Consider the following 60,948-nt stretch of genomic DNA (forward strand, 5'->3'; position numbering starts at 1 on the left):
ACGTGAATGCCAGTCCTCTACTTGGCATTAAACAAAAAGGTCATGGAATTTAGGCCAAGACAGACAGGCAGGATCAGCAGCATCCCCTGGCTCCATAGGCCACCAGCAGCAGGATCAAAAGAGCAGCCAGCGTTTAGATGAGGAACTATAAACAGAATTGCACAAAGAGAACAGTTGATGCAGGTGCACCAAGAAGAGAATTAGACCCTGCTGCCTAGTGCCCAAATAGCATCCTTCATGCTCAGCATTGTTGGTGTTACTGAGTCTGATCTGTACATTTGCAGCCAGTTAGCTAGCTACAGGGATGTCTGCACAGCTTCAGCCCTTCTCCAGCCTGCTATGGGCAAGCATGACAGCGTCGGTGGGGATGGTGGTGAGAGACAGCAGTCGCATCTGCAATGGTGGTCGCAGCAGTTTGAATCTGATGGAGCTGCTCCGTGTCCTGAGCAGCTGCCACCTTGACTGAGGTGGGTTCACTTTCGCTCTTGTCCTCTTGCTGGTGGGTCACCACTCCTTTCCAGGCCCTCTTGCTGCAGCCTCCTTCCCCCTTCTTCCCCCGCCCGTCATTGTTATTCATGAACTCTGGGGCAGATTAATTAACAACTCATCAGAATTCTTCTCTCCAAATTCAGCATCAGAATCTGGGAAGTAGTCTCACCCTCTATATTTAGGCCATCTGCAAGTGGCTGCCTAATTTGTCCCCTTCCTTTGTCCTCTGCGATCTGCAGGCAAAACTGCTATGCTGGAAAGTGACCGGCACTGAGAGAAACTATTCTATATCTTCTGGGACTCATTCTTCATGTGCTGCTTGAGCCTTCCTATGAAAAATGCCTATTCATCTAGAGCCAAGGCTGCTCCTGACTACCTTGATTTTTCAGATGAGTACCTGTTACAGAAGACATTGTAATAAAGAGGAATAGGATCCTTTATGGAGGAATGTGGAAATGATGGATAAACTTCCAAAAGGAAAACAACCTCCAACTCTTGCTAAGGAAAGCAGAAGGTATACAATCACATCACAGGTTATAATCAGCCACTGTCCTGTCTCCAGATACCACCGTTTTAGGGCAAAAATGTAGTGGAAGCTATTTTAAAATAACGTGACCTCGCTGTGATATTTGCTGCTGAGTCGCCCTCATGTGAACTGACTCCCAAGAGCTTTGCTCAGCTCACACCTTAGCTTAGTAGTTAACCGTAATATTGCTCAATCTTGGTCCATGCAGTCCTTTAAGTGTGAGGAGAATCCCTATCACATGACACTGAGGGTTGGGCCTACATTGGATAGATCTACAGCATAAATAGACAACACTAAATCTAATGCAGTCAAATACTTTGGTAATAGACTATAGAAAAAATGGAGATTGTGGCCTCTATAACCACTTCCCAGCTCTCCCTTGCCACAATTGCAAGGCATTGAAGTGGAAAATGAGCCATTGAGCCTCCTGCAATTTCCACTTCAGTATTTTATTGGCTTTAATTGTGTTGTTTTTGGTTTATAAATATGTTTACAAGACAATAGACAATGTGAGAAGTGGCTGAGGGCTCCCAGTGGATTTACGCTGACAATGAATGCCATTGAGGGAAGCAGGACCTGCGTTCCCAGAATAGCAGAGGAGAGCTCATCAGCTGAACAGTGAAAAGCTGGAAACAAACAACTATAGTAGAATTGTCTCAAGGACTCATATAATGTCAACTTGGCCCAAGAAGCCTAATTTTCCAGAAGATCTGATCTCTTTACTTCTTGCAAGGATATGACAACATGTTTCTTCCACTGGTCTATGTCTAATGTTGAAGGTCTGTGTAGTCATAGATTTAAAATCGTTTGAAAGTATTTGAAGTTTAAAGATGCAAAACCACCCTGAATTTCATGGTGATGCGCAGGTGCCCCTTCTGGTAGAAAGCATTTCTGTAGACGTGAGACAAAAGTCAGTCATTTGGCAAATGCATATGGATGGGGTGGATTTGCACCATTTGGGGGTGAAGAAAGAAGGACTATAAAAGGTTATAGCCTGTGTTTAGGGAGTTGCATCTTGCCTTTAACATTTTCCTCTGTGCCAAATCTCTTCATTAAAGTCTCCTTGGGCATGAAAGCATTTTAAACACATTGTTGGGGAAAAAAATCAAATGGATTTTTCTTTTGAAGTTGGTCACTTTTCAGCCTTTTGCTGAAACCAAAAAAACATCAAGCTTTGTGTCTGCAGATGCCCTGGTTGTGTTTCTCTAGCGGGGGAAAGGATTTTTTATAGGAAATGACAACTTAATGGTCATTGATCCATAAAGTGGACTATTAGCACGTAGATCATAATGAAACACCAACAGTGGCTTTTTAAATACAAATACAAGACAAAAAGGAAGGCACGGTCCTTGCTCTAAGATGCTTACCATGTAATGGGTACACTTGTCCTGCACTGTGAACTGCACAGTGTGTTGTGTTAGCACCCAGGGCAAACAGGAGGGTGTGTAAAGGCTCACTGTCAGGGATCTGTCACCATCAGAGTGTTGCCTTTGGGTGTTACATGGAAAGTGCACTCACAGCACTCCAGTCCTTCCAACCGGAGCAGTTGTAGTCTGTCTAGAAATAACAGGCTCTCAGCCCTCCAGCGGAGGCCTTCTCATTATTTCTTCCCTTTTCTGAGTTCCAGGTAAATCAACAAGCCAAGGTCAACAAAAGAGATTAACCAAAAGGGCAAAGAAAAACAAAGAAACATGTAGCCATATTACCCTCTCTCTCTTCAGAGGTGCCCTGGATGGGCCACAGTCTGCTCCAAATTTGCTGGGCCTCCAGCACAAGTGATAGGATTTAATCTGTTCCCTCTATGTAGCACAGGGGTTCTGTGTCCCCTTTCTATGAGGGCACGGACTCTGCTAGCTACTAGGCCTCTTCCTGGGGGCTGGGAAGCTCAACAACCTGCTCCCTTGCCAGGGTTGCCCACGGCCAAGTGGCGCTTTCTCCTTTCCAACACCTCCTCCATTCCTGGCATAACTTGCTGGTGAGGCAGGATGGGGCTACTCCAGCCCAAAGCAGCTCCTTATCCCCTTCCATGCTGATGTGGGGTTCATACACCCTGTCACAGACGCCTTCTCTTTGGCCAAAAGAAAATTCACTCTTTAGGGTATGCTGCTATATACTAATCCGAGAAAGATGCCATCACAGCCGGTTCTCTCCCCTCTGTCCCCACAGCAGCTCAGAGGCAAGGTGCAATGGCAACAAAATCCCATGTTTAATGCCTGTTTTTCCTCTTCTTGCCTCCATTTTTCCTGGCATCTGAAGAAATGGAACAAAAGGCACCACTCCCTATAGTGCTGGGGGGATATGACCTCAGACGCCTGGTGCCGAGGTTAAGGTCAGATTCTAGTCTTCCCTGGATTGGAGTCACAGTTCTATGACTGACTTTGTCTTGCAAGTACCCTGAGCTCTGGGCCAAAAGACAAACTATATTTTTTCTAAGGCTTGTCTCTCCCAGCCCGTGCGTGACTGCCAGCACTGGAGACAGGAAGCGGCTGTTCTGTAAAGGTCAGGTTGGCCGGTAGAATACATTGCATTATGTAAACACCATGCCATCGAGCCAACAGAATGGTTCCAGGGGCACTGGCCAGCAAGAGACCCTGCTCTTGAGGTATAGGAGCAATTCCATAGCCAAGAACCCTAATGCAGAGCTAATGGGCCCCACTACTGAAGACCATCTTAGACTCCACAGTTGTGCTCCATCGGCAGCTCAGACTGGGTCTCTGATTCAAATGGGTGTGGACTGGGTTGTGGTAAGTTAGAGGGTTAATGACACCTAGTCAAAATACTGGAAGTCTAGTGTTTCCAACCAAGCAACCTGAAAGTTACCCAACCAAATTATTGATTTTTCTTGGTTACTGAACCTTGCAGCCAAATCTTCAGCTTGCCCACCCAGCCCAGTGCACTGACATCCTTGTGGTGACATGTTCCTTTTGAACAAAGTTCCTTGAGTTTTTACAAATTCCAGGTATGATTTGAATTCTCTCTTTTTTAAAAAAAGAATGATCTAGCTTCATAAAAAGAAGGTTAAGGTGTAACATGATCACAGTCTATAAGTACCTACATGGGGAACAAACCTTTGATAATTGGTTCTTCAGTTTAGCTAACCAAGGCAAATTCACTCTGGAAATAAGTTATACATTTTTAAGGTGAGGGTAATTAACAACTGGCACAATTTACCAAGGGTTGTGATTGGTTCTCCACCATGGACAACTGTTAAATCAAGATGGGAAGTTTTTCTAAAAGATAAGCTCTAGTTCAAAAGGAACTATTTTGGGGGAGTTCTATGGCCTGTGTTACATAGGAGATCAGACTAGATGATGATAATGGCCTTGGAATCTGTGACTCTATGAACACTCTGGCCTTGGATATATAGGCAATTGGACCAAATTACCCATCAGTGCCTCTGGAAAGGACACAAAGACTCATGGAAATCTTTTGCTACCCTCTTAAATAAAGTTGCTAGATGTAGGTTTTGCCTTGGGATGTGGTACCTCCAGCAGCATTTGTCACTACATTGCCGAGTTGCTGTTATAGTTAGGTCTCATCATGAAGTTCTTGCTCTAAGGAGATAATTGTCCTGTACTGACATCATTTTAAAAAAAATGCCACATACTGGTTTGGAGGACATACCATCTTTCTCAACAGCTTTCCTATCTGGATTCCCTGAAGGCATTCTCTCACGTCTTTTAAGTTTTCTGCATATGTACAAGCCCCCTGCAAGAGCTTTTAATGATGCCACAGATGGCAGTGCCCCAGCTTGCTGATGACATACTTTATCCTTCGTAGCTGATGTGACCAAGACCTCTGTAGAGGGCATCTGACCTTCAGTTATCAGAGAACAGTGAATAGCCTTGAGGTATTAGATTGGCCTCCACTCCTCAGTAACCAGGTAGGAATGGGATTGGCATATTTAGTCAACTGGGAGTTCCTTGCAAATGTCCCAGGGGAAAAATAAATTACCATAAAATCTCTGCTAGCTTTACACCACCACAGAAGGGATGTGTGTGTGTGTGTGTGTGTGTCTGTCTGTCTCTCTCTCTCTCTCTGTCTCTGGACATCTAATAATTCATGGAACAGCCTGAAACAAACCTTTATGCTGCAGTTACAGCTACCTTTCTTCTCTCCCTATCCCCAAAAGGGACTTCAGGAATACTCTTGCTTCTGGACTACAAGAATGGTCTGTGGACTCTAGGGGCTATTTAAACTAATGCTGCAATTGCCTAGTTGGCGACCAGAGGAGAAACAAAGCTGTAAATAACAAAAGTGAAATTTTGCCCTGCACCCCCACTGATGCTTCACAGAATTCCTCAGGATATTTGTAATACATGAGGCAGCAGCAGTACCATTAAAACTCGCATACTCCAGACCTCATGCACTCTTTAGCTTTCCTAATTATGCTGTCCTTAACAACTCCTGCGTAGCGTCACGCATACGCATACCCTTACAAATGTGCACACAAGATCCAAAGTGGTTTAACCTTTACTCAATCAAAATGGAATGTTTGATTTGTAAGAAACTATGCAAAGCAAAACTTTTAAATAGTGCTTTGCCCTGGCAGGCCGATTCATTCATACCCGGGCCACTAGTCTTGAAGATCCAGCCTTCGCTGGGGCGGAGGGGAGCGGAAGATAAGGCAAAAGTTATCATCGGTGACATCCTATTAAAATAAACTTTAGATCACTGCTTGCTGGGATAGCTATGCAGAGTACACCCACTTGTTCCTAAACTACATTGAAGGTAGTTGATAGTGACGTGATGTGAGCTTTGCTCAAGAACAGAAGATAAGCAACTTCTCACAAAAACTTCAATCCTCAGCATTGTCCGCTTGGATACCCCTGGTGTGAGCGGTGTCACTGATATATTATCATCATGTATGCTTGACTATGACTTCATAATGAAGGATCTTGCAATCCACTGATAATGACCCAGCGTCTTTGCTGCAGTGTAGCGGCTTTGCCCCCATTCATTCTCCCTCCACCCCCCAACCCACTGGCAGTTATTGGCCCTATAGCTGGTGTAACAGTGCCCAGTGCAGGGATCCTTAGCTGGTCTAGATGATGTCACTCCCCTTCCTTGTGGTGGGAGGAAAAGAGGGGTGGCTGGTGCTTCGCCCCACTGGTCCCCAGCTGCCATGTTAGCACTGTGAGGCTGCTGGCAGCTGACACAATTCAAAACAGCCTTGGGCTATTCTAAGTTATGCCCAAGGACTAGACCAGCACACAGCTGGCAGAGGAACACAAAGGATACCTCTGAACAACTCTAACCAGCTTCTAAGCTATGCTGGGCATTCCTTGACTGTAGTTGAAGACTTTGGCCCATAAGTTCATTTAATGTTTTAATATTGCAATGCCCCTTGTTTAATAATAGGCATCTGGGAGTCCAGTCCTTAGGTTGTAGTCTTGGCTTTGTGATTAACTCACTGCATTGTCTTGGGTAAAACACAAAAGCTCCCCATGCCTCAGTTTCCCCATCTGTGAAAGGGGAATTAGACTTGGCTATCTCAAAGGAGTGTTGTGAGGTTTAATGACTATAAAGCATTTAGGGATTTTAGCATCAGATACCACATCCAGAAGAACAAGGTGTTGCTTCTAAAGCAGTTGGTCCTGTCAATGATCTTGTGTTGGGCGAGGCCTAGACTAGATGGGTAATGAGTAAACAAATTTTCAGTGTGGTGTATGGAGATCTGGCTGCATGTCATTCCTACTCCAAGTGCATCCACACCCACTGCACTGAAAATGTATTGCATACATTCTCATAACAGTATGGGAAATGTCTGTGCCTCTAAAGTGTTAGTAAATGATAAATGTTGTATATGCATCTCTAGCACATTTTTTAAAATTCTTCTTCTTCCTCTAACGTGTAGAATTTTTCTGTCTTTCCCCTCCTCTCCCTAGGTGGTGAGCCTCCATCTGCTACCATTGGTTGCCGATTCCCTTTCTAGGGGGCAGAAATCAAATGTTAAAGCCTTCATCCTTTTGGAGATCTGGGGGCGGGAAGGAGAATGTCAGGAAATTGGTTTTTGTTTTTTTAACAGATGGAATTAAAAAGTTGCCTCTTCCATCTCACCCAGCATTGACTTTATAATTCCACTGAAAAATAGATGTCCATCCTTCTATTTTTGAAAGATCTTACAATAGATAAAATTTCCAATTACTTACAAGAGAACTACAGGAACCAGCAATCGTCTTCTAAACAGAAGAAACTTATGTGAGACCACAGCACACAAGCAATGCCAGCTTGCATGCAGGATATTGAATGCTGATAGGATTTCCCCTTTTCTGTCCCCCAAAGTGCAATGCCTCCATTAATAAATGTAGCTTCTGAAAACTTTATTTCACTGTGCCAGTTCTCCAAATGCCACACATGGCACTTGCTTTAAAACTCTGAAACTAGGATGGCTAAACAATATGTGGCTCTAACACTTTTTATTCAACGGTCTAGAAACATTTAAAGCCAGGTAAACATTAATTCCCCATTCTTACCAAAGGAGAAACAAGGGCAGGAAGAGGTTAAATGGTTCAAATTTCAGTTCTTGTAGATAAAATGTTTTCCTTCCCACTTCCTTCCAGTCCACCCTTGCTGCATACAGGTGACCAGAGATGGAATTGACTTAATTCAACCAACCTCCCTATATAGTTTTTAAATTGTCATCAGCTTCTTAAGACCTTTCTAAGAATTGACTTTAGGAAAACTTGCTCAGAGATGTTTGAGGGAGAAAGTGAGCTGGTATTGAATTCTCAACTGTTATGTTGCATTGTCTCCCAGGTCTCCTGCAGTGCACTAAGAGCTAGTGTCTGCAGCATTATAAAAAGATTAGCTCACTATCCACTTTGAAAATCAGCCAAGAGACTGGTGATAAAAGAACACAAATCCAAGGCAGCAAACCTAGAAACTTGGGGATTCCCCAGCGTACTCCAGTAAAAATGTATATGTTGCCCAGAAGGTACCTTTATTGGTATCACACAGCTTCTCCTCCAGGTAGCCTGGACTAATAGGACTGTGAAAGGAAATGTTGTGGGTCTAGGCTAGCTAAACCGAGACACCACAAACTACCAGAGGGAGCCTCTGGGCTCCTTATTTCATTTTTCATTACCTCATATGACAGAAGTTTAATTTTTCTTTAAATAATTCTTTCCCACTTAATGTAGCCCTAGAATGGAACAGTAAGTTCCACAGCATGAGGTATTAAAGTTAAGATTAGTTTATAGTCAGCCATTCCAGGAATCCATTAGCTTGACACCCATTAGAGATTTATCTGTATCTTATCTCTTAAAGGTCTAATACAGCTGGGTGCATTGCAGCATCATTTCCCAGGGGATTCTTGTGTAACAAATGTTCACTCTCTAGGACTTAACTCCACCATTCCCGTCTCCAGCATGAGTTCCAGCTCTCTGGAGTTAACAGTAAATTGGCCATATTCTACTTTCAGTTATAGACAGTTGTCAGTGCAGAGTAACACCACTGAAATGGGCCACGCTCCGCTTTTCTTCTTACAATGAGTGCTCTGCTTCATACTGTAAATTTCTCTTCCTACTCAGAGGCTGCAAAACTCTTCTGGAGTTTGTAACGATGGTGGCCATCCCCACACTGACACCTAAGCTGGTATCATGCTGGAGCTACAGACACTTCCATATCATCTTGCTTCTTCATGGGTGGGGAAGGGTTTGGATGAGATTCATTCAATGCAGTCAAAACTCATGAAGAACTGGAAGAAAGTTCAAATGTATATGAAATCATAACTTTGGTCAAAATGCTGGCAGAGGCAGTCCTATTTTTCCTGTCTTACAAGAAGTTACACAATCAAGTGATTAATTATCCATGGCACAGACTGAGAGGTGAAAGATTAATATCCTGGAGACTACCGCCGACCTTGCTTTACACAGAGTTGGGAATACTCCTAGCTTCCCAGCACAGCTTTTGTTGCCCCATGCCAAGACGGTTCCCTCCTGGATTGAGTGGGGAGTTTAATTTATCTTTTTTCAGTCCTGTTCTTTTAACAGGGAGTTCATCGTTGAATGTACCTCTTTGAATTCCAGGGTTTCACCTCACACTGCTGTAGCAGTGGAGTGCAAACCTGGGACTTGTTTACAGTGGGAAATGTCATTGCGTCATAGCATGTGTTAACTGACACAATACTGAATACCCAGTGTAGACAAGAACTATCATGTTTAGAATTGTCAGCTGGTCATGGTTAGCCCTAGGGTGGACCTTTAAAGTTAATCACAACCAGATGACCCACTTTGAAACTTGATGGTTCTTGTCTGCACTGAGTTCAGCCATGCTAGTCAACACATGTTGCAACATGATGCCATTTCCCAGCAAAAGAACCCTTTTCTGGGATGTGGCAGAAATTCATCACATGTATTCCTGTAATCTTGGACAGTCTTTAACCATTAGATCTCACCCTAAACTGGTGGTAGCACATTTCTATGGGATAAGAAGATACAGAAGCTTTTTGGTGATCCTGAAATGATCACACACCATTGGCCTTATTTTAATCCCTCTTAATTCAAGTGTATGAGCAGAAGTCACTGTCAGTTGAAACCCTTCAAATTCATTACATCATTTTTGGGTAGGCAATGCAGGTAGCATCCCCTATAATTAAAGATGAGTGCACTTCTCATTATAAGACCCTGTTTCTCAGTTATTTATAATGTTTCCAAACTGTAACCATTTGGGCTGAAACTTCCCAAGCTGGGTGTCTGCCTCAGACTGAATTTTTTTTTGAAAAGTTTCAGCTAAAATGGTTCAGCCATTTCTGAGAATATTAGGGAAAAATTCATTGTTTTGTCCATGTTAATAAAATTCTTACAACCATTTCATTGAGACAGGGATTTGAAAAAATAGTATCTGATTATGTTTTTAAAGACTATATCATAATATATACACAGAAGAGGGCTGAATTAAGGTTACCCAGGCAACCTTAATTTTGGCATTTCCTAACTTTTGAATGCTAGACTTTGCAACCTTAGCTTTCTTTTAATGAAGGAAAGATTGGTTGGTAGGTTAATTGTATTTTTCTTTTCTTTTCTTTTTTTTATGTCATGATCTTTGGTTATTATCAGCTATATAAAGTTATGCCATAGAGGGAAATGTGCATTAGACGATTCAGGGCTATCTAACACACATCTCCCATCTCTCCAAAACCCACATGGAGTCGAAATGTTCAAAAAAAGGGTCAGAACCAAATGTCAATAAGGAAGAAAAGTAGGAAAGATGGGAGGATTCCTTTGAGCAAAATAAATAAAGCCTACATAATCTTAGTCTTGTGAACAGGTCAGCATTCCTGAACACTGGACACCAGCAAGCCTTCATGGGACTGTGGAAGACTTGAGTCTGAAATGCATGTTGTCCCTTCAGAATGTTCTAGGACAGGAAGGGACACAGTTGAGGAAAAGGGCAAAGATGCTTTAGTAACATAACCTGAAGAAAGCTTTTAAATGGCAGTTTGGAACTTGCCTACATTATTTCATTTTGAACTTCTCAAACCACCAAATCTTAATGCTTGTGAGACGGAGCTCTATGCTTATTGCTTCACATGTTCAATGACATTAATGTCATGTTTCACCACTAACCTAGAAGAGCTCTGTGCTCCAGGTTCCCATTCATTCCTGGAGGCCATGAGATTTTTTTGTTTTTGTTTTGGTGTTAGCGTTAAGGTCACCAAAATGTGAGGTGGTCAGAAGTTCTAGAAACAGAAGCCCACTTTTCCTCTCACATCTCCTGTTTTTTATGAGAAATGGAGTGAAATAATTGTGGCTTTAGTTTTAGACATCTTTAGTTAATACTTTGTCCCTTCATGGGGAGCTAAGGCAAAAGTTGTGATGAAGAGTAGTCTTACTGTAAAAGCTTAGTTTTTTTGCACTAGAGGAGGCTTAGTTTGTACCTTTTTCATGAGCTTAGCAGTAATAATAATTTTAAAAATAAACGTAGCTATTGTATTTAACATTGGACTGTGCAGTCAGTGGCGTTGCACGACATTCCAGCTATGTATGGCTTCTTTTCACCCAAGCTTCCCTTCAGGAAACAGAATAAATTAATGATACAAACAGGAAGCAGCTGTCTTTTCCTAAATAATAATTAAAATAGGGTCCCCTTGATGTGAACAGGGGGGAAAAGACCTGGAAACCTGTCAATAGCCCTTTGATTAGTCTTTACAGAGCACGCGCAAAATGGTTACACCCAAGCTTTGGGGCTAGCAAGAATTATTTTTATAAGAAATGTTTCACGTTAAAATAGCTGTGTGATGGGAGCTGATGACAGAGGAGGGATTATCTGTGTCTGAGAGAGATTGACTCTTCTTCTTCAGTATCATGTGGAAAGAAGCACCAACCACTGTAACATGGCACTCTAACTCCAGGACTTCTGAGGAAATCATCATTAGCTGGACTTGTTCTCCAGCTCCTTTCATCTGACATCACCAGTGTAAAATCCAAGGAGTGGTCCTGGTTATTTTATAATTATTCCTCTTTCTCCTTAACTCAGAAGCTCTTAACATACAATCTTGAGAAGAATAAGGAGCTGAGAATGGGAGGGGGTTAGGACATGCATTAACCACATCATCTTCTTCCAATTAGTTGTGGAGTATCATTTGTGGATTATGAGTAGCCCATGTTATCTTTATTACTGTAGCGCCTATGGGCCCTGGTAATGGATTAGGGCCCTATTGTGCCAGGCACTGTACAAACACAGAACAAAAAGGTTTTGTTCCCTGCCCCAAAGAGCTTACAATCTAATTGTAGAATGAGAGAACAGATGGATACAGACACAGATTGGGAAGAACAAGAAAACAATGAAGTAAGCGTGGTAAGCAGCAGTCACCAAATGGCCTGGGGGTTTTATTTTTAATCAGGTGAGATAGTAAAGCAAGAAAATGTTCAGCTTCATTGAGCGGTGTGGCAACATTCTAATTTAATAATGAAGTAAACTTTTTTCAGGGTTTTGAGTCTGCTCTCTCTAGGGTAGACAAATGTCCGCATGTGTTCTAATCGCAGCTGGGTTGACATATGTCATCAGATGCATCTTTAGTGGATGTCCTGCCTTGTTGCTTCATTCAGGGCCCATGTCAATATTTAAACAATGTTTACCTATGGCAGTGGGAGTTCAAGGTATGTCTGCACTGCCGCTGGGAGTGAGCTTCCCAGCCTTGGTAGATGGGCTTGCACTAGTGAGGCTTGAGTTGGTGCATTGAAAAATAGCAGTGTCGCCATTGCTGCTCAGGCTGCTGGTCGGGATGTCAAGCCTAAGGAATCGGGTGGGCTTGAAAGCCTGAGCTGCAGTGATCACACTGCTATTTTTAGTGCACTTGCTCAAGCCCTGGAGGTGCAAAGCTGTTCAGCTGGGCTCAGAGATTCACTCCCAGGTTAGGTGTAGCCATATCCTCGGTGTCTTCTTTCATGATGGCGTTGGCTGTTGAGTTGCCACCTGGAGGCCTTATATTTGCAAACTGGCTGACAACTACCATTGAAAACCTAAGCCATTTGACCCCTTGATTAGCCAGTGGCACAACATCAAAATGAAATGGTCGCTGGGCAAATGTGCATTGGGGGAGATTGAAACATTTAGAATTTTCATTCAGAGGGTAAAACAAAGTTTTAAGTTTCCCCCTTCCTCAAATATATCATTAAAACATGGAGAAATCTTTGCTCAGATCTCATTGTTCCGGTGATCAAGAGATTCAGGGTTTAATAGAATAAGAAAGGAAAAATAGGAAAGTTGGTAGTGACTCTTAGTCCTTCAAATCCCAGATGGAGTCCTGTCATCATATACCAAAACCTCCAAAGTGTGACAGCTCTAATGAATCACTCTGTGAGTCTGTGAGCCATATGTATGTATCAGTTTGGTCTTAAAAAATTGTAGAACTGGCTACTTTAAAATGGAAAGGTAATATGGCATCTAGTCACAATGAGCATGGTGCTGTGTTTCCCTTCTCTGTTCCCTGAATGTCCCTACAGTCCATTCCAAGTGGGCATAGAAATGCAGTGGGTTAATTCCTCCCTCTTCTGAGGGTCTGTACTAAGATAAACCTGGGTTAGTATTCTCTTCATGAATTGACTTCCGAATGGGTTTAATTTTAATGGGGCACAAATACCTTATGTGGCTCAGGTCCTTCAGCATCTGGAGCATCACGTCTTCACTTCCAGGGCTCTAAAACTCAGTCATACTTTAAGCGTTTAAAAAGACAGAACTATTGTGTTAACAGCAGCCTAGCCCAGGTTTCTCCAAGAGTCTCTCCAAGGAAGACAAAACAAAAATCTAGTAGTGGTCTTTCTCCCTTTTACTTTCCAGTGAATATAAAAACTAAGGGAGTATTCCCCTGTCTGACAGTAGTCCAAAATTTCTAATTAAAGTTTTTTTCACATGCTCCCAGTGACCCTGCAGCCAAGCAGAACAGAAGCAAGGTATGTGTGAAATTCCCTTCAGATAATCTAGAGCTGGATTTAGGCCTTGTCTACCTGAGAAAAGGCTACTGATTTAACTAAATAGGTTTAGAAACTGATTTAAGTAAACTGGTACAATCCTCCTTGTGTGGATATGCCTACAAAAGGCAATCCTAAACTGAAACAAGAGTATTCAAGCCAGGAGGAAGCACCAATTTAGATAAATAAGTTTCTAAGCCTCATGTAAAAGATGCCTTAGAACAATTTTCCTGATGCAGATGTCTCCTTAGAAAACAGCATTGTCTTACTTATTGTCATTCCAGGTCAGGAAAGCACTTAAGCAAAACACCTCGTGAGAGTATTGGTGCCTTCCTGAACCGAAGCCTCTATCAGTAACATTCATAGTGCAATCCTAGTCTGATGCCGAAAAGAAAAAAGAAATCAATCTGTGGGCAAAATGCAAATGGCACCAATGGTCCATCATCCCCATGAACTGACCTTAATGCTAGTGATCTAAGTTGTTTTGGTGTTAGGTTGCTTATCAGCACAGGAGTCAGCTAAGTGTGAGAAAGTTCAGTCGGGACTAACAAAGATACTTAGCAGCCTTCAGTAGGCCTTTAAACATTGCATACACAGTGGGTCACTTCTTAATATGCTGATGGTCTCCTTTTCCAGATGGTCACACCTGATTTCGCACAGTTTCATTAACTATGATGATTGACTTATATGGGGGCAAAAAAGCATTAAGTGTTTTTGATGAAAAATAAATTTATTTTCATTTGATGAGTGTTTGCTGCTTGCTTACATCTCCCCATTTTGGCTATCCATTTATTTCTTCTACTTGATGTATAATTCTCTCTCTCTCTCTGTATCCAATCTTCCCTTGTTGCCAACAGTCCCCACTGTTCCAGTATCTGTTTGTCACTTACTCAGTTTGTGTCTGTCCTGCTGTGAGCCAGCTGTGCAAAGTGGTGCCTGAAGGCAGGTGGTTATAATTCAGAAGGTCAAAAAGACCTCCAGAAACATTGCAAATTCTGGACAAGGTACAACTATGAGCATGTCACTGCACAAATATGGGTAGATGCTTCTCCAGTGTTACAGGAAGACCACAATGTGAGACCTGGTTTTCCATACAAATTTAGGTCCTGGTTTTCCATACATTTATGCACTTATACTTAACTCTACCGCCAAGTGTCAAATCAATGGGACTGCAGATGGTAGTGGAATTGAAACATGTGTTAAGATTTTGCTGGATCGGAGACTTAATTATTTAGCGAACATTGCTTCCAGGAGATGCAGTAATACTAGACAATTCCTTGATCCATTTATCAAAGCACTCATAGGTAGTCATAAAATTAGTCTGTATTCTGGGTATTTGAACAAACAAGGTAAAAAATAAACCCATCAAAGTAGACCTCTTGACTTCTGCCAATCCCTATTCTCATTTTTAGTTTGAATTAAATGAATGTATTAAAAGGTTCAGGAAATATAATTTCACGTCTCTGATTTTTCTTGGGCAGGCACTGAAATACCAAAAAGGGCAGCTTGGTCTTTATCACAATGTACAATTGAAGGAAAGTGAGAGGGTATTATTCATGTGGGTGTGACGTGTGAGTGCTGATTCACTCTTCCACCCCCAAGCACTTCCTAAACCCTCCAATGTTTAGAGCTGCTTTTGGAAGGGTCCTTATTTGGCTAACAAGACTGCATGTTTTTGGCCTGCACTTTTTCCTCCCTGTTACAAGTTATTGTTGTAGTAATAGCTCAGTAAGATTTTTTTTCCAAAGATTAGACTACTTATTGCTAAGAATAGCATCTGCAGTTACGCTAACAGTAACAAAAATTACAAAGACTGTCAACAAGCTGATAGTCACATATGGCAAGAATCCAACTCCACCCATCGCCCCAGCAATACATTTCCAAAATTTATTGGGTGCAACATGGATATATTTGTAACCCACTTCTGAAGAATCCATGATCAGTGTGAGAAACAGGATAGCAAATAAGATGGTCAGTTCTGATCCAGCAAATTCTGTGTTGCTGTGATTGAACCTTCTAATAATCATGCACAACTGAAAACAGAACACTTGAATTCATGCCAATTGGCTGGGATTGTTTCAACACAGAGTAGTTTGAATGTAGCTCCCAAAAATATGTAGGTAGTTACCTGAAATTCAGAACTGATTGGAAATAGTTATCTTCATGGATGCCCTCTACCCTGTTTTGAACTGGAAACAGTGTAAATGAACTCTGTACATACATTTTTCATGTCAGTTTTGTCTACGTACATCTTCAGCTATTCCTACTCTCTTGGAACCTGGTAGCTTAATACAATGTTTCCCTAAGAGTGGGGTATGGCTCTCACGGAATGGGGAGGCTCAAAGGACAGGTGGGAAGGGCAAGCAAATGAAGCACTGACAGAGCTCTCAATTGTTCTGCAGAATCTTAGCTTTCATTTTTCTGAACAGTAAGCCTCTTGCTCCTATGATTGCAAAGAAAACTTCAGAACGTGACCCAAGTATAACTGATGAAGTAATGTCTGCTTGAGTTTGCAGATAGTCTGAAACAATACATCCAAGGTGTGAACTGCTCCATTAGTTTCAATGGGTGCTAATTTGAATGCTAAATGTGATACTTTAAATGTGTCATTGTTAACTACTTCACTGCACTTCAAAGCACTGTAAATTCAATTCTGAGTTAAACTCATCTAATCAGGGAACAAAACATCATGTGACCTATTTGTCCAATCAAAACTAATTAAAAACAGTTCAAACTGTGAACTAGCAAACACTTGCAATGAACTATTTGGGAACAATGTATATCAACATGGCAGCAATTCTTTATATAAATTATCTGGCCAATGTTAAATACTCTATACAAGACTTTAAACTGCATTAATTTTCTGAATGAATTATTTGCCGAGATGCATGGGCCACACTGACCAGAGGCTTGGTTGGGATGTTTTGAGAGGAAAATGTATATTGCATATAATCAGAAGAATGGGGTAAAGCTATCCTATCTCTGGTTCCATGGTCAACATGAATGTAGTGTTTTTGTGAAGGAATTAATCTACACTGTGGCTGCACTCTCATGAGTTCAGATAAGCTTCATGATTAGTCACCTTGGTTGTTATATTAGTAGGGACACCTGTCTTCCTGTTAACAGAAAATGTCACTATGACAGAATTTTGTCCAAACAACAAAAAAAGTGAAGGAACATAGGAATTGCTCTACTAGTTCAGATCAATGGTCTAATTAGTCAAATATTGTATCTCCAACAGAGGCCAATACCTGATGCTTCAAAGGAGCGTGTAAAATCTCCATGGGTACCAGCATGGGTAACTATGCACTAACATGCCTATGGAGGAAGTTTCTTCCGGACACTAGGCAATTAGTGATTGGCTTTGCTCCTAAAGCATGAAGGTTTCCATCCTTTACAAGTGTTTCTCCTACATAATGTAATGATGGCTATTCTTGTTAATCATATGCATGTCTAATCCTTCTCTGAATCTCCTTGCTTTGCTAATATCTTGCAGCAGTGAACAGTATCCTCATCACTGAGTTAATCTGTCTGAGTTGAGGATATCAGGTACTTTGTTTATTACTGCCTTTACTTTCTGTGCATCATTCTCTTTGGAAACCAGGGCCCTAGTTCTGCTTCATGTAGCCCTGCCTCCTGCAGAATGCTCTGCAGGTATGGCTCCACCCTCACAGCACACTCCAGCCTGCACCAGTTTAGTGAAGGAGAGATCTGAAGGCTCTTTGTCTTTGTGTTGGCATGAAATTCTGCTGATTTAGGAAGCAGACCACCAAAGATAATCTGTTATATAATGGCCAAGATAGATTTGTGAAATGGACAGGCTAATGTTCATTCCACGCACCAGATATGACAGTCAAACACAGGGCATAGTCCTTGTTTTCAAGAATCTGCCTCTATCTTTAACTTTCATTCAGCTCCTTAACTTTTTTTCAGGAAATCACCTTTCCCCTCCAAATGAATGCATTTCCAAGGAGGCTTGATATTTCCAGACTTTGGGTATTTTTTTTCACTGACTTTGTAAAATTTTCCAGAAGTTCCACCAAATCCTAAATCCAGCAGCATGCCAGGAAATGCAGGAAGTGAAATATCTACACTTCCCATCATATTTTCATGCTGGGGTCAGATTCGTCCTTGCCCTGGGACATAAGCACCAATTTACCATCACTTTTTGCTTCTAGCACAGGAAATCTTCCAATACACTCCTTACCCCTTAAAGATCATGCTATTATTAATATGTGTTGTCTAACCTTGGTCTAACTAATACTCAACCCCAAGTATGAGGAGCTGCATTCTGCTATTGTGTCTTCCTTCTCCTCTGCTGCTGCATCTTCCTCCTAAGATGGTTTATAAAATAGGCTCACTCACACATGCCATGAATGCCACATTCTAGGCTTATGGCACAGTGGCACAAAGCCTGTATTGTGCAACTTCTCAGCCCTGAGATGCGATCTAATTGTCTTCCACCGAACAACAATTTGTTGGCAGTGAGACTTGTATAATTACATAACCGTAGATGGCCTGACTCGTAAACAGATCTCTGGAACATGTCTGTCTTTCCTTATTTTGGGTAAACAACAAGTTGGGTCTGGCTGACACCTTGCTGCTATTTAGAAGGGCTAGAAACACATTCAGTGGCACAAACAAAGTCTTGGCAGCAGATGATAATTTATAGCATTACCTTTTCTTCATGCACAGAAAAGCAGACATCAGGACTAGAATTCCTGGAAATGTGTTCTTATAAATAACTTTAAGGTAGGCCCTGTTGGACTCCTTAGTTGCACCTCAGACATAATCAGAAGGCTTTCCTCTGGGATGGAAGCGGAATTCAGTTTCTATGATCATTGAGCAGTGAACCCACCTACATTTTTCCAACAATAGAGCTCTGCCTTGACTGGAAGGGCCTACTGCGCTGCCATGAGAGAAGGAATTTGGCTTCTATGTTCATGCTAATCTACTTGTCTCCCCCATACTACTGCTTAAGTGTTAGGCCTCAACAATCGGCGAAAAAACAAAGGCAATTGGCCTTTATTCTCATTTATTCCTGGGATTCCCAGGACTATTTCAGGATCTTTAGGGAGATTAGACCCTGGAGTTGTGCCTGTTTCTGGGTGAGAAGATTTGAATTTTCATATTCATTCAACCTGACTCTTCAAAAATGAGATCTGAAAGACAGACCTCTTGTTTCACATAGGGGCAATGGTAATGAGAAACAGGGATTCTTATCCTATATCTCCCCGGAGCAAGAGGGGTGCCAGTCAGAGGAAACTTATTTCCATATTCAGTCTTGTGGAAGGAGTTGAAATGACTATCCATTCTTAATTTAACACAAGGTTTCCCATGTTCTAGCATTAGTGGGCATCCTCACCCTGAAAGACACATTTCCCACAGATAAGAGAGGAAAATAGTCTCGATGTTGGTTTTAACCTTTTGAGCTTCCACACACTGTGACATCAATGGTCCAAATCTCTGGCCTGGAGGAATCTCTCTACTGAAATGAAGGGAGAATTCAGTCTCCATTTTAACTAATTTCTGGGCTTCTTGTATTGCTGCACCTGAACTCAGGTAGAGAATAAGGGACATCGAAAGGAAAAAAAAATGTGGTTTTGGTAGAATTTTTACTACCTGTGGTTCTTCTGGGTGAAGACTGAATTGACTAAGAGAAAAAGCACTCTTAAAGTCTGATCCAAAGCCCACTGAAGTCAATGGCATTGACTTCTTTGGGCTTTGAATCAGGCCCTTAATAAGGTAACAATGAAGCTGACTTTCTCAGAGCCAGCAACAGAGGTTTATTGCTTACTAGCTTAGGTCATCAGTTACAACAGAGGTTCTCAAACTGGGGGCCGTGACCCCTCAGGGGGTCATGAGGTTATTATGCGGGGGTCATGGACTGTCAGCCCCCGTTCATGCCGGTAAGGATGCCATGGCATGGAGGAGAGGTCATCACTTTTGGGCGGGGGGTCATCACAGCCTGAAACATTTTCAAAGGGGGTCCCAGCAAAAAAAGGTTTGAGAACCCTGAGCTACAGAATAGCTTTACTGCACTCTTTCTCTGACGATTCTCATTGCAGTCTACCAATAACAAAGCATCCATTCTCTCTCTATCTCTCTGCACCCCAAAAATCTCTGGGCACCACATTCTGACCACAGATATAGGGTAGAAAAATGTTGTGAGGCTGCTGCAGTATTATAACTCAGCAGGGGATGGTTCTGTGCATCTTTCTTCGTGCAGTCTAACCTCCCACACTGTTAGATTCAATTTCCTACGTAAATGCCCTGCATATTGGCGTCATTGCAGGCCTTGAGAAATGATATCCCTGCCTCTTCGTGAAGCACAGACAGCACAGGGGAGAGAGAGGCAGAAAAGAAGCAACAACCTCTTGGAAGATGAAGTATTAGTATATTAATGTATTAATCACCTCACTCCCTTAGCAGCTCTGCACCAACGGTGAAGAAAACAAAGATTACCTTTGCCAGTATATCCCTTCTCATCAGGCTAATCAAGTATCTAAAATTCCTGCTCATGGTCACATTTGTTACTGATGGAGATGTGGGGAGGAACTCTGCCCTAGTAATACGCACTTGCTATTCCAAGGGCTCTGTGTGCATGTGAGTGCACACGCCGCACTCCATCCTCTAACATGGAAGTTGTGCAGAATCATTGATAGTAAATTTAATTGATTTCCAAATCATTGACTGGTAAATCCAAAGAGCATGTCACGTTCATGTTTTCATGTCCATTTAAAGAACCAGGGCATGCTTCTAACTGTCCCTCCTTATGAAGATTGCTCCCCTCAGTCATTAACAGAGGCTGGTTGGCTGGGTCCTATCCCCGGCTGTGATGAATCAAACACAAGTCACTCTGTCCATGCCTTCCCCCCAGTTCTGATCCCTCCCCTCCCTCCCCCCCAATGCTCATTTCTCCACCTGTGTTCTCTTGTTGTTTTTCCTTGGCAAAATATTGTCTGTGTTGCAGACTGAGATGCTTTCAGCTTTCCAGGCACTATGAACCCATCTGCCCTGACTTCATACCCGAGTTTATCTCAATCCAGCTATACTTTTCTATGGGTTTCATTCTAATGCAACCCAGCTCTAAGTTGGAGAGACCATGTGCACAATGGCGTTTGGTTAAGTTCCAGCCTGACATGTTCTAGCTTGTTTTAACAGTAAACCCTCTACTTGGAACTGGAGTGACTTTGTTTTTGTGTTAGTAGTTCCCCATCTCGCATTCAGTCCTGGATTCCCACTACCCCATTCTGTAATGGACCTTCTCTGCTAATGGAAATGGTAGCTTTTCTCATTCCTTGTCAAATTATGACAGGGATTTGGAAAGCTCTTTATGGAGACTGGGATCTCCCGATTCCAGTGAGTGGCTCCTTTGCCATTCACAAGGGTCTCTTATATTAATATCTCATAGTAAACTGCTTCATCCATGGACAGAAATGAGTGTCATTTTTGAGAATGCCTATATAACCCTGAACTTTTCATCAAGCTCCTGGTATTTGCTATGCCATATACATAACCGATGGTCCCCCCACAATGAATTTTTATGCAAGCCAACAAGCACAAGGAAGGTTGGGCCGGTGACTCAAAAAGCTCTTAATGGCTATTGGCAAGGGGGCATGGAGGGGATACAGGGAACTCCTGGGTCTGGCAAGTACATTTTAGCTCACCAAAGTGTTATGTGAGGTATCAAATAAAAGCCGGTGTCTTACTGGTCACCAATACCACGAAACACATGTATGGATGTTATATAAGGACTTATGTATATACACTGAATATTATGGTCTTAAAGTCTGTGTCTAGGGACGGGTCACCAGCAAAGGTGAAGAACAGGATTTTCTGTCAAAGAAATGTTATCTATCTGGCTGTTCACATGTCAATTAAGTATTTGATGGTTCATAAGTGGGTCTCCTCTCACCAGTCTGAACTTATTACTAATGAAAGATTGTGAAAACTTCAGAGACAGAAAAGTAACAGGAAAAAGCAATCAGTGGAGGGTAGGGAGGTGAACCCTACCTTGAGGTACACAACTTTGCTTGAGTATATCTGGGGGACAAAGAAGACACCCTGGCATCCTTCACTGAGGAAGTAAACAGACAGTGAGTTTGCATCATGAAAATGGGGTCTCAGCCAGGTTTGGCTGAAAATGCTGGAGAAAAATTTGGGCGAGAGAAACTTCTGTAGATATGAGGGTAACTTGCTAGTAAAGTTTAGTTTCTAGAAAGTTTATGATTTTTTTATGTAACCATTTGTTTCCAATATTCTTACTATCATTTGAATCGCTGTTCTTTGATAATAAGCTTGTTCCCGTTCTCACTACGAATATGTTTAAGTGCTGTGGTTATAAGAAAAGTGGTGATCCCAAGTGGAACCTTACAAGCTGGTGCGTGCGGTTTCTCTGGAAGCAGCAGGCCTGGCATTGTGTGAGTGTTCAGTGGGCAAGAGGCTGGACATGTCACAGAATGCTCCAAGGACTCAAGGATTAGTGTGTGTCTATCGCTAATGTGTTCAAAGAGGGCAAAAGGCCTGCAGAAACCTGGAAGGCAGTGCTTGTGAGGTCAGAGACTGGTAGTTTCAAGGGGCTGAACCACAGTAGGCACAGACAAGACTGCCTTATGCTACGGGCAGGTGATGGTGAAGTGCCTCACACCTTGGGAAGCACTACAGGCACACACTGCCTTCAGCTGCTATCCACATACAACAATTAGTAAGTCACAATAATAAAAACTGACCCCTACCTTGTGCTATTAATATACCTCAAGTCCTTCAAAAAGGAGAGCAAGTATTGGTAGCCTGGAGCTGGTCCAAAAATGGTAGGTGTTGGGTTTGTTTTGTGGGAAAAAAAATTTTTTTTGTTTGTTTTTACCCACTTTTACCTTTTTATTGCCACTGTAAAAGGAGGAAGAATGATAAATCTGTAAATTTTTCACTGTCTAGTTTCCTAGGGCTTTTTTTTTTTAGTGAAACTTTAAAAGAATCCCTTAATTTTTCATGAATTTTCTTTTTATAAAAGGCTATTTTTGATTAGCAGGTATTGTCTGATAAATTGTGACCAGTTATACATTATCCATATGCCACAGGTGCTTTTGGGACTGTTGCTTAGTTTTGGAGGGCATTGCCATCATGGAGAAGCCACCTTCCCATTTGTAAAAAAACTATATTGGGGAGAGGCAATTAACAATAAAAAAACCCCTGCATTCCCAATGTGGAGATCTTTATGGAGAGTGAGCTTACAGATTTTGGGCTGGGAGTTTCAAAGGAATCTAAGGGAGTCAAATGTCTCGCCATCCTCTTAGTCTGTTTATAAAAGTCTAGCTTTACTCTATAGGCGGGTTAAACAACATAACACAAAGGAATATTCCTGCTGGGTGACTAGGGAGGGGTAGCAGCATGACGTCTCTTCTCCAAAAGCATGTTCATATCAGGACTTCTTGTCTGAGACAGTCATTGCCAAATCCAGACTTCTTTGACATATGACTCTTTTGTCACCCATACATGAGCAAATGGCCTGCAATAGCATTTGCTTGTGCAAAGAGATGGAGCCATTAACAGGTGGAAAAACTCCTGTCCCCATCTCAGAAGGTCTGGTATGTTGACATGAGAGAACTCTGCTGCTAGGAAGGTCTATGATTTATGAGAAAACTGAAGGATGTTGTGTAGTGTGTGACGAACTGTGGTGCAAGGATGTCATGTAATATGTGAAGAAAATGATTGTGTGCAAGGACATGAGGTTAGGGAGGTACTGAGGAGATGTACCAGTCCTGTACTTCTGCCTTGAGAAAGTGGGCATGTGTTGCATATCCACAGGTTAGTCTTGTGAATAATTTTTAACATTGTCCTTAAATGACTAGACGTATTATTAACATGAGTTGAAAATTGGTAAAAATTTTGCATGAAATGTCACTGACACTTTCGAAATGTTGCGCACGTCTATTTATTAGCATTAAAACCCCAGACAGGTGCCATTACTCTTTTATTAGTGTGAAGCAAGGACCTCTGTCGGTCTCCTCTTTCTGCACTGGTATGTATCAATTACCTTGCCATTAGAGCTGACCAAAGCCCAGGACATTTTCATTATTCTTTCCTCCTGGATTTTGTCAAAATTGATACATTCAACATTTTCCAGCCAGCACTACTTGCTGTGCAACATTCTTCATAAAACACCTCTGACCCGGCTCTCTTGTATAATTTATTCCAGGGCACTAAACTGTGGAATGGGTGCTCTGAAAAGATGCAATGGGAGCTGCAGCTGGGGGAGCTGCATAGATTTGTAAAGCCAGAAGGGATCATTATGATCATCTGGTCTCACCTCCTGAATTCTTGCATCAAGCCCACATCTTGTGGTTGAGGAAGAGCATAGCAAGTTGGAAATTTCGGCTTGCAATTTGCTGTTGGCCAAAACAAGAAAAAACAGAAGGGGGTGGGGGGCAGTAAGATGGAGGAGCCTTTTGTGGGGCTCCCTGCAAAAGCTGACATGAATTTAATGAGCAAGTACATTTCTAAGAATATGCACAGTTGGTAGCACAACAAAGAAGCCCGCCAAGATTCCTAAATGGCCAATGAGTTTCCAGCAGGTTGAAGTCATGTCTGCTGCAGAGAACTCCCCACTGACATCCAGAGCCAGAGACTCCTTGAGAGAGCAAAAAGAGCAGCAGCCATCCTGAATCTTTAAAACAGCAAGGAAGCCTTTATCCTAGGAACAGAATGTGTTGCCTCTCTCTCTTGAAACTATTCAGGAGTGATTTTTTTGAATTGCACATGCAATAGACACATTTGGAGTCTTCTTTTTTTAAACCGTGGCGGACTTGTGAGTAGCGGTATATATTTACTACATAACCAGTATTTGCAATTCTCTAAGGCTTTCCATCAGACAACTTCAAAGCATCTCCGCATTAAACTCCTGTAAAGTGGAACTTATTCTAATGATCCCCATTTCACAGCAGAAAAAAATGCAGGCCCGGAGGGCCAGATGCATTCCTGTGGTGGTGCAGGGACAGAGTGGAGGTAGGTCATATTTATTTTATTCAGGCTCGAATAGCCCTCACTTCATATGGTCCTTATGGACCATGGCAAGGGCATAGAACTGCCAGGACACAGTTTCACCCCAAATAGCCCTCCCAATCTTCTTCTTCCCTCCCTCTAGCCAGCCTCCACTCCAGCCCTAACCCTACCAGGAACGCTCCCTTCCCCAGGGTTTTCCAAGATGGCATACCACACTGTAATAATATTTACTGCACCCCCAGCAGATCTCTTCAATGCCTTCACTGGTTATGATGCCACCCACTTTTTCTCCTTTCTGTAGGAGCTATGACTTTAGCTTCTGTGACAGCCACCATCTTGGCCCAGACACCAGCGAATGAACTGGGGGCCTCCAGAGGTAAAAAAGCATGGTCTGCTACAGCGTGAGCTAAAGAGCCACGCTTTGCAGCTGAGAAACTCATTGGCTGGGGATCAGATGCACACACTGGCCACTAGTTACACAAAGCCGGGGTAGCAGCGGGTTGTTAAGCTAGTGGAATGGACTCAGCAGAAAATTACAGCTGCAGTCCTTGAGGTCTTGTTTCAAGGGATGCTTCAAAGAGAGAAAAATAAGTGAGCAAGCAGAAAATGAAATTGGGAGCAAGGGTGCCCCCAGCTTTGAGGTTCAACCCAGACCCTGGGATCTTGGGGGAAGATTCCCTTTCTTCTGCTTCGACCAGACAACCCTTTCCCTGCTCATCCATTGCAAAAGGCAGAGGGAAACTGAGCCAGGTTTAATCCTTTCTTCACTGGGGACCAGAATAAAGCGAGGAAGTCATTATACAGAGAGGTCCTGGACTAAGTTGATGCACTAGCATGTTTTATATAAGCACAATAAGTGTTGACTGGTAGTATCATACCTAATGGCAGGATGTAGTACTGCCGTAGGAATAGTGAAATGCCGGGTTTGAGATCCTCCTGACATCACTGTGGGCTGACCCCTGCACCTGCACTGAGCTCTCTTGAAGTCAATGGGGGCTCTGTGAGAGGGACGAGATCTATCCTTGCAGAATAGGGAGTGATATTTTGTACCTCTTTATTAAAAATGAAACAGACATCAAAGGCCAGCGGGACATTATAACTGATTGCTTTATTGATACGGCATTACAAATGAAAAGTACAATAGGTGCAGAATCCGGGCAGTTTGGGTCTTGCATATTAGGCTGAGTGCACATAAGTGAAATGATTCAAGATACACCAATACCCTTCCCAGCCCATCCCCTCCCCCCCATATAAAACGTGAGCTGACAGTAATACATACAATGACAAAACCAGGTTTTTAAACAACAAATACAATTCTTCCCTTCATTTAGTGCAGCGGCAGCTAGGTCCATCACCAAAAGACTGAGCCTTTGAGACCAGGCAGGATGAAGTGGATGACGCGATTGTGCGATACTAAGACAATGGAACCAGTTGGGGGGCCCTGCTCCATCCTTAAAGTGCTATTGCTATGCACAGAAGGGTTGGAAGAACAGCTCTGGTGTTTTCCAGCAAACAAGTCATAAAATAACGTATACAAAGAAAAAGTGATTTCCCCCCCCAAATGCAGAGAGACTAACGTATATGCTTTAAACATTGTAGCCAAAGAATTAGTTGTGCCACTTCCATAAATGAGTTGCACCCCCAAAATCCCAGTGTATCATGCTGAAAATGTACCCCTACAGAGGTGTTTAATGTGAAAACAGCCAGCCCTTCTCCCTGCAAACCTACACAGAAGCAATACCTAAAATCATCATCCAGAATGGCAATGGGATGGGAGGAGAGAAATGAATTTCGTGGTTACGTCTGTGGCACCAGAGGAATTGCACTGAACCCATATTGTGTTGGCAGCTTCAGATGCTCTGCTGAAACCAAAAGCTGTGAAATTGCCCTCACCCATCTCTCTGCTCTCTGAAACACTGTCTGAATGTGCACAGTTCCACATGGAAAGTCTGTGTGAGACATGTCATCAGTGGGACAGACTTGGACCAATTGGGTTAAGCTTCTAGGCTGAGATTTTCAAAAGCTTAATAGGAATTGGGTGTTCAAGTCTCTTAAGTCATCTAACTAGGCTGGTTCTTTCCATACAAACATATGTGACTCCTAACCAGAGCTACAGCTGCTGTGGTTAGTTTACAGAAAAGCACAAGGACAAATTCTGATCAGTTCTACTGGTATAAATCCACTGACTTTGTTTACACCACTGTAACCTGGAGCAGACCTCGGTGTTCTGCAAGGTATAGGGAAAAGGTGAATCAGAAAGTGGGATTAACAAGAGAACTTCTACCTGCTAAAATACTAAACAGGGTTTTAAATCCCTCCTCTTTCCCACTCGCAGAATCTTGACTCCAACCCCACACACATTACTGACCAGAAAATATTTTTGTAGCTTAGTCCAACTGGTTCAATGCCCTAACATAAGCCCCAGGCAACATAAGGTGTCAGATCAGGGCAAGTCATTCACTCCTTAAAGATACCAGGCATTGCCCAGTTCCATATGGAGCTTAACCTTTTCAGTCTTTCTAGCCAAGTGAAGCAAACCAGCCAAAAGGAGAAACACCTACCGATACTTTGTTTAACTTCATGATTGTGATCAAATTAGGGCTGTAGGACCCCCTTTTCCTTCCTGTGTTACATCACAGCTCTACCTGTTACATTCAATTAGCGATGGGACAACCTCCAAAGGTTGAGTTTGAATGCAAACATCATGAGAGGGTTTTCTTTTGGTATTTCCAGCACTTCTGCTTGTGCTCCCAGTGGGAACCAGGGACCACAGATATGAGAAGATTTGGTTGAAGTTATAGGTTCTTTCTGCAGCGAGGAAAGCTTTAGAACTTTCCCTTATTCCCTAGAGCTACCACGAAGTAAACAGCCTATACGGTGCAGTTGAGGCGGTCTGCACGCAGAGATATTTCCATAGTACTGCTGAGTTTAAGCACTGAAGATTAAAAAAAAAAGTCCCTTTAACATAAGAGGGACTGAGCCTGTGGCAGCTCACACAAGGAACAGCAGCCAAGTAAGGGTTCACTGTACCTTTAAGAAATATCTTTTGCGCAGTTAAACCAAATGGCTGAAGAATACACCCTTTCCCTCTACAGACAGCAAACTAAGTGTTTGGAGGGAAGCGGCTATTTAGAGTATTCCTGGGTCACTGTTAATGAAAACCCTGCTGAATATTCATAAAGGGCAAGAGAAATAATGCCTCGCAGATAATCCACTCTTAAGGCATCATTTAAAAAAAAATAAAATAAAATAAAAGCCTTTTCTGACGCCTCAACGGCTGGCTCCGGTTTTGAAGTTCACGAGTCTTTCCATTTGGAGACTGGAGGCCAGATTCAGCAAGGCACTTAAGCAAGTGGCTTAGTGTTAAGCCTCGAAGCAGTGCCACTGAAGTGAAAGGGACAGCTCACACACTCAGTTAGGCATGTGTGTGAGTATCTTGCTGAACTGGGGCCCAAGGACCTGATTCACCATTGCCTCGTATAGTCATGGGTGCAAATTGCTACCAAATGGGAGTGATAGCATTTGACCTCCGCTTTGCACGGGTGCAAATGCTGACACAAGGGGCAAAGCGGCAAATGTGAATTGAGCCCACAAAACCCCAGAGAGGCCCACAATACTCAAGACCCAAAATCCCCAAACCATGGGGAAGTTCAAACCTCAAGTCTGAACTTTTGTGCCTTAGACCTGTCTCGTCTTGTCAGCCAGAACTCCAGCTATTACTGAGTCTTTGAAAAGGGCCAAAACACTGAACCTCAGCAAAACCTACCAAACGGATCTAGCAAATCACGTAAGCACGTGTTTAATATTATGGGTGTAAGTTCCATCGACTTCAATGGGATTCCCTCACATGCTTAAAGTTAGGCACACATATAAGTGCTTTGCTAGGTCAGGGCCAGAGCGCATTTAGTTTCTTGCAGGATTGAGCCAAAAAGAGAGGATATTTAAAGAATTTCCTCTGTGCCTTTATGAATATTGTCCCTTGGCACAATTTTCTCCCCACCCCTTTCCCAGTAGCAAAAAATAAATAAAAGGAAAAAGCATGCTTCATATTCCAGATGGACATTTATTTGCTTAATAGGTATTTTCCTCTTTTTAAAAAAAATATTTATTTTTGGTACAAAGCATCCAGGAAAGCTTCCCCTGCCCTTTTAAAAATAAAAACTAGGTTTTTAAAAAGACAACACAAAAAGAAAAATCAATTCTTTGCCACCTTTTAAATTTGGACCAATTTTTGTTTTCTGTCATATATATTTAATAACAAAATAAATAAAGGATTTACTTTTTGCTGTGTATTGCAGTGCCATTTTTTTAAACAAAGGCTTCATGGCTCAACGTTGCAAGGTAATATTAATAAAAAAAGGATTATACATTAATATCCTCCCCCTTCTCAGCCCCTCCCACTCGCCCCCTCCCCCCCCAAAAGACCCCACAAAATAGAATACAATTCAAGTAGTCTCTCTCTCTCTCTTTTTTAAAACACGTTTTAAATGTATGGCTATATAAGGCAAAGCAAGTCCAGGCCTGGTTAACAGTGTCCCCATTTTATTAGCAAGTGAGAGTATGCCAAAGGGAGATGTACTTGAGTTTCCCCTTTTATGGTTCCTAGACAGATTTTATATATATTAAACCATGAGCTTTGATTCTGCACTAGGTGCAAAAAAAGTGGGGGGCAATGTGACTGTGTAAGCCACCTTTGCACCTCTGGAATTATAAGCTGTTTTAGGGGCCTGCCCCATCTCCAGTGTTAGTCAGATCAGCCTAGAGCTCTAAGTTACACTCAGACTTTCCATGGTCCCCTGTAGCGAAAATAACCAGAGTGCAGGGAGATTTGACTGCAGCCCCTTTATGCCATCATCCCTGCACCAGACTTATTAGGAAAGATGGCACAGATTCATTTTGCCAGTTCTACCCCTTAGCCTGTGGATATTCCCTGAGGGACCATTCTGTCCATCCATCCTGGAATGATGTAAGAGGAACACAGTGGTGTAAAGACTGGGCCTACCCCTTTGAAAAGGGAGGAGGCAAAGGGAAGGAGCAGGATAAGGAGATGATCGGTCATGGAGCTATTGCTTCTGAGGAAACTCACGCAGGCCTTGATTCAGCAAGATACTGTGCCCAACTTCAAACATGGGAATAGTCCCATTGGACTCCACACCTTGTTGAACTGTGGCCTCAATGAGCCTTAAAGTGAGAGAGAAGGTGGCAGAGGGAGACCAAAAAGGACTCCATGAATGACACACAAATCTTGGTGTGAATGCTAGGGCCCTGGTCCTGCAAAAGCTTATGCCTAACTTTCCGCACCCTGAGTAGTCCCATTGAAGGTGACAGAACTACTCTTAGGGTGAGAATTTAAGCACATGCCGAAGTTTTTGCAGAAGTGGGGGCCTACAGCTGTAACTCAGACAAATTATTCTGAAGTTAAGGTGTCTTTTTTTTCAAAAAATTCCCTTTTGATCTAAACAAATGCATATAGACATATTTCTGCGTGTGCGTGCATCTGTGTATATGAGTGACAGCCGACAAGCTCATATGGTCATGACCAAGCTATATTTCAGAAGAGAAAAGAAACACATTTATCACACTTTTCCTAAAACGAAAAGCTACAATTTTCAAGTTCAGTATTCAATATCTTGTCCTTCCCTCCCCACCCCACCCCCTTGTTATTTCTGGGTTCCTCCCCCCCCCTTCCAACTTACTTTAGCACCATAACACATTTTAAACATTACAATCCCTCTTCAGATACTACACAAAAATTGTCCCATAAAAATAGTGCTTTTTGCCAAAAAAAAAAAAAAAAAAGTTTATATATATTATATATATAAATTGACTAAATCCGTGGCAAATGTGCAATGCAAACGCCTCCTCTATTTAAAGTGAACATCAGTTCACTTCCTCTTTTTTATTTTCCCCCCTTTCCTTTACCTCTTTCTCTCACTTCATCCGTGATTTTAAAAAGGTGCAAGTTGATTTGGAATCTTATAATTAAGCACACACACACAAAAATTTCAGATGGGTCTTCTTGCAATTTCTTCTCGGTTACTTTTTTTTTTTTTTTTAAGTAAAGGTGCAAAAAAAAATTTGCTCTTTACAAAAATAAGAAAAAATACCAAACAAAAAAGTGGGGTGGGAATGAGAAAAAATGTAACCCCTCAAAATAAATTTTGCCCCATTTTTTTCACTTTCTTGTCAAGAAAGACATAGAATGGACTCTTCTGTTTTTCAATTTCATATTCTTTTTTCTTGCTCTTGCTCTTCTTTTTGCCTTCCGCAGTTGGCACGTGGGATGTCATGCCGTGCCCAATATTAAAAAAGTTCAAGTGCCAGACTGTCCTTTTTAAGTATGGGCTTGAAAATACTGGGTAGATAGGGGAACAAAACAAAAAGCAGAAGTTTAAAAAAACACTTTAATGTTTAAAGGACAATGCCACAGAAATTATGTTGTTGCTGACAATGCTGTAATCCCAATCTTACTACGTCAGTTGTTTGGTTCTCTTTAAATTGGCGTTACAGTGCCCCCTTTTTATTGCTTCTTGGTGGGAAAGGCAATATCCCCCTTGCGTCGCAGCCAAGAGGGTTAAGGGGTAGGGAAGTTAGGCCTCAAAAGTCCCCCTGGGAGATTTAAAAAAAAGAAATAGAATCCATTTCACAGTTCATTTCCGGTTGCCTGATGTTTCTGAGGACGTTTGCACTACCAGAGGCTTCTGGCTGGGCAGAGAGATGAGGGGACGATGCACCTTGGTTTCATCAGATGCTTGCAGCCCTTCGGCTTGCCACCGGTACCTGCGAGCCCGGAGTATGCTGGGACCTCCCTGTTGTAGGCGCTGTGAGCTCTTTTTCTGCCACACGTCATATTTGGAGTACTTGGTATGTGAAGGTTTTTTAAAGCTATCCTGAAAGGGGAGAAAGGGGTGGGAAAGGAAAAGCAAAATGAGGGTCACAGTAAATAGGCCATTGGCTGAAAACCCCATAACACTGTGGGCTATTCTTGCCACAGTGAAACCCAGCTAGGCAGACCTTCCCAACCTGAGACTCTGAAAGCAAAGATTCTGCATTGGGGGTGAGGGAGAGGGCGACGTCTCACTCCAGGCATTGAGATATTTAACAGCTCTTGTGCACTGGTGGGTATGAAGTTACCTGTGATAGGCACTCTCTCAATTGCTTCTCTTCTCTTCCCTGAATTTTAAGTGTGTTACTGCTTTTGGAGAAAGGGAAATGCATTTAAAGGATTTGTATCTTATGTTGTACTAACAGACGTATTTATGATGCCACTAAAGCCAGTCCTGAATGGCAATTCATTTTCTTCTATATTTGCTTTCACTAGAGGGCTCTGCTCAGATGCAACACCCAGTTTTTAGTTAGATACTTGGATTTTACACATAACTGAGCCCAAATGCATTCATCTTCCTGATTGTATGTAGGGCAGACATGTTTGTCCACAGGAGATGCTGGCAACTTTGTTTCCCACAACCCAGATTCTCTTTGTGCAAATATTAAGTGACGGGGTTTTTTTTTTTAAATGTTAATTTTTTCCCCACAAGAAATATGTAGATTTCTCTAAAGTGAAGGATTTAGCCCTTGGTTCCATGCCCCTCAGATAGTCAGTTACTGCTGCTGATGCCGAGAGAAAGAATAGCGCAGTGGATGGGATACTGGAATGATTCTGTTGTTGGCTTTTCTGTATCCTTGGACAAGTCACTTCAGTGCTCTGGGCCTCAGTTTCCCCAGTGGGGATGACATTTGTCCTCCTTTATAAAGTGCTTTGAGATCTCTATAAGCTTGAAGTATTACTATTATTAGCAGCAAGATTTTTTTTTCTTTGCTAATGAAGATAGGAAAGATTAAATGAGACAGGAGGAAGCAAGTGGCTACAATGTGTTGCTTGATGTGATGGTTGTAGGTTTAAGTGTTACACTGAATTACAAAGGAGAATAAATCATCTCCCTAACCTTATACATTGCACTTACGGGGTCCAACTTGCAGTTTTAATGAACATTCACAACTGCAAATGGAGTCATTTTGAGCTGAGGTTGTTCAACTCCTCAGGCAAAATCAGGCCCATGGTGCCTTTCATTAGAAGATCACAAACTGACTCTCGTAACATTCAAGTTTACAACACATCTCATTTAGATTGGTAGATAAAATGAGGCACAAGGAGATGAAGTCACATGAAGTCACATGAGCCAGCAATAGAACTCTGGAGTCATATGGCCAGTCCCCTTCTTTCTCCACCAGATTAAGATGCCTTCCTATTGCTCCAGGAGCCATTACTACTTTTTGTGACTGAGCTACTTTCACTTTCTAATGGCCAGCACAGATTTTTCTAGATGATCTGGTGGTCCTTTCTGTTTGTATTAAACTCGTTTGATTCCTCCCTTGTCTTTCAGTTTTAATCTTTATTTATCCTACTCTCTTTATTAACTTCATCTAGTCATCTGATCTCTCACTTTATTATATGTTTGTTTTGGACAGGTTATTTTATATTATTTCCCCATTCAAGATATTCCTTCTATGTTCCGTGAAGGTCTCTAGTACTGTTGTTACTGCAGAAGCAGCAGATCTTAGAGACAAGAACTTTTCTCTCCCATGGGATTTTTTTTTTTAAAGAGCAGCTGATTTCTAGATACAATCTTCACTTACCTTGCTTAGTGCTGGCAGGACCACAAGAGAAGAAGCCGAGAGGTCCCGCTCAGACTTAACAGACTTTGCGCAGTATGTTTCCAAAAGAGCAAGGTCGCAGCTCCGAAAACAGCACTCCTCCACTATGCCACGGTTGAACCTTCTGTTATTTCGTCCCACGGGTCTACCTGAAATGGCAGTCCTAAGTTAGATATCAACGGTGTTGAATTAGATGGTCGTCTCTTCTTCCTTTGTTTGCACAGAACCTAGCACATTTTAGGTACTACTGCAATGTAAACAAGATACAGTTTTTGAACCAGTATAACTATTTCAGTTATGGGTATCATTTTTTACTGATGTAGTTATACTTACAACCCCTAGTGTGGACACAGTTATGCTGATATACAAGTGCCTTACAGTGGTATGGCTCATTCCCCTTCCTGTACTGGTATAAAGCCCCTTTAGACCCATATAACTGCATCTGTGAGGTATAGTTAAAGTGGTACAAATTTTTAACGTAGACAAGGCCTAAATAATACACAGATGAGCATTAATGCATCTGGTGTTGGTCCTGGCATTTGTAATCTAGTAGAAAGAGGTAGTAGCATTCTTTATGAGTAGGGGTCTACCAAATTTGTGACGGTGAAAATCACGTCATGGACAGTGAAATATGTTCTCTGGCTGCCCAGAGGCAGAAGGCAGAGCAGAGAGGGGTGGCTGCTGGCCGGACACCCAGCTCTGAAAGCAGCACCACGATCAGCAGTAGCACAAAAGTAAGGGTGGTAATACCCATGCCACCCTTACTTCTTTGCTGCTGTTAGCGGTGGCCCTGCCTTCAGAGCTGGGCCCCTGGCCAGCAGCCGCCACTCTCCTGCCACCCAGCTTCAGGCAGCGCTACCACCAGCAGCAGCGGAGAAGTAAGGGTGGCAATACTGCCACCTCCTCATAGGCTTGCAACTCCCTTTTGGTCACAGCCCCCACTTTGAAAAATGCTACCGAGAAATCAGACATTTTTCATGGGTTGGATCACAGCATAAATCTGAGGTGCCAGACTCCTCTTGGCATGCTGACATTTCAGCGATGAAGTGGACCAATGGAGGGAAATTGTACCAGATGGACCAGTTGGGAGACAGCTAGCTAAACCTCAGTGCAAGAATGATTCTTTAGCACATCCCCCAGCCATCCAAGAATAGTTACTGAATTGCTTAACTGAGTCTCTTAATACAGGGTTTTCCTTCCATATTTATCTGCAAAAAGATGCTGTAGCCAGCAGTTAAGTTTCCAATGCTGTGCAACAAGGGGATTTCATTTCACTATTTAATTAAAACCAAAAACACCAGAGGAAAGGCCTAAATAGTTTGATAGCTTAAACAAACAAACAAAAAAGCAGTAATTTGAATTTGCCCACCCTTCAGTGTGAAACGGGTCAGCCTGGGAAATGTCAAACTTCTCAACCACAAAATGCCCTGGAACCAAATTGTGACTTTTGTTTTGCACGTTTTTTCTCCCAAAAGAGTTTGTAGTGTTTTGCTATTGTGGAGTTAGCTGAGGGGTCTCTTTCTGAGCTTTTTAAGCTAGACCAGGTGTTCTCAACCTGGGGATTGCAGTCCTTGGGGATGGGGAGTGTGTCATATCACTTTGCCCTTCCCATATTGCTGTGTGTGTTCTAGGTAGATGGTGGAAAGGGGGAAGAGGTTAAGAGCTGGTGATCTAGAAAAAGTACTCCAATTCCACTCCACTAACCCAGACAGAACATAAACACTGCAAGCAACTTGCACTTCTCATTTTAACAGATATAGAGAAGTGTACAAATAGGTCCCAGTTCAGCAAAGCACTCCAGCACGTGCAAGATTTCAGCAGGATTCCTCATGAGCTTAAAGATAAGTGCTTTGCTGAAGTAGAGTCTTAGGGCCCTATCCTGCAAGGTGCTGAATTTCTTCCCATCTCCTTCATTGTGGTGCTCAGTATCTAGAAGGACTGGGTCCTGCGAGTACATTTTCATCAGAATTACATACAGCATTCTGCAGACCCATTAAGGAATAACCCACAAACTCTGCATAGAAATACACATTCTCATGTTGATGATGAACAGTAAATGTGTAGTATTAAAGGAAGCCCCTGGGACATACGACTAGTTTAACTGCTTTTAAAACAAAAATAAAAAAACAACTTCGGTCCTATTTCATCTGACCTCCCCATTTTCCACTGACTCCCCCTAGCGCTCCGCACAGCCACATTTTAAGGTCACTAGAACAAGTAGGACACCTGGTGAATCTGAGCTGCTATAGGGGACTTTGCTGACTCATAAAATCCAGCCCAGATTGTGGAATCGTTTAAAAAGAACTGATTTTTTTTTTTCTTTTCTGAAAACATTTCAGGCACGACCTTTAATCAGCGAGCTGTGAAGGTTAGAAGGATGGCTTGCTCTCTGAAAAAATTCAGTGAAGAGAAAAAGACAGGCATTTTGGGGAGTTTATTTCTCTCATTAAAACGTTTGTGGCATGTGAACTCCCTGCATTTGGATGGTCATATTTCTTCCCGCCCCCTGCCCATGTTGAGGACTGTGGCTCCCCATTTAATTCTAATTTCCGACCCCACCCTACCTGATTGGTTGAGCCAGTCCCCTGGCATCACACTGTCAGTAGCAGCCAGTCTCCTATGACTGGCTGTTAATCTCTGGGAATAAAGGGTGCATTTTAATGCTTTGTTATCTCTAGAGAAAGCCCATGACTGCTATGGGTGTGTCTTCCTGAGCTACCTCATCCCATTGCTGAGTTTGTGCATGTTTTCCAGTTTGTGTAATACCCGCTAATCAGCAGGTAAATAGTAAAGGCAGCTGGGAGGGAGAGAGGCAGATACCTTCCTTACAGACACAGTGGATATCTTCTTCTCTGTGTGCTTAACTCCCATCAGTGTCTATGGGAAAGGCAGGCCTGTGCAGAGAGGGAATACTGGCTCTCTACCTGAGTTCATACTAAGAAGGGATCCACAGCCATCCAAGCACCTATCTGGATAGTTGATCCCACTCAGCTGCAGAAGAGCTAACATCAGGAGCTTTCCCTTTTCTATTATAGACTGGACCGTTTCTATAAGCAATTAAAATCAAGGAGAATCTAAGTATTGCATTGTCCCTGCTGTCTGAAAAGCTAGGAATAGTTCAAATATTTAGCATATTTATGATTCCAGGAAGGGGAGAGGAGTGTAAAGTGAAAATCTAGAAAAAGCAAAGTGACCCTTTTTGATAGTTCTCTATTCACACCAGTGGAAGGCTGTGTTAGCATTTCTGTCCTAAGGTGCTGACGTGCATGGATTTGGGGAGATGATTATGTTTAAAAGACTTAACATTTATTTCAAAAAGAGAAGGTGGCTGTTTTCAGTTGTGTGTATTTGTGGGTAAAATTGTCCAAAGCACCTAAGTGACTTAGGAGCCTAAATTCCATTAACTTTCACTGTCACTAAGAAGCCTAATGGTGGCATAGAAAAAGGTATTTAGCATCTAACTCCAACTGATTTCAATGGGAACAAGGTGCCTAAATCTCTTGGTGAATTACAACCCATGTGCCTAAATTGCTTTTGAAAATGGGACTTAGGTGCTTTTGAAAATTGGATCCAATATATATGCACACAGTTATGTGTGGGATGCTGAGAAGTATGCATCACTAGCCTAAGTTTGCTCTCATTGAAGTCAATGCAGCACCAATCATTCTTGAAACTCCCGCCCTGAGTGTGACAGGTGAGTAGTCCAATATGGCCTTGTATTGTTGCTTCTGCTATTTCCATCTTCCATTCTTCAATCCTTTCCCCCAGCCTTAGCATTCCTTTCCCACCAAAAAGAAAACAAACAAACAACAACAAAAAAACTTGCAAACCCTGAGAATTTGCAAAATTATCTGCTGTGTAAGTGTCTGCCTGCTGTTTTCCTTGCTCACTTTGCTGCCAACTATTTTCCTGTGATAGGACACATTTCCAATTACATAATTGTATGATGACTGGGGATTTGAATCTCACCAGAAGCAAATACAACCTTCCCTGAAAGATTTAGTGCTTTTAAAAACAACAAACAAGGCTATTCAGTACCAGAAACTCATTCTAGATAATGCCCAAAGGCAACAGTAGCCAGGAAATTTCTAGTTAAGGATGATAACACTGCAGGACTAGGTTTGGTTGAGTGTTAGTTCCCTAATGTGATTTATTCATGGACTGAAGGGTGAATTGCCTGGCTTTTGGCCCATTGGGGGCCTCTTGCCTTAATGTCACTGAAGCACGTGAGGAGGTTGGGTTCCTCTATTACCACACTGAAATGAAATACTGTACAGAATCCATTCTTTGGCAGAGGTGATGGAAGAGGGATCATGGCCATTCACTCCCACCTTAGTGCAAGAGTGAAATGTTTGCATTTCCCCTTGTGTTCTCTATTTAAATAATGACTGTATTTTTACGAGGCAACCTGCATGCTTTGTGCTCAATCCCAACCTCTCCTGTCCCTTGTGTCACTGGGCATGCTCCTCCGAGATCTACCCCAGTACTGCTGATGTGTACCAGCACTTTTATTAGCTCTTGAAAACATGAACCTTCCTGAATCACCCCACACCTCAGTTGGGAAGCCCTTCTGCAAGTGGGGTGGGTTTGAAGTATATTATAGAATGAGCAGTGTTAGCAGTAACATTAACTCACATGAACGCTGCTGGAGCAGTGCAAGTGCATTTCATAGCAAAGTATTATGTATTGTCTCTGGCCAATATTTTCAGAGGCGATGAGCACATGCATCTCCTTGTGACTTCAGTGTGAGCAGTGGCTATGGAGCATCTGTGGAAAAACCAGGCCATTGTTCCTTAGGTTCCTAACTCTCTGCAACGATGCTTTTTAATTCTTTCGGCCCTTAGGATTGCAGGAAGAAAAAGTGATTGTGCTCAGTCACTTAGCTACTGGCCTTCTGGGTGACTGTGGGCAAATCACATCACTTTGCTGTGCCTCAGTTTTCCCACCTGTAAAATGCAGCTATATTGTCCTTCTTTGTAAAGCACTTTGAGAGTCTCTGATGAAAAGTGCTGCATGGGAGGTAGGTGGTATTAGAATAGTAATGTAGGTTCTACTCTTCCCTTTCCTTTAGTGTGACATGAAACTAGTGCTGTTGCAGGATGTACATGTGCGTATGCACATGCATGTCCTAGCTGACACAGCAAGGAGCTGGTGAAGAAGATCCCAGTCCTGCTCATGTCACGTTCATATCTGCCAAATCAAAGGGAGTGTGGCTGGGCAGATGTCAAGTTACTATCTGTCCGATTTTCATAACAGTGTGACATAGCAGCAAGTGAGACTGGGTCATGCCGGGCTGGGAGCCTATTGCTGAAGAACCAGTATCTGGAGAAAGCAGACTGGCCAGAGCAGTACCTAATGTTCAGAGCTTGTTTTCAGAGCTCAGAGAGGAGGAGAGCTGCTCGCTTATCTGTTCCTTTAATTCCAACAGCCCCAGAACATCAGCCACAAAGTGTGGACAAGTTTGCTGGAGTGTCGTCATCCCTGAATTTCTCCGGCTCCCCCACCCTTTGTCAGCTCCTCAATAAAAATTGCTGCTAGCGTTTACATTTCAACACATGGATGATATGTATGTACACAGGAGACTGCATGTGCATAGCTGTACATGCGTGTGGGGGGGATGCACACATGCATGTCTGTGCACAGGAGGAGATGCATGTACGTGTTCATGGCTGCATGGGGAGGAAACAGTGGGTACGTGTTGGGTGTTTGCGTGTCACACATGGGAGAAATGTTAGGATTCTCCAGCGGCTCTCCAATCAATCAAGCACCAAGCCAAGTGGAATGAGACTTTGGGTGTAAACAAACCCCTTTCCCCTGTCAGAGGAATGTGGAGACCAACAAGAGAGTCTTTGTCAGATGGCTGGGCAGCCACAGCCATTGTCTCAGTCCCCCCCCCCCCGCCTGCCCTTCCCCCACCCAGCAGCAGCTCCCCCTCCCCTTCTTTTTCCTAGTGTTATTGTGAAGAACAGCAGAGTGAAAGAATGTGCCGTGTCAGCATAAGTAGCTGGTGGATAGAGCTAAATTCTTATCAGCTGTTGGAAAGGAGGAAACAGGAGCTGTTGTTTACAGAGAAGTCAGACGCCTTCCCCCTTCCCGGACCCCCCTCCCCAACCCTCCAGTCCAACAGCTCCAGCTCCAGGTTTTTCTTTCTACCCACCCCTCTCCCTGGTTCTGTTTTTTTGCTCATAGCTGAGGCCCTAATCCTGGTATCAAGACTCCTGGCCCTGCATCCCTCATTCTAATGCCCCTGGGCCTGAACCTCCATCATCCTGCCCATAGTGTAGTCACTCACATGGGTGCAAAGATAGCAGAAAAAGCTTCCCAGTCGCAACAACACGGCCTTTAAAGCAGTCTTTGCCATCACTGTGTTGGATTCCAGGAGGGTCCAGGGTAGCCGCGAGTTGGAGGCTCCCCCTCTGCAGCCTTTCTCAGAAACAGTCACAGGGTTTGGAGTTTTAAGGTCTAACTCTTTTTAGAGAGTTGGTTTTCTGCCACTCTCGTCTCATCAACCTCAAAGGAAAGTCCTCACAAGTATCTTACTCAAATACAAAAGCAGTCAAAAAGTCTTGCAAGATCACTTGGGCCAGATCCTCTGCTAATATTAAAAGGTCCACCGATCTATACCAGCTGAAGACCTGGCTACGAAGGGTAGGGCTGGTTTATACTGCTTTGTCAGAGGGTCAGAAGAGTTTTGCAAATGTTTTCAGAGTGTCTCGCCAAATTTCCTCCTGAAAAGGCTGAATTGAGGTAGAATCACATTTTTGGTACCAGCTGAAAGAGGATGTGCATTTTTCACAAGTCTGAGAACTGCAGTCTCTCCACTTTTTGTCTCTGCTCCCCCAAAACACACGTTTGCATCCTCGTTCTACAGAAAGGAGAGGCTCTGAAGCAGAATCCCAGATCAAAATATTCCCCCAACCCTTCTTCTCTTGGGGGGGGGGGGGGGGGGGGCGAGGACGACACAAGATTTAGATTTATATATTAAGGTTTTAGCTCATTTCCATGCAGAAGAGGGAGAGACAACATCTCCCCTGCCCCATCATCTTAAACCAGTGGTTTTTAACCTTTTATCGTTTGCGGACTCCTAAACATTTTGAATGGAGGTACGGACCCTTTTGGAACTCTTAGACAGTCTGTGGAAAACCACTGTCTTAACCCCCCCACCCCCAAAAAAAAAACCTTTAGATATAGTGCATGGAGTTAGGAGTGCGCCCAGATAAACTGTTGCCTTTGAACTTCTCCTGCAGCCCTCATTCATGTGTGAATTCCATTTAAACATCAGGGGGATTGGGTCCCAGGGGAGCAGCAAATACATTCTCTCCAACTCTGTTTATCACTGTTGTGTGACAGTAGCATCTGGGCCCCACAGTATTGGGTGCTGTGCAGACTATGCTAATCCCTGTCCCCCAGGGCTTACAATCTCAGTAGACAAGAGAAACCATGCCAGACAAAGCAAAAAATATTTCACAAAAGTGCACAACATTTTTATGGTTTATATAAAAAAAAAAGATGATTTCTGTCATCCCTCAGTCGAGGCCTCTCCTATCCCGGCATCAGTACCGTCTCAGTGTGCCATCCTTCTGTGCTAACAACCCAGCAGAAATGTTCCTCTGGCAGCTACTCACCACCACTGAAGTTAGTTTCAAACACGGGTAATCTCAGTGATAGTTTATATGTTTGTTAGAGCCTCCGCTCTTGGGAGTCATGATTAATATTATTTGTACTGCGATGGTGGCCAGGGCCCCTTGCACTAGGCACTGTACGAACACGGAACAGAGAGATGGACCCTGTCCCAAAGACCTTGAAGTCTAAGTAATCTCCCTTTTCATTTCATTCATTCATTTCCTGCCCTCACAACTGTGCAGAAGAGCTTGAAAACGTGAACCCTAAAGGCTCAGTACCCAGAATGCAAATAACGCCCCCCCCCGATGCTTATTTCTAACAATCTCCTGATTTATGAACACCTGAGGTGGGTGATTCTGATTCTTCCAAGTTCATTTAAGTTTTGCTCCCATTGTATACAGTAGCCATACCCCATCGGGGGTTACTTCCGTGCTTCACTGGATAAATACATTGTCCCAACTCTCCGTTGCTTTGCACCTTAAGTTGTCAATGACACCAGTGCAAAGTGGGCGTAAAGCAGGGGTGGGCAATAATTTTCGCAAAGGGGTCACTCCACGAATGTGGTAAGTTGTCGTGAGCCTTGGCCACTTCTGGCTTCCGCTCATGAAACTGGAAGCAGGAAGTCTGGGAAGCGACCGGCTGAAAGCTGCCTGATGCTCCAAGTCAGCTTAAGCAGAGCGTTGGCAGCAGAAGCAACGGATTGGGTGGGCCTGCCTTGGCTCCTGCATGGCAGGCTGGACAGAAATGTTAGACGGGCTGGATCCGGCCCATGGGCCGTATTTTGTCCACCCCTGGCGTAAAGTGTTACCATTCTGATCTGATGGGATCTTGCACCCACCTTGTACTGGTACAAATGGCAACACCACAGTGCAGGGCAATGAAGAATCCGGCCCAGGTGGTTTGAGAGATGCTCAGACATCACAGCAACCAGGGCTAAGGGAGGCACCTAAATACATAAATGCAACAGTGCTGTGCCTCCCAGCAATGCCTGCCTGGTGCTTTAGTTTTAATTGACTTTTAAAAATGATTTCCTTTCAAACTCCGGTATAGCAATGGGATCATAGATAAATCCCAGGGCTGGAAGAGAAGCAATGCATGAAATAAGTCAAAGCATGTCAGTTTTAAGCCCCTTCCCTGATGGATGCAGGTGAAGATCATAAGGCCAGACTGTCTTAACAGGTTCACCTGCCCCGTATGCATTTAAATGGCATGCTCAGCACTCAGTGGTCTCAGTGAGAGCTGCTCGGTGCTAAGCAGTTATGAAAACTCTGGCCCCAGCTGTGAGGAGTAAAGCCAGAATTTTCAGAATACTCGGTTCAGTCCAAGGAGCAGGAGATAAACGAAAGGGAAAGTTCAGTAGGTCATTAAGATGCGTTCTAACTGAGATAACACCCAGGGCTTTTTCACAGCTAATAAGCATGTGTCTGTGCCGTGCTCCTCTGTGGCCCATGTCTCTTTTATAGTGACATGTTCCCATGACTTGTCAGGTGTAATTTGCTCTACATTATAAGTCCTATGAAGCACCCAAGATGCAGCCTTGTTAGGTGGTGAAAGGGTTAACGTGGGCCTGGGATGGTTTTATTTCCTCTCCCAGGGCGCACGAACCCTTCAGAAAAAATGAGAGAAGAAAAGAATATTTGCGACTTGTCCTGAAAGCTGCTGATCTGCCTTCAAAAATGTTTTTATTTTGGACGGACGGAAGGGTTATTTGAGGTGAAAGGAGGTCGGTATGTCAGCAAAACAAAAGCCCCACTCCCTTTCGTCCCCAGAGAGGGGGAGGGAAGATAGACACTCAACTATATATAGACAGAGAGGAAGAGGTATTAGATCCAGACAGAGCTATCCTCTTCAAAATTGGCTAGTAAAGCAAGTCCCCGGTCCTATAGTCTCAGCAGAACATTGGCATGTGGCTTGTTGACAGAAGGAAACGTGGAAGGCAGAAGATGAGAACAGAAAGAGCAGCTAGAACTGCAAACTCTTGCAGCTAAGCGAACAAACAGAAAGAAAGAGCTCCAAACCTGCATCCAGAACTGTAGCCCCTGAGGCACTTGCTAGTGGTCAGCAGAGAAGTAGCTGGTGACATGGTGGCAGTTTATGATCAGCAGCTAAATCTCATCAACGCAGCTAAAAAGACATTCTTAATATTACACTGCTGTGCCACTGGGACAGCCAGTCAAGGGACAGTGCACCATCCCACCATGAATTGTAGGGGAAGGGTCCAGGAGACAATCTCCTTCTGCTCCTGTGAGATGAGGCAGAAAAATGGAGCAGATGCTACATCATCTGAGCAGGACCAAACCTTAAAGTTCAGATCAAAGCTTTTTGGGGGTGGAAGTTCAAAACTGAGATTTGGGTTCTCTTCTAAATGTATCGACTCCCCTTCCTCCTGACAGCTGAGATCTAGAAATCAATATTTCAGAAAGCAAATTTCCTCTGTCCCTCAAAATAAGTCCAGTACAGTTGGTTACCAAATTAGATAGGGTAATTAGGGACAATTCTCAAAGTCAGATGAGAGATAAGGAAAGGGAGAATTTATAACAGGGGGTGCTTTTGCTATCTGCATCAAATTCATTAGTACATCTACCTTTACTTCTCCTGACCATCTTCCTACTATTTCAGTGTTACTCCTGTAGTTAAATTAAAGCAATTCACTCAGCAAGTGAATAACAAGATGTAAGATTCTTTTATTAGGGGGAGGGAGAAATACTGTCCTTTGATTGAAATACCTAAACATGACACTTGTGACAAATGCATCGCTACTGAAACCAATGATGTTGCATCCTCCCTGCAGAAATGAATTTGCCCAGTGCAAGGCTGAAGAGGTGAAGTATAACCCTGTCTACACACAAGGAAAATGGCCCGGTGCTAACCACAGCATGTCCATCCTTCCTCTCCTTTCCCTCCTATACCTAACAGCCATTAAATCCTTTAGCAGCTAGAGTAAATGGGACAAAACAATATGATGTTGTTATGGAAACTGTATCATACTTCCAGTAACTCTGCTGAAGACAATTTTGCTCTATATAGTCCAGTAACTAAACATTTTTTGATACTATTTATCGAGCAAGGGAATGGGAAAAGACAGTTACAACATGCATGGGGCCTTTGAAATTCACTGGGAGTGGCCTGACACAGACAGGTGCAGACAACAAGAGCTGCACAGATAAAAGGAAAAATGAGTATTTCCTCTTAAAGCAATTGAGATTGTTATTGGCAGCTTTTGTCTAAGTCTCAGTTAAAACTGCAAGCAGACTGCCTAATTGGATGCATGTGTCTGGGTGTACGTACAAGCTTTCACACACACAGGGCACAGATTGAGTGTGCGGTAATCAGAAAGTGGCTCGGTAGAATCATTATGGCAACTGCATTGTTGCCTCAGTGTGATCAACTTCCCAGCAATCTCCCTGCTTTACCTCTGACATGGGAGTTTTCTACCCAATGGATATTCCTAGTTTAACAGGCAGCTTCCAGTCAACACTTCCGGCACAGCTACGTGCATGAAAAACTAGGGCTTCACCTTGGTATGGTAGTCTTCAACACACTTTGGGCCTGATTCCCCTGTCTTCCTCCTTGGGTAGTCGCTTACCCTACACCAAATGAGTGTAAGATGCTACTATTTTGATTGTGTAGCATTTTACACCTTCCACTTTGTACTGGTGTAAGTGATGAAACAAAAGTGCGAGAGTAGAGAATCTAGGCCCTCATGTCTTATCACTACTGCTAGTGAGCTTCCTATAGCCTTCACTTTGCAGTGGTCCATTGAGTTGGGGGAAATTATGTTAGATCTAATGCTGGGCACATGGGGTATTTATATCAGAGCATGCACCTCCAATCAGAGAGATCTTTAGCATGTGCTCTGTCTCCCCGGAAATGAGCTGACTCCTAGGAGTATAAGTTGCCCACCATGGACATAGGATCAGTGCTCTTAGAAGTCACGTCTTCTCCCACAGGGATGAAGCATGCGTGTTTGTGTCTGAGCTAATGTGACTTTGGAGGAGAACATTTCCTGCTGCATGTACCTCCTGCTTCCCCTATGCACAGGTAGCCAGTCAGTTCAACACAAAAGAATGCCAGAGCTACTTACTGAAGTAGAAGCCCCTGTCCCCACAGACAAACTGCAGTGTGTCTACTAGTTCCCCACCACAGAGGGTTTCAGCGGTGCCATATGCCGACGTGGAGTCCACCGTGTAAGCCAGGAAGGTGAGTGCGAGCAGCAGTATCCGCCTAGAGGCACACATCCTCTGCACCTGAGAGAGACAAATTCAAAATGTTAACTATGGTGCAGAACCCCACTCGAGTGTTTTCTAGGCACCCAGCACAACATCCATGTATGCATGCATAGGTGAGCGTGGGACTGTTTGTGTAATGAGAAGAGAGCATTCTTTAGCTTATTTGCAATGCATTCACACTCTCCTGACAGTAGTTAAAAACAAGCCATCTTCAGGCCACATTCATCATGCCGCTTGCATAAAGCTAGGTCCCTCAAAAGTAGCACCTCCTGTCATCTATCCAGAGAAGACTCTGCCTCTGAGGGATGTTCCCGTGTTTGTCATGGCCAAGGACAGGGGGACTTAGCTGCTGCCATCAAATGTGTCCCCTCATTTTTCTCAGCCAATCACAGGGGCTGAGCTTTGAATACAATCTTTAGGAGACTAAAGGCAGGGTTACAAAGAAATCTCTTAGGATTCTCGTTATCTTTGTTATTATTATTCTTTCATACACCAAAAGACAGGGCTAAGGCATCATAGGTTGGGCTAAGTTTTCCACATCAATCATTTAAACTATGATTCTGTGGGACTGGTATGTGCTATCATTGCCAAATGTGTGTATGGGGAGGAGGATGGGGAGATGACCATGCAGGCCAATAGTCTAGGGTTAAATAACCAACTAATCTTATTTTATTTGTGGCCTAAGTCAAGATTTGAACTCAGAACTCCAAAGTTTTAAAGGCCAATGCCGAATGCCCTGCGTCATCAGATCTCTACCTCAGGTTGCCATACCTACCGTGCTAGAGTCTGATTTTGATTCCACACATGGGTTTATGTCCAGAGTAACTCCATTAAGTGCTAGCGCACACCCCTTAGGTGGCCGTGGGCAAGTCCCTTTACTTCAGTGTCCCAGTTTCAGCATCTTTAATATGGGGCAAATACAAGGATGAAGAGGCTAAAACCATGCATGACTAGAGACAGTGCTACCTCAGTGATGAGCACCATAGAAAAACCCTAAAATAAAGCAGCATAGTGAGTGTGGCTGCTGAAATCCAGTCAGAACTGAAGGGGGAAAGAATAGCAAGATGGCAACTGGAATATGGCAATTTGGAGGTCCAAAGTTAGTGAGAAAAAAATGCTGTATTATCTATGTACTTATTTGGCTTGAATCACCACAGCACCTGAGCAACTCTTAATCATCCATGGATTTTATCCACCTCACCCTTGTTAGGTAGCATGGTTTTATCTCTGTTTTACGGATGAGGAATATAAAGGCACAGGGTAGATTAAGGAGACTTGCCCAGGATCACATAGGAAGTCTGTGACTGAGTGAAAAATTGATTCACTCAATGTCCTATCCACAAAGCCGTCCTTCCTACCAACTTTATAGCCGAGTATCGCTCAACCCACCAGTGATAGGGAAATATAAAGGGGACCCAAGGACTCCTCCAGACAGAGTTCATATTTTTCGCATTTCAATTTGAATGTCTGATTTGTTATTAAAGATGGATCTGAACCAGAGTCCTGGCTCAGAACATCCCTGACCTAGTGCTGTGATTCAGACCTCCACGCCCAGCACATGATCTCACTAGCTTGTATGAAGACATGTTCTGAAGAAGCACCAAAGAGAAAGATGCACACCATATCCTCACTTGCGGGTCCATACAGGAGGTATAAACTGATCTTCCACTGTCTCTTTTAGTTCTGGCTTGTGCTCCCACAAGTCAGCAGAGTGGATAGTCCCTGTTAGTCTACCTAACCTGGTAACACTCCTAAAATATTCCTATTGGAAGATGCTGCAGTTCAGGTCAGATATCCAGGCTCTTAACAAATGGAAATTTGATAGACAAGCAATTTACAGGGGACATCTCCTTAGGACCCCTTGACAAGAGGGTGGGGCTAACTCAGCAGTAATGGGTTTAAAAAGTCAGCTTGCATACGACCAGAGGAGATAGCAAGCAGGAGCACCAAACAGGGCAGTTCAGAGGGAGCTTGAGAGCCAGAAAGACCTAATAAACAAACTCTACAATTAGGCAAATAACTGTCCTCCTCCCTGAAAGAGAAAAAAAAAAACAAACAAAAACCACACACAACAAACAAACAAACAAAAATCTTGCAAGAGTAAAAATAATGCAGACAACAGTCCAATAGCAGAATGGGAGCTATCCAGTTTATTTCCCTGAATGCAGCATGTATGATTACCTGTCCTGCAGGCATGGGATATATGTGTGCATTTGGTGCAAGCAATTCATGGCCCTTAGAGACAGAGGCTGAACTAGAGAAGCTAAGGGAGACAAGATTTTCCCGGGGCACAGTAGAGCATTCCCGCCCCCACTCTAATAACCTCTGTGCTGCTGAGAAGGATGAAAGTCTCAGGAAAAGAGCGAGGGGAAACGATTCCATAGTTGGGACCCTCCTTCCAGATGATATGGTATCCTCTCACACTGATACCCCTCTGGGGGAAGGAACCCCAGTTAGTAGGAAGAGACAGGTAATTGTAATGGGGGATTTGATTATTAGAAATATAGATAGTTGAGTTTGTGATGACTGGCAGAACTGCATGGTGAGTTGCCTGCTGGGTGTGAATGTTGTGGACCTCTCAAAACATTTAGACAGACTTACGTGCAGTGCTGGGGAGAAGGTAGCAGTCGTGTTACAGTGACACAGGGAAAGGTAGAGAGGCTCTGGAGGCCAAATTTAGGCTTTTACGTAAGAGATTGAAATCCAGGATCTCCAGGATAGCATTCTCTGAAATGCTTCCAATTCCATATGCAGAGCCAGTTAGACAGGCAGAGCTGCAAAGTCTCAATGCACGGATGAGACGCTGGTATTGGGAGGAAGGATTTAGGTGTATCAGGAACCAGGGAACCTATTGGGAAAAGAGGAGTCTATACAGGCTCCACCAAAACCAAAACGGAAATTGCAGGCATGTAAAATTAAAAAGGTTGTAGAGGAATTTTTAAACTAAGGGGTGAGGGAAAGCTGACAGGTGCGAAGGAGCACAAGGTTCGGACAAATACATCTCTTAAGGGAGGATTTATTAAAGGGGATGCTCTATATCCTAGTAAAGAGGAGGGGATAGAAGTTGATAAAGTTCAGGTAGGAACTGAAGAGAATCAGTCAAACCAAAAGAGTTCCATTCAGGTACATCACATGAAGGCAGACAACTAAATATTGACCAATTTTATAAGTGCTTCTATACAAATGCAAGAAGTTGAGTTTCTGGCATTAAATGAGGATATTGATAAAATAGGATCACAGAAACTTGGACACAGTAATAAGAGAGTACCAAATATATAGGAATTATAGAGTAGGTTGCATAGGTGGGGGAGTGGCACTAGATGTGAAAGAAAGCATAGAGTTGAATATAGTAAAAATCCTAAATGAATCAAACAGTACCACAGAATCTCTATGGAGACAAATTCCATGCTGGAATAAAAGAGAATAGCAGTATGAATATATTACCAACCAGCTGACCAGGATGGTGGTGATGACTGTGAAATGCTCAGGGAGATAAGAGGGGCTACAAAAACACAATAATAATGGGGAATTTCAACTATCCTGATATTGACTGGGAAATGTCACTTGAGGGTGGGATCCAGAGAGAAAATTTCTAGACACCATTAATAACTGCTTCTTGAAGTAGTTAGTCCAGGAACCTAAAAGGCAAGGCAATTCTTAATTTAGTCCTAAGTGGCACACAGGATCTGGTCTAAGAGGTGAATATAGCTGACTCGCTTGGTAATAGCAACCATAACGTAATTACATTTAACATCTTTGTAAGGGGGAAAATACCAAAGAAACCCACCGCAGTGACATTTAACTTCAAAAAGGGGAACTACGCAGAAATGAGAAGGCAAATTGAACAGAAATTAAAAGGAACATTCACAAGAATGAAATGGTTGCAAACCACGTGGATTTTTTTTTTAAAACCCACCATAATACAGGCTCAAACTATATGTAGACTCCAAATAAAAAGAAAAGAAAAGTAAGAGGACCAAAAAAAATGCCACAATGGCTAAACAAAGTAAAAAGGGCAGTTAGAGACATCTTTTAAAAATTGGAAATCAAATCTTACCAAGGAAAATAGAAAGGAGTATAAACTCTAGCAAGTCAAGTGTAAGAGTATAATCAGGCAGGCCAAAAAAGAATTTGAAGAGCAATTAGCAAAAGACACAAAAATCAACAATTTTTTTTAAGTACATCAGAAACAGGAAGCCTGCCAAACAATCAGTGGGGCCGGCCATCGGATGACAGAGGTGCTAAAGGAGCACTCAGTGAAAACAAAGTCATTGTGCAGAGAAGGTAAATGAATTCTTTGCACCTGTCTTCACTGCAGAAGATGTGAGGGAGATTCCCACACCTGATCCATTCTTTTTAGGTGACAAATCTGAGGAATGGTCCCAGATTGAGGTGTCAGTAGAGGACGACCACCAGGACCGGACGATATTCACCCAAGAGTTCTGGAGAAATTCAAATATGAAATTGCAGAACTACTAACTGTGGTATATAACCCATAGGTTAAATCAGCCTCTGTACCAAATGATTGGCTGATATCTAATGTAATGCAAGTTTTTAAAAAGGGCTCCTCCAGAGGTGATCCTGGCAATTACAGGCCAGTAAGTCTAACGTCAGTACCAAGCAAATTTGTTGAAACTACAGTAAAGACCAGAATTATCAGACACATGGATGAACATAGTATGTTGGGGAAGAGTCAACATGCCTTTTGTAAAGGGAAATCCACTGTTCACCAATCTATTAGAATTCTTTGAGGTTGTCAACAAACATGTGGAAAATGATGATCCAGTGGATATAGTGTACTTGGACTTTAAAAAAGCCTTTGACAAGGTCCCTCAAAAAAGGCTCTTAAGCAAAGTGGGTAGTCATGGGATAAGAAGGAAGATCCTCTTATGGATAACCGGTTAAACAGGGTAGGAATAAATGGTCAATTTTCACAGTGGAGAGAGAGAAACAGCAGGGTCCCCCAAGGACCTGTACTGGGACTAGTGCTTTTCAACATATTCATAAATGATCTGGAAAAAAAGGGAAACAGTGAGATGGCAAAATTTGCAGATGATATAAAATTACTCAAGATAGTTAAGTCCAGAGCTGACTGCAAAGAGTTACAAGAAGATCTCAAAAAACACTGGGTGACTGGGCAACAAAATGGCAGATGAAATTCAATGCTGATAAATGCAAAGTAATGTATACTGGAAAACATAATCCCAACTATACATACAAAATTGATGGGATCTAAATGAGCTGTTACCACTCAAGAAAGAGATCTTGGAGTCACTGTGGATAGTTCTCTGAAAACATCTGCTCAATGTGCAATGGCAGTTACAAAAAAAAAAAAAAAAAAAAAAGCCAGCACTGTTAGGAACCATTAGGAAAGAAAAATATAATAATACAGAAAATATCACAATGCTACTTTATAAATACATGGTACAGCCACACCTTCAATACTGTGAGCAGTTCTGGTCGCCCTATCTCAAAAATATATATATTAGAGTAGGAAAAAGTATATAGAATGGCAACAAAAATGATTAAGGGTATGAAACAGCTTATATGTGAGGAGAGATTAAAACAACTGGGACTGTTCATTTTAGAAAAGAGAAAACTAAAGGGGGGATATGATAGAGTTCTATAAAATCATGAATGGTGTAGAGCAAGTGAATAAGGAAGTGTTATTTACCCCTTCACACAACCCAAGAACCAGGGGCCACGCAATGAAATTAATAGGTAGCAGGTTTAAATCAAACATAAGGAAGTCCTTCTTCACACAACGCATGGTCAACCTGTGGAACTCATTGCCAGGGGGTGTTGTGAAGGTCAAAAGTATAAGTGACTTCAATAAAGAATTAGATAAGTTCATGGACGATAGGTCCATCAATTGCTATTAGCAAGGGTCAAGGATGCAACCCCATGCTCTGGCTGTCCCTAAACCTCTGATTGCCAGGAGTTGGGATTGGATGACAGGGGATGGATCACTCAATAATTGCCCTGTTCTGTTCATTTCCTCTGAAGCATCTGGAACTGGCCACTGTCGGAAGACAGGATACTGGGCTAGATGGACCATTGGTCTGACCCAGTATGGCCATCCTTATGAGACATTTAGAGTCTGACTCTGCAACATTGAGGTCAGTGGGCACAGGATCAAGCTCTGAGTCACTTGGTGAGGTTTTGTCCTGCATTACACTTCCATTGAGAAACACCAGGGATAACACTGAGCCATGATTTTAAAAGATTTTAATCCTGATTTAATGTCCTGGGCGGGGAGTCATGACCGATGCTCCCTGGCATTACCTCAGTGCTTCCTATGCACTTCAATCACATCCCAGATGCAGCAACCTCACTGTAGTGATCTCTAATGATCACAATTATCCCATTTTTATGTGGCTGCTGATTGCTAATGTCCCGTGGGCTTAAGTTAAGCTTGTGGCTCATCACTAGGGCAGCAGGTGGTGTATAGGCAATGCCACTGCAAAAGCAGCTGATACGGGGGCTTAAGGCCAGGCAAATCATCCCCCACTGCCAATTAGCCTCCAGCTCACATGAGCTGAATGGTTAACCAAGAAGCTTGTCATCAGTTCCCCCTCCCTCCCACCCCATCACAGCCAGTTCCTCAGAAGTGGATTGCTTAATTGCATGTTTGACAAAACTGGGCAAAAAAACAACGCTTCTGAAGATCTGGGGCTTTGTCTGTCTCCGAGTCTTGGAAGAACCCTGATAAAATCTGCTCCCAAACCACAAGCCTGTATACCTTTATTTGCAATATTAGCTAGGGTCATACTTTAAGAACATATGTCAGGCAAGCAAGTGACCTCCCTGTTGCCAACCAGACAGCCTGACAGTTTCACAACCCAGAGATAAGTTGTCTCCAAAACACAAGGGGTAGGCTGACCGAAGAGGCCACTCTCCTTTCCTCCCACCCACCCTTCTCTAAGCACAGCCTGTACCCAGTTACCTACTTCCATCCCCATCATAACCACAGAAGAGAACCAATGGGATATTCTGAAGTGAGAAGCGCTAGACCCATCGGTTCCTTGCTGGTACCTCTAACTCATAACAAAGCCCTCTGCCCTGGCAGTTACACCCTCCACCCCAGACAGGTGGCTTGACAGGGAACAGGGGAGAGAGCTCCTTTCTTACCCACACCTGTGTGCACTAGCAGAGAAAACGGAGCAGCAACTAGTCACAGACCCCCATGTACTAAATGCCGTAGACCAAACGCCTCCATGGAGTCACACCAGCAATGCATTAGGCCCCAGGTGTATTCAGCTCTTCCCCTTCCTGCCAGTGCCTGCACCTTAACCAAAGAAGAGGCCAAGAGACGAGACCTCAGCAGAGTTGCCCATGACTGGTTTTTCCCTTAGTGTCCCTGTCCCTACCATGTACCATGAGAGAATAAACACGTACCAGGAGGGAGAGTTTTTGTCAGCAATGCGACCTGATACACTCCAGTTCCATGGGAAAAACTTCCGTTCCTTTGGAAAATGCCAGCACCTACAGACTAAAATTGCCGTTCTGTTATTTAGTGCTAAATTGGCCCCCACCCTTCTCCCCATACAGGTGAGGAGACAATCAGAGTCAACTCACGCCATCAGTTTACTCTCCACCCTAAAAATGACCTAGTGACTCAGGTGCGAAGCCCCTTATAAATGGCCTGGAATAAAGGCTGTGAGAACAGAGATGGTACTGATGCTGTAATCTAACCCAATTCCGATATGGTCATGTGCAATCCAATGAACTGCCTAGTCTGTAATCCCTCCTCTCACTCTGAATGCTGGCTCTTTACAGACGGGGCTCAGGGTGCTTTTCACCTTGCTGTATTCCCCCCACACAAAACAATGTAATGAGAAACCAGATGGGCAAACAAGAAAGCAAAAAACATATTAACTCCCTGGTGCTGCACTTTCCCCCTGGTTAAAGCAGCTGTAACTCTTCGCAGTGCCATAGACCTTTATTTATCCATTTGCTATATGTATTCTGTGGAATACAAGGGAAAACCTAGCAGGCTTGACTGCATGGCAAGTTCTGTATGGGTCTTCTGACCTCTGCGACATCGTCACTTGCAGAGTGTGTCTGGTGATCTTTTCAATCTGCTCTCTTTTCCTCTCCAGTTTCATCCCACCCCCTCTTAATGGGGAGATGTGTTTCATGGGTCAATTCCACAAATGTACAAAGCCTGTCTGTTTCTGGTTACTTAAACCCCTATGTAAGAGGAAGCCTCCTAAATTTCAGTCGAGATACGCTGCCCATTGTTGTCGGAGAGATCTAGGTTCAGTTCCTGGCTCTGCCAGAGCCTTGTTGTGTGACCTTGGGCAAGTCTCTTAATCTGTCCTTGCCTTAGTTCCCCATCTGTAAAACAGGAGATGATACTTCCTTTCTCCCATCCTTTTTCTGTGTTGTCCATTTCGACTGTGCATTCTTCAGGTTGCTTCGAAGAGATTCGACAGTCTCTTCCTGTGTGTACAGGATCTAGCACAATGTGGCCTCTAGGCATTAGTGTCATACAAATAAATAAGGGCTGAAAATGGCCGGCAATATTCAACCTGCTCAGGAAGTTTTTCTGGCTAAGATGTAAGGTGCAGAGTACTGTGCTGAGGGTTTGAAATGAGGAGTTCACCTATGAGATTTAGGCCCTATTTTCTCCAGGGGGAAAAAAAACAACCAACCTTTTTGCACACTAGTGAAATCAGGTTGGCTCAACCGTGTGTATAATGCTTTCTTCTTGCCTGCATGGACACAAAGCCGAACAGTCCTTACCAGGGTTAAAAAATTATTCTAGAACATAATTATAAAATGATTTTCTCTACACAACAGACAAGAAAAAATCCACCGGGTTTAGAAACCTTGTTGGGCTGCAGGCATATTTTATATGAGTTTAAACGTGGTTATTTTTTGTAGTGTAGTGTCCCTAGAGTGGCTAGTTTTGCTGTAACATTTGCCTTTGGCTCCTTGCTCTCTCCTGAGTTTATTGCAATTTCTCTGCTGGTTCAGCGACACCTGCTCCCGCCCGATGTTTCCACACTGTTCAGCAAAGGAGCTGTTCCTCTGCTTGTGCACATCAGTGTGCAGGGCAGATAAAATTGCTGGGGGGGAAGGGGGGGGAAAGAGACTGAATTTACCTCTCCCCTCCGCAGAAAATCATCCCTCTAGATCAGAGTCTGTCAGAGAAGCAGGGTGGGAAAAGCCCCTGTACAGAACTCACACAAAAACTGACTCTTCCAGGCCCACTGCAGCCTCGGAGAGGAGGATGCAAGTTATACTTCTCAGTCACCCAGGCTGACTGGTCCCTCACTTGTCAAGTAAATCAAACTTAGGGATCCCTTGAATGATAACAGGCTTCTACCATTTGCTTCCCCAGCCCCGTCAATGAACAAGCAAGGAGCTGAAACAGGCAACAGCATGAATCCTATTCACCTGTAGCACGCATTTGCCTGGCACTCGTGTGTGTCTATTTCAACCCGCCCCCATTTCACCCTCCCACTCCCCATTTCAGAGTGGCTATCTAAAAAGTCTTGCACCAGTATAAGCTACGCTCATACAAAGTCCAAGCATAGGTGAATTGCACTAGAGTAACATGGGGCTGAAACTTGGGCACGTTATATTATCTCTTCAGAGAAGAAGGCTGTTGGTTTGATTTGGGGCCTTGAAGCTCATCAATACAGGGTTTTCTTCTCTACTATAGCTACACCGGTACAGCTATACTGGGGCGGGGGGAAATCAGACAAGCCCTAAGCTACACTCAGAAGTCCTGCAATAGCAGTCTCACCTATGCAGTGGTATACATAAGTGGCAGTGCGTGAGATTATACAGGATCTGCACTCAGATGAGTGGTGAGTTGAAGCATGTGGCACAGTCTCCCTTCCTGGGGCTGTTACAGGTTTTTTTAAACTACATACAGCACAGTCAGCTGGGTATTCAACTGCTGAGGAATCAGAGGCCAAGATGTTGTGGCCAGATGAAGGCACTGTACCAGAGCTAAGCTGAGAATGCAGGAGTTCCTTGTGTCCAGGCCTGTGCTTCAGCAACTAGACCCCTGCCATGCCTCTCTCCTGGGTGAGCTCTCCTAGTCAGGCAAGGTAGCAAACTTCCTGGCTGATCCAGCTCCTCCTTTGACCTGGCCCACTTTACAGTTTAATTCTAACAGAAGGAGCAAACTAGAGAGACAGCCCAATTGGCAAGGTTTGGAGTCAAGAGACAGTAGGCCCAATTCTTCCCCTGGGGAAATCACTTTTCTATTACAGAATGGGTTTGTAAAGCTGCAATTCCCATTCGATAGCATTTCACATCCACTTCGCACTGCTGTAAGTAATTACATAAGTAGCAGGGCAAGGGAGAATTAAGCCTAGGTTAAGAAGACATGATGAGTGACTCCTTAGTGCTTCCGATCATGTATTCAGCTGTATTAAGCAGGAGGTTGCATGCCAGTTACAGTGTCTGCCTGATTCTCGATTGGACTCTCTCAGGTATCTATGTGCCCCTCATACTGTTGGGGTGCCTCACAATCTTTAATGACTTTATCCTCACCGCATCGCTATGAGATAGGGGACATGAAATAGGGGTTACACATGGAGAACCAAAGTACAGCCAGATTGAGTGACCTGTCCAAAGTCTCACAGGGAGCCTGTGGCAGAGCCAGTGTCCCAAGTCCCAGGCTGATGCCCAAACCACTGGGAAACGCTTCCTCTCTAAAGGCCCCTTGATACCACTCTGGCAGTATAAACAAGAATCCAGACCCTAAGGCCCTGATTTTCAGAAGTGCTGGGTACCTGCAACTCCATCTGAAGTCAGTGGGAGAATGCAGATGCTCAGCAGGCCTTGACTTAATGCACACCCAGGACAGAGGTGATGTCACCACTCCAGAGACCAGGGAGTGTCTGGAAATTATAAGAGGGTGGGGGAAGGTGTTTCAGCTTAATATTTAGAAGGTCACAGGTGTGGGGTACCTGCATCCCATGTTACTGTGACTGCTTTGCCATTCCAACAGTCAGGAGAGAGAAGCTTTCCCTGTGTAGGAAGGGGGAGGAATGCAGAGCTCGGGGACATGTCATATAGCAGAGTGGTATTATAAAGGAGGCCAGTGCCATGGATTACTCCAGAGGTGAGTTGCTTCAGGGTAACATCAGTAGTTTTCGGAAAAGTACTCTTTGTACAACCTGCCAGTGTGGCTCCTGAGTGCATGCTTAGCAAGACCCAGGGTATGTCTACACTGCCGGCGGCACTGCCGGCAGCGCAGAATCGATTCTGCGGGATCGACTGAGTGGCAGCGGAGACCTGCTCAATCAATCCGGAAGTCGACGGCGTTAATCCACCCCTGCAAAAAAAGAGTAACGCTGCATTGCCGGGAGGGCATTTCCAGTCAGCGCAGTGTAGTGGGGATGCTGTGGTAAGTAGAAGTGAGGAAGTTGATGGGGGATACGCAAGCTACACTGCGTACCTTGCGCATCTTCTGTTGACTGCCGCTAAAATTTGCCAGCAGTGTAGATCAAGCCAGGCCAGTGTTGCCAGTTCTCATGATATTTGGTGTTTCATTAAAGCTCCAGGTCCTGGAATCATGTGATTGTATGAAACTGTCAGTTTTCATTTAAAAAAAAAAAAAAAGAAAGAAAAAAAGTTTCTCACGCTCATGGTTGAGATGAAAAACTAAAAATATAAAACCTGACAGCTCAAACACCAAAAGGCAGATAACATGAATTCCCAAGTTTACTAGTTTTAAAAATCTCATTTTTTTGGCACGTGACTCATGATTTTTATATGCCTGAGACTGTCAGGACTATGTTTGCTCTTAATGTTTTGGTGTCTTAAATGGAAAATGTGCTCCCCCCACCCTTCCATGGGTCTCCAAATTCCACACTGAATGTGGGGCACCCTCCATATCCCTCACCCTCCTTACCTGGAGGGCTTCCTTCTGTCCCATACTTGGGGGATGAGGTGGGTCTCTCTCTGTACAGTAGGGTTAGTTTCCCCAGCAAAGACTATTGTAGCTATAGGAGGTGGAGGGGGGGAAATCAAACTATAAAAGGTGAAAGGAGAACTCAGTATTATTTGCTGGGGAGTGTATTGCACAAACTTTGGTATGAAGCCCAGAAATATTTGATTTATTGCATTAAAAAGGGAAATGCAATCTTGCTTAACTCTTCTAAAGACAGCTGGCAGGTTCTGGGGAAAGGATTTCAAAGTCAGTGTTAGTAGCTTCACTTAACTTTTTCTGATTTATTCCAGGTTTTGGAAGCAAATGCAGCAAAGAAAGCGGAACAATAAAGAGAGAAGAGTTAATGGCAAGTTAAGCCATTAAATCAGAAATTGTGGTGATTGGAGTTTACTGGCAAGTGATATTCCCACAACACATTGAACTGGCTTTAGGTCTTGGCAAAGCCTGGTTAACCCTTTCAGTCCCATTTTATATCAGTGATCAGTCTGTGTATTTCCACCCTCTCCCATTGAAGCCAGTAAACCACCCCCCCACATCCCACCTGACCCTTCTCTAGATCCAGAAGCTTTTATATTCAAAGACAAACCAAAGTAGGTTTTGAGAATGCGGTCCCAGGACATCCACTGGAAATGGACAGGAGACGGTGGGCCGCCTGCGGTGCTCCTACGTGATCCTAGAAAAGCACCGATTCTCTGTCCCTCTAAAGTTAAGACCTTATCATCTGTGTCTGCTTCATTTTAAAAACCATAGCAATTCCTTTTTTACAATGCTCTGTTATGCAGCTGGGGCCTGATCCAAAAGCCCTTGTCATCAATGGAAATACTCCCACAGACTTCACTGGGCTTTGGATGAAGACTGTGTAGTAGTAGTTTTGATCAAGCTAGACACAGCTTATAGTAAAGGCTCATCTGTAGAGAAAGCGCACGCGCACACACATTTTGGCTTTGAGAGTTTTCTGAGAAGGGGAAAAAAACCCAACAACATTTTAGCAGGAAAAGTCTATTTGTTTCTCTCTTCATGAATGTTCGCAGAAGTGAAGGCAGCTCCTTTGAAAGGTTAAGTGAACAAGTGCCTATCAACAAATCTGAGTAGGTTTTACAACTGTAACCCATTCTCCCCACCAAACTTGCTAATTTTGGTCCAGAGGAGCCCAAACCAGAAATGTCATCTGGCTTTGCCATCCAGGACTATAGGGTTTCATTGTTTCCCTGTCACTCTCACAAAACCTAGGACTCAGACGCCTCAATTCTCCTACCTTGATACAAATAAACCAAGGGGAAAAATAAAACCCCCAAAACTATTATGGCAAAAAAACAAAACCTATTTCTGCAAACCTTAGGCTCCACAGCCTGTTAGGAAGAAAACGATATACTTCGTATAGAGAAGTTCCAACCTAAGGGTTTAAAACAGCAGTTCTCCCAAAATGTCTATTTATAACCACCCACTTGATGGCTCCATGTTGCCTGAGCAAGAGCTAGTGTCTCAGAAACCCTTTTAATGTACCACTGGTTGAAGGCAAGGCAGCTACATCTGCTGGTACAGTTATGTTAAATCTAAGTTTCCTCATGTGCCCCAATTCCCTACTGCTGAACAGAGTGCTAAAACCTATCCAAGTTGCTCTCTTAAAACAATTACTGTAGGGAAAAGCAATTGGGAAGGAAGGGGAAAAAAATGACTCCACCACACAAAGTAGAAGGCTCCATGCCAACCATTAACTCTCACTCCATTTTGGCACCGTTTTCTTGTTTTTCCTCTCTGAATTTTCATTCCTCTGAGACTGAACAGGCTGCAGTGTTTCTCAGAGTAGTGTTTAATAATCTCTTTAGTCTCTGAAGCTAAAGAACTGTCTGTCCCTTCCACACAATGCATAATCTTGATATCCCCCCTGCCAAACGACTTGAGAAAAGCATGCAAGACTTAGTTATAAGTGGTCTATTTAAAGTCCTGTCCAAAAGCCCATACATGACCTTGCATGACCCCATATACTAGAAATGGGATCCAAACACCCACAATTTGAGTGCAGATCGGAATGTTGTGACTTGAGCACATCCAACATAAACACACACACTTCAGGGGACCTTAGCATTTGCCTATGAAATGAACATTCCTGTTTAGTTCCATGTATCATTCTCCATGCATAACCGCCCATGATCACCTGCTAGTCAACTGTCAGACTGGCAGCGGTGTTGGTATACGAGAGCAATGCCTCCCATTTACTTTTAAGCTTTAATAAACCTATGCAAACATGCACGAGCAGCAGAAAATCCATGAACAGAAAGTCCGCTGCTCTCCAACTCCAAGCTGGGAATCCCGGCATGATGCCAGTATCTCCATTCATACAAGGACTCAGGAGTCCCGAGCTAAGCATGAGTTTCCTGCCTTTCCCCAATGACAACTCCCCTCACCTTAAGTGTCCCACGAGGTGCACTGCCCAGACACACACCAGCTTTCTAAGTGTGAACCACCCCCTTGCAGAGAGACAGCTCTCAGCTCAATCCTCTGTAGCTGTGCACATACAGCCAGTCCCCAGATGCGTCCCAGCAGTGCCATGCTGTTACAGACTAGCCAGCAATGTGTGTCACTGCTCCCTTTATAACCTATTAGGCTTTCCCTGGGAGAAGTGCAGTTCTCTAGCTTAAAGTAAAGCGGCTCAGTCTGGGCCGTCATTTGAGGTCCCTCTAGCGACGCTAAAGGGGAACTGCAGCCCGGGGGGACTTTTGCTTTTCTGTTTCCAAAACCCAGCTCCACACATGCAAGCAAGGAAGACGAGAGGGGGAGAAAAGCAGTTCATAAATACCGTCGCCCTGCTCCGCCGGGCACTTTTGCAAATATCCCATTGCACCCACTGGCAAGGACTTCACCCTCATTCACTTACACAGAAGATGGGGGGGAGGCCGGGATGCAGCAACAAGAAACACATTGCAAGCCAAATGCGGCTCCGACTTGTAATCGCTTTGCTTGCATGACTTCAAAGCTTCAAAAAAAAAAAAAAAAAAAAACCCTCCTGCATTTCTGCTAAAAGCCAAGCCCGGCCCCCGGCCCTGCAGGAGACGGAGCTCTCGCATTGAGCCGAGCAGCTTTTTAAGGTTATTTTCAAGCCGCGTCCTTCTGTGAACTGGGAACACGCGCGCGCTAAGCAAAAGGAAGAGTGGAGTCTGGATCTGCTGGGCTGAGTGACCATCAGCAGACTGCTGCCTTGCAAAAGTCTGATGCTGCTGATCTGAGCTCCTCCAGCCCGCTGGCTGCCCACTTTGCCCTGGCCCTGCCTGCTAGGGTCCTAGAGACAAGTCCCACATGGGTTCTTTAATTTTGTCCTTACCTTTGAATTGCCACTGCTACTTTCAACTTCTTGTGTGCAGACCTGAAGTAAGGCTGGGTGACTGTAGCATTCATCCATGTATCTCTCTGCTCTTGACATGCTTCTGTTCTGCTTGGCTTTTTGTTTCTTTGCTGTTCAGTTTAATTTGGGGGGAGCTTTTTGGTGTGTCAAGTCCCTGTTTTACGAGGATGGTTCCCCCCTCCCTTCCCCCTTTGCTGCCTCTTGGCTTGATCTTGCTTTTCCAAGAGTCTGAGCTGGTAGGGCTTGGTTCTCCCAGCTGCAGCTATATTCTCAATTAGCTGCTCCACAACTGAGGAGACAGGCTGAGAGCTCTCACTGCCCCTTCTTTTATACACCATCCAATGGGCATGCTCCAACTTCTACTGTAACAACCATCAAGGCAACTCAGCCAATAACCTTGCAGAAGTTATCTAACCCCTCTTTCCCCCTCCCTCTCTCTCTCTCTCTCTCTCTCTCTCTCATGTAACCCTCCCGAGTCTCACATTAGGAAAAAGTTTCAATAACATAGTTTCATAGAATGTTCCTCTCAGGGGGTTGAATGTAGCTACTGCTCCATGCAGAGAAAATATCTGTCCTTTGGGTGAAGGCAAAAGGAGGGTGTCTGCTTTCATTGCATCCTGCTTTTCACATGCAGGTAAAGAGAGTAATAAGAATGTGAACAGATGAATGAATTTTTCATTTTTCAAAAAAGGGCAGCTCATTCTAGGGCTGGCAAATGCCCTACTAAGGCTACCGAATTCCCTACGAAAGCT

At 43.4% G+C, this 60,948-nt stretch overlaps 1 protein-coding gene across 1 annotated transcript; it reads right to left on the reverse strand.

Annotated features, from left to right (window-relative positions):
• Positions 1 to 30,815: 30,815 nt before the first annotated feature.
• IGF2 (insulin like growth factor 2) lies at positions 30,816 to 60,505 on the reverse strand. The gene is made up of 4 exons (XM_067540600.1): positions 60,176 to 60,505; positions 44,792 to 44,954; positions 33,067 to 33,233; positions 30,816 to 31,319 (listed from the first exon to the last, which is right to left on the reverse strand). The coding sequence occupies exons 1-4, from the start codon at positions 60,272 to 60,274 to the stop codon at positions 31,080 to 31,082; spliced, it is 669 nt and encodes a 222-aa protein (XP_067396701.1). The 5' UTR covers positions 60,275 to 60,505; the 3' UTR covers positions 30,816 to 31,079.
• Between the last annotated feature and the right edge of the window lie 443 nt (positions 60,506 to 60,948).

This window comes from Emydura macquarii, unplaced genomic scaffold (assembly GCF_026122565.2).
Source record: "Emydura macquarii macquarii isolate MOO-44397 ecotype Brisbane River unplaced genomic scaffold, CSIRO-AGI_Emac_v2 contig_587, whole genome shotgun sequence".
NCBI lineage: Eukaryota > Metazoa > Chordata > Testudines > Chelidae > Emydura > Emydura macquarii.

Coding starts and splice junctions, on each gene's coding strand:
- IGF2 (XM_067540600.1), bottom strand. CDS start 60,274: ATGTCAAGAGCAGAGAGATACATGGATGAATGCTACAGTCACCCAGCC. Junction 33,234..44,791: donor GGACAGGGGCTTCTACTTCA/GTAAGTAGCTCT, acceptor CTGCCATTTCAG/GTAGACCCGTGGGACGAAAT. Junction 31,320..33,066: donor TCCTGCCAGCACTAAGCAAG/GTAAGTGAAGAT, acceptor CTCCCCTTTCAG/GATAGCTTTAAAAAACCTTC.